Source organism: Mercenaria mercenaria, chromosome 4 (assembly GCF_021730395.1).
Source record: "Mercenaria mercenaria strain notata chromosome 4, MADL_Memer_1, whole genome shotgun sequence".
NCBI classification, from domain to species: Eukaryota; Metazoa; Mollusca; class Bivalvia; order Venerida; family Veneridae; genus Mercenaria; species Mercenaria mercenaria.
In genome coordinates this window covers 71891547-71963635 of record NC_069364.1, presented here as the reverse complement: position 1 = coordinate 71963635, position 72089 = coordinate 71891547, and the positions used below count along the sequence as shown (strand labels likewise).

The 72089-nt window shown below is 35.6% G+C and overlaps 3 protein-coding genes across 14 annotated transcripts; 2 read left to right on the top strand and 1 right to left on the bottom strand.

The window, feature by feature from the left end:
• Window positions 1-27379: 27379 nt before the first annotated feature.
• On the bottom strand, window positions 27380-36335 carry LOC123552115 (protein unc-93 homolog A-like). 4 transcript variants are annotated; one of them, XM_045341504.2, is made up of 5 exons: window positions 36209-36335; window positions 33212-33242; window positions 32281-33159; window positions 31542-31809; window positions 27380-31000 (listed from the first exon to the last, which is right to left on the bottom strand). In XM_045341504.2, exons 3-5 carry the CDS (start codon window positions 33145-33147, stop codon window positions 30681-30683), a joined length of 1455 nt encoding a protein of 484 aa, XP_045197439.2. In that variant the 5' UTR covers window positions 33148-33159; window positions 33212-33242; window positions 36209-36335; the 3' UTR covers window positions 27380-30680. The 4 variants fall into 4 exon arrangements, with proteins under 4 accessions (XP_045197439.2, XP_053397634.1, XP_053397635.1 ...); XM_053541659.1 differs by lacking the exon at window positions 36209-36335 and adding an exon at window positions 34053-34247; XM_053541660.1 differs by lacking the exon at window positions 36209-36335 and adding an exon at window positions 33973-34059 and having other exon boundaries at window positions 32281-33242.
• Window positions 34740-61171, top strand: LOC123552116 (protein unc-93 homolog A-like). Of its 9 annotated transcripts, none has more exons than XM_053541667.1 (4): window positions 34740-34986; window positions 59152-60083; window positions 60260-60527; window positions 60692-61171. In XM_053541667.1, the coding sequence occupies exons 2-4, from the start codon at window positions 59244-59246 to the stop codon at window positions 60958-60960; spliced, it is 1377 nt and encodes a 458-aa protein (XP_053397642.1). In that variant the 5' UTR covers window positions 34740-34986; window positions 59152-59243; the 3' UTR covers window positions 60961-61171. The 9 variants fall into 9 exon arrangements, with proteins under 9 accessions (XP_053397642.1, XP_053397643.1, XP_053397641.1 ...); XM_053541668.1 differs by lacking the exon at window positions 34740-34986 and adding an exon at window positions 44296-45251; XM_053541666.1 differs by lacking the exon at window positions 34740-34986 and adding an exon at window positions 45273-45413.
• LOC128556455 (protein unc-93 homolog A-like) lies at window positions 45725-49038 on the top strand. Its single transcript, XM_053541672.1, has 3 exons — window positions 45725-47012; window positions 47174-47441; window positions 47606-49038. Exons 1-3 carry the CDS (start codon window positions 46614-46616, stop codon window positions 47875-47877), a joined length of 939 nt encoding a protein of 312 aa, XP_053397647.1. The 5' UTR covers window positions 45725-46613; the 3' UTR covers window positions 47878-49038.
• Window positions 61172-72089: the final 10918 nt, after the last annotated feature.

The window sequence follows — 72089 nt, the reverse complement described above, 5'->3', positions numbered from 1 at the left end:
AGGTTTACTATTTTTCAACTGGAGCTGGGGTGTCAAAACTGGAGGTTTTTTATCGACATATACATGTATTAAGTGCATGAACAGAGACGGAATCCAACAGTTTACATTATTTTTTATTCTTCTTTTACTGGTACTGAAGATAAACCCAGACAAAAATGAGGTTTTTTACCTTAACTTTTTTATTTCTGCAACTTTTTATCAATGGTTGGTATCAAAATAAAGCTTAACATTTGCTGAAAAATTGACATAATTTAAATTTATATTTAGTAAGCAAGCCTTGAAAGGGGTATGAAAAATGGGGACTGTACGAAAGTTGACTGATAATAAATTTGACCACTTTGTCATGTGTTGACAGTGAGCATGCGCAAAAAACATCCTCTTCCCCAGTAATTAGAACCCAGTACTCGTCATAAATGGAAAGTATCATATTTGACCATGATTCACAACCTGGTAGACTGGCTCCCGTCCCTATGTTTGTTCTTATTTACATATATCAGTTTTCTTCATTAAGAGGGAAGTAACTCCAGAAGGGTGTTTCTACATTGAGATTTTTTATTGCCCCTGGCTCCGAACATAGGTTCAGCCATCAGATAAAATTATGCTATTTTAGAGGCCTAAAATTTTCTTATAAAATGTTTCCAGTATTTATATAAAAATAACCATGCAGCCAGGGAGCCAGGCTAACAACCTGGTAAAAACAAAAAGTTTTACAGCTTTATCAAGCACAACAAAAAAGGAAATGTTGGCATTGCCCCCCTCAAATCAGATGGTCTAACCCATACACTGACTCGGTCAAAAAGGCAAATATCTTAAACAAACAATTTGAATCTGTGTTTTCCCCACCCCAGCCCCTTAGTCTAAAGCATACATGGTCCAGAAACTTCTCATCCCCAGTCTCCAAGATGAGTAAGATACAGGTTACCACTGAAGGTGTGGAAAACTGCTCCAAGCCCTATCCCCACATAAAGCCTCATGACCTGACGAATTATCCCAACGCATCCTGAAAGAACTCCACCGTGAAATTGCTCCTGTACTTGCCCATATATATATGTATATATGTATATATGTATATATATATATATATATATTATCTCTTGAATCTGGCCTTGTACCCAGTGACTGGAAAAAAGCCACCGTAGCCCGCATATTTAAAAAAAGGACTCATTAGTCAAAACCCTGTAACTACTGTCCAATTTCCTTAACTTGCATTGCTTCTAAACTCCTTGAACATATTGTTGTTTCCTGTACTGTCTGGAGTTCCCCAGGGGTCTGTTCTTGGACCATGTCTTTTTTTGGAATATATCAATGACTTACCAGACTCAGTCAAATGTAATGCAAGTGTTGTGGGGAATAAAATTTTAGTTTACTTAACGCCGTCTTGTTGAACAGCCTATCTATATGTTCGTTTAATAGTTTGCTTGGAAGCAGTGGTTAGCAGATTACTAGTAGTAAACTATTACGTCAGAATTACTGACACGTCAGGATGACACCACCCTTTACTTAGAAAGGGAAAATAAAAACACAAATGCTGAATAAATTTGAAAACCAACCAAATTTTTACTTAACTTTCTAAACTAATATTTTACAAAATGATCCAAATATACAAGTTAGAAAAATGCCAAAAATACTGATAAAGATGACAAATCAGCTTATTGAATGAAAAGAATAAAGTTTTAAGTTCTGCCAAAAAGTAAATAATAATATAAATAAATGTTATTATTAAAGTATCTAAATGTATTTTTGTGACTCTGTACTTGTATGACTCTGTGCCTAAAAATAACAGCAATGTAAATTAATTACCGATAATTACTTAAGTATTAAAAGATGAAAATCTAAAACAATTGCTGTTAAAACAAAAGAATTTAAGTTACTCAGTTAAAGGAAATTACTTACTAATTTAGAGAAAAGTTACAATGAATTTAGTAAAACTCTTAGGTTAAATAAATAGCCAGAAATAAATACAAAATTAATTAATTATTGATTACTAAACCCTAAGAGAGTTTTTTAGATGTTGTCAGTCCAAAAATTCCTTGCAGAGTGAAGAAATGGCTCTGAAATTCTACTGAGGTAAACTCTTCCAGAATGCATTCAACCATGAAGGATGTAAAGTACATTCTGATTGGTCAGCATTTTTCTGATAAGCCATTCAACATTTATCTTACATATCAGCTATGACCTTGACACTGTTTATGTAAGCTCTTTGTTTTTAATCTAAAAATAGCTCAAAGTTCTTTCATAACTGGTCTTACTAAAAATAGCTGATGAAAATACAAAATGAAAGTATGTAATGATATTAAATGCAGTTTGTAACAATAAAGATAAACTGAAAGTACTGATGACTATGAAATATATAAACAACAGTAAAGTATCATAAATGAATATACTGAAGAATGATCTATATAGATAAGTGAGCAGTCTTTAATAGACTAGCTGAATGCCCTTAATAGACTAACTAAATGTCTATGCTTTTAAATCTTAAAATACCATACTATTTGTAAATACAAACATTTATGATAAAATATTAGACTGTTCGATGATATTATGCAATACTGAAACTATGTATTATGTAACATTTTGTTGTAAAAATCCAACTTTACAACAACACACTGGTTTTGGGAAAAGAAAAAATTTATTACTTTAAGAAAAGTAATAAATTTTTTCAAGATGAAGCTTGAAAATTCGAAAAACGAAAGCTTGCGAAACGTCAAATATGCTAAAAACTCAATGTCACCTCATATAAAATAATGACATTTTAGCTCAAGAAACAATCTTTTTGAGAGTCATGTATTCATGAGTTATCGATGTAATAGCCATGTCTTGGAATATGAAAAGAAGTACATGTTTAATATAATGTGAGAATACAAATTACAATTATTGTCTTCTTGTTGTCTCTTCACATCATCTTCTTTTACGTCATGTTCGGGGTTTATGGTACTAGTGTGCTGACACAATCACCTTAAATGTTCATTGCGTCCAATGTCTTTGCACTAGATTTTGTCACATTAGTTTTGGGTAATTTTATGTCATGTTCGGGATATATAATACTAGCGTGCTGACACAATCACCTTAAATGTTCATTGCGCCCAATGTCTTTGCACTAGATTTTGTCACATTTGTTTTGGGTAATTTTATGTCACGTTCGGGATTTATCATACTAGTGTGCTGACACAATCACCTTAAATGTTCATTGCGTCCAATGTCTTTGCACTAGATTTTGTCACATTAGTTTCGGGATTACTGATGTCTTCAGATGCGCGTTTATTTGAGAATATATATGTGTGTGTGGACACAACCACCTTAAATGTTTATATCGTGCCCACTGTTGTTAACTTATATTCAGTACACGTGTTTGTGTGTGCAGGTACAACCACCTTAAATGTTCATTGTACCTAATGTCTCTGCACAAATTGATTTCTCTCAACTGCATAATTATGTAAACTTAACTTAGTCTTGTAGATGTTGCGCGGTGCTATTCTGATCGAAACACTTTTTCACTTATATATACACTTTTTCTCTTTAACATTTATTCGTCAGAATAGCACTTGAAGAAAGGAAAGGAAACATCACTATATACTATGCAAATGCATTACTTTTAAATAATTTTTTGTTCTATCGAATAACGAAAACATTTTACTCTGTTACATCTCCATTAAAAATACAATACAATAATAACAATAAAACTATGAAAACTCGAGCATTAAGTAGTGCACATACTTAAAACTTACAAGTTCAGACTAAGATATTTATATCTTTCACCTATGCATCATGTTTAAATGAAATTATTAAAGCAAAACTCATTGTCAGTCTGTAAAATTATATGCAAGAGAATGTTCTTATGTTTTCGTCATCTGATTAACAGTTCTATAAAGAAATATACTCTGTATGTAAATATATATATCAACTAATCAACAAAATTAAAGTTCACACCATTGTGAAAACTCACAAAAATGCTGTGCGTTAGACTTAGCCGCGAATGGGGCTATACGCACCAATATGACACGATCGCTTATATCCCAGGGTTACAATAGCAACAAAAATATGTCTGTGATAAACATCCAACAGACGCCTATAGAAATTAGATCCTATAGAAAACACAAAAATTTGATACCTATTATACCTATATAATGATATCAAGCCCATAGAAACTTAGATTCTATGTAAACGAACAAAAAATCACTAAGAACCCTAAGGAAGCCTTACAGAGACTCATTCTGAAGAACTTCTCTTAATATGACAGCTAATAAACATTTTCACATAAACAAAGACATTCCCAAGTAAAACTTTTTACTTATCGTATGTAAAAATTGTTAAAATTACTGAGACATATCAGTCTGAATTCTTTACATGAAAAATGTATGGTGAACATGAACTAATAGGTAAGCAAAAATCTTAACATGAACAAACAGGAATAATAAACAAACAGAAAATCAAATGATATACAATGATTTACACAAAATTATTTTACACTTTAAAATGGCATGGCATGGAGTTGTAACATTTTAAATGTATTATATTAGAAATACTTAAAATTTAAGATTACCGAAATGATAAATTAAGCCGAAAGAAAGTGATGTTTCTTACACGAATACTTAGTAACACTAATACCTAACACTGGTCTTTACCACGATCAGGTGGAATATCTTTCATCATCTGGATTGAGCGATATGTTGTTGGTCGTAAAATTGCATACATCGTCTCCTCTGGGTGATCTGGACATCTGGGAATGACATCATTGTTAGCGTACCAGTATAACATCTGGTGGTTCTTCATGAACTTCTTGTTGACAATTTGATGGTTGATTGTAACCTCTTCATGGTTTTCTTTGGTAGCGTGTTTCGGTAGAAAACCTGGAGTAGACCATGTGAGAAGATGGTTATGGTCTGAACGGGGGTGGTCTTCTGGATAATTGCCTCTTGGTGATTTGGTGTTTCTTGTTTCCTCTTTGAAGTATGGCTTTGGTATTACAGTCCTCTGGTGTTTCTGGTTTGCCAAAGAAGGTACAACGTTGTAGTTTTGCAGTGGAGGACAGACGAGGCACTGCAGTCTGGTCTTGTTGTGCAGCCTGGTTGGTAGGTTGTGTCCCCCTACAGGAACAGGATACAATTGTGGTAGTGGTGGTAGACCATTTTGAAGATAGTTGAATTTGATGTTGGCAAGAGCAGTGGTTTGAGGCGTTCTATGCTGGCCTGCTTGAAACTTTCCTCTGTGACTGTCGAAGATGGATGAGCAAGTGACGGACCATGCAGAGGTTGGGGTTGTATTGTTACTTTGATGGTGGTGTTCCTTCTACCTGCTTCCAGTACAGGTCTATTCTGGTTTGTAGTTGTTGAAGTATCTTGCAGTAGTAGTGTTTTGTTTGTTCTCATAGATGCCTGGTCGTCATCAGAAATTAAGGTTTGACTTCTGATTTGGTTGCCTGATGATAAAAAGTCATCACATGTAGACGTGACGTGATGGTTCAGTTTGTAGTTGGTGTAGAGCGGTAGGACTGGTAGAGTACTGGTTTCTGGTGCCATCTTCTGTAGTTTTGCTCGGTAGAATGTACGGCTGTTTTGTGCTTCTTGACAGCTGACAATATCTTGGTGTGACAATTACTGAGAGAAATATTCTTTCTCTATTTGGTGGAAGCCAATATACGGACAGAATTTTGAGGTTAATTTTGTAAAATGCCTGTGGAGTGCTCTGAAGTTGAAAATTTTGAGAGGGTAGCCTTTTCGGACAAAATAGTGAAATCATCCACACAATAAAGCCAAAAGTAAATTATGGATACTTAAGAGCACTTATGGACGCTGAAATGAATGAGTTATTAGTTGGCTAAGACTTCACTTCATAGATCTGAAACTGGGTCTGCTGCAGATCTCAGTGTAATATTGGAGTACTTGCAATTGGCTTGTACTGCTTGAGGGTCAAGGTCTCTAAAGGAATTGGCCTTTATAATTTAAAAGAGAACAATAGGCCAGGGCAGAAGAAAGAAAAGAGGTGTACAACCATAAAAGTCATATATAACACTTGCGTGCTCCAGCTTCCTCAACGTATAGCCAGAGATATGCTTTTACCGCTGTACTGATATGATAACAAAACGATAAAGTCATGTAACGCCCAGTTTTACCCGACTTCCACACCGTATAGTCGGAAGGTTGTCAATGCATTTACCGTTCTATCTTATATGCTAATAAACTGAAACTAAGCTTTCTGATCAAACTCGCTCTGAGCTTCAACCTTACGGCAATCCTTGTCAGTTGAAATAGAACAAATTGCTTAGCACAGTTGAAGAAAGAATAGATAGGACAAGATAATACTGTTGTGTGGCAGTTCACTTAGATACTTTATTGCTGAATTTGCCTTCAAAAATAATTTTGAAAAATCTACTACTTCAAAAATACAAAAATTTACTATTTCGAAAATAAGCTGCTTCCAAGTTGAGAAAATTAACAATTTTCAAAACTATCCCGATTCTGACGCCATTGTTGTGGGGAATAAAATTTTAGTTTACTTAACGCCGTCTTGTTGAACAGCCTATCTATATGTTCGTTTAATAGTTTGCTTGGAAGCAGTGGTTAGCAGATTACTAGTAGTAAACTATTACGTCAGAATTACTGACACGTCAGGATGACACCACCCTTTACTTAGAAAGGGAAAATAAAAACACAAATGCTGAATAAATTTGAAAACCAACCAAATTTTTACTTAACTTTCTAAACTAATATTTTACAAAATGATCCAAATATACAAGTTAGAAAAATGCCAAAAATACTGATAAAGATGACAAATCAGCTTATTGAATGAAAAGAATAAAGTTTTAAGTTCTGCCAAAAAGTAAATAATAATATAAATAAATGTTATTATTAAAGTATCTAAATGTATTTTTGTGACTCTGTACTTGTATGACTCTGTGCCTAAAAATAACAGCAATGTAAATTAATTACCGATAATTACTTAAGTATTAAAAGATGAAAATCTAAAACAATTGCTGTTAAAACAAAAGAATTTAAGTTACTCAGTTAAAGGAAATTACTTACTAATTTAGAGAAAAGTTACAATGAATTTAGTAAAACTCTTAGGTTAAATAAATAGCCAGAAATAAATACAAAATTAATTAATTATTGATTACTAAACCCTAAGAGAGTTTTTTAGATGTTGTCAGTCCAAAAATTCCTTGCAGAGTGAAGAAATGGCTCTGAAATTCTACTGAGGTAAACTCTTCCAGAATGCATTCAACCATGAAGGATGTAAAGTACATTCTGATTGGTCAGCATTTTTCTGATAAGCCATTCAACATTTATCTTACATATCAGCTATGACCTTGACACTGTTTATGTAAGCTCTTTGTTTTTAATCTAAAATAGCTCAAAGTTCTTTCATAACTGGTCTTACTAAAAATAGCTGATGAAAATACAAAATGAAAGTATGTAATGATATTAAATGCAGTTTGTAACAATAAAGATAAACTGAAAGTACTGATGACTATGAAATATATAAACAACAGTAAAGTATCATAAATGAATATACTGAAGAATGATCTATATAGATAAGTGAGCAGTCTTTAATAGACTAGCTGAATGCCCTTAATAGACTAACTAAATGTCTATGCTTTTAAATCTTAAAATACCATACTATTTGTAAATACAAACATTTATGATAAAATATTAGACTGTTCGATGATATTATGCAATACTGAAACTATGTATTATGTAACATTTTGTTGTAAAAATCCAACTTTACAACACAAGAATGTTTGCAGATGATACCCTAATATACCTTAACCCTTACCCTGCTAAATTTATAAAATGAACTTGTCCATCTTTCAATTAAAAAAAAGATACTGACTGAATAGCGAACAGTGCAGATCATGATCAGACTTCACGGATGTGCAGGTTGATCATGATCTACACTGATCGCAAAGGCAGAATCAATCGTGTCCAGCATGATAAGGGTTAATAGCAACTCCATTTCAGATAGTATATCTCTGCAACAAGATCTCACTAACTTAGAAACCTGGTAGAAGACAATGTCATGGTCCACGGAGTTCAACCCTGACAAATGTGAAATCCTTAGAATCTTTAGAAAAAAAATCCTGTGCTTTACCCATCTACAAACTTCATAACATAGAGGTAAAAACATGTGAGGCAGCTAAATACTTAGGCATAACCATCTCCAAAGATTTAAACTGGTCTAAACACATCGACAATATTACTTCCAAAGCAACTTCCACCCTTTGCTTCATACAACGCAAATGTCAAAACTCACAATAAAAAGGTCAAAATTGCTGCCTACAACATCTATGTTTGTCCACAATTAGAGTACTGCTCAAGCGTCTGGCATCAATGGCAAATAACTCTCACAAGTAAAGTCAAAAATGTTCAAAGGTCAGCTACCAGGTACGTCATGTACGACTACAGTTACACAAGTAGCGTAAACCAAATGTTGAACACCTTAGAATGGAATACACTCCAATACAGAAGGTCATACAACTCATTAGTAATGTTTTACAAAATAAGTCAGTGAGTTGGGTTTTACAGTGAATCGACACAAAATGGTCATATATTGCTAAATGGCCCAGACAGTTGCAGTCGACCAATCTCATCTTATCCCAACTAGAAACCTAAATTACTTAATCCCCATGTCTCACACTCAGTACTTTTCTCCTACTGTTTTTTTAGCTTTTTTTTCTCTTAACATTAATTTTGTAACATATCATTTCTTTAACAACTGTTTCTCCGACAGCGCCGCCCAGTGAAAGTAGGAAATCGACGGTTGGGTGAAAGATGTAGATGTAGATGAGAATTCTGGATAAATATTTTTTAATCAGATAAATCATAAATGTAACTCATTCATTTATACAGAATATTTACCAATTTTGTTTTTGTTTACATAAGTTGGCGTTGTAAGCGGTTGCTATTAGACGGCATGTTCAATTATATAAATAACCGATTGCAATCAATTAATTAGAAGGTGGTTGACTTTATCAGCTGTTCGAGTTTATCATTACCAGGTCAAGGAAAGTGGTATATTTACAGATTATCTGTAAATTTACAGATAATCTATAAATTTACAGATTGTGTGTATGAAAACTGATGAAATTACATTTATTCTGAAAACCCCAGCTTGAAATTAATTGGTTTATTTACAGTATGCATAAATTAAGGTCATTTGTGAGTTTCAGCCATTTTTGTTGACTTTGAGTTTTTGGCATTTTTAGAAAGACCAAAGTCAACAGAAATGACTAAAAGTTACAATTTACCTTCATTTATGCATACACCATAAGTAAATCAATTAATTTCAAGCTGCGATTTTGAGTCTAAATATGATTTTAGCAGTTTTCAAACACTTGATCTGTAAATTCATAGATTGAAAAATCTGTAAATTTATAGATTATCTGTAAATTTACTACTCATTTTATTATGTTTTTCATGTTTTTCCTAGTTATAATTGTGTTGTACTGGCATGTGCTTGTGTTTGTTCAGATGTTTTTCACTTGCAGTCAATGGTCTTTCTATCTGTGTTTTTGCTTTCATCACACTTGCTTATGTATTTTGTTTGCTCTTGTCACCCAAATTCAATAAAATGGATCAACCCCATGTCGCTCATGTATTTTAGCCACAAAAGACCTTCGTACTGCTTGCCAGTAGCCTTTCCAGTTACAAATAATTACGCTGACGTCTGGTCAGTAAAAAAAAATAGGTCAAATTGCCTAAGTGTTCGCACAGGGTGGTCGAAAAGTTTGATTTTCGGCAAAAAAAACGATATTTACGTGATGTCGCTCGCTCCAATTGTAAATTTCAAGCCTGTCTAATGCGAAACTCAGGCTTCTGTCTATATAGACAGCGAGCTACATCTTGTTAGACATGATTCGAGATACACTGTTCGGAATTTCGTCAATGTTGCTTTAATATGGCTGCTAAAAATATGCTGTGAATGCGTGTCGCCAGAATTTGATTTTTATCAAAATTTGTTGACACATCAATACGTACCTTGCTTCCAGAACATGTAGAAGTTCAGTCGTGCTTGAAAACATGCCCAATACAAAGGTAAGGGTCATGCCTAGCAGGAAGATATAGGTTTGTTACCAGCAACTCCCGCTATTCTTCTTTACATGCTTCATTATTAGTGTCATCGCAAAAGTGATTTTTCTAGCGATATTTACGTGACTACACTTTCTTCAGCAAGTAAGCACTGCATTCGAACACTACTACAATACTCCGACACAGTGATGTTGGTACATTAAAATGTAAGTGCCCATTGTAAATAATTCGACAACAAGCTTTTCTCCTTCCCAAGTATGTAATGAAATGATATTTACGTTACCATTATTTACGTTACTGTTATTTGGTCAACGCCAGTACATTACGTACAAGCCTGCAGGAGTCTTTCCCCTTTGTTAATACTCCGCCATTTACTATATTGCCTACTTCCGTCTGCCATTTTTAAGTCTAAAGGCGCGTGCATATTCAAAAAATACAACACAATCGCATAGGAGTATCTTGAAAAAGTCATCAGGTATTTGGCATTAGCCGTTTGATGATTTGTTGTTTGAATTTAGATAAAACGTTGCCAACTGGATGCCTGATTACATCCGTACTAGAATATCTTTGCATTAGCTAATATGTAAGGTGCACGCTATTCGGATATTTACGTAACCGCTGGTAACGTAAATATCGCAATAAAATTTCACCTGTCTGTTCGAATGTGCCCGATTTAAATAATACTAAATGATGTCTATTTCTTGATAAATCACCACAGAAAATATTTTCAATGTTTTTAAGTTTCATTTGGGCAACACATTAAACAGTGGAAGCAAGTTTTGTGTATATTGATATGCTGACTAGAACTTGTTGGTTTTATTGCAGACGTAACGTTAAAAGTATTAGTTCTTGTGTTTAAAAGTAACCTATAATACATTATACTGAGAAAAATGACAAAATACATTAAAATAACAGTAAATTGTACTATCCGGAGAGCTGCAGAGGTCGGTAACGTAAATATCCGTATGGTAACGTAAATATCTTTGTTCTTTTCAGCATGGGAAAGAGCAGGGCGGAAATTCAAAAAGCATACAGAGAGAGAAAGAAACAAGCAGAGGGTGATACCTACAAAAGAAATGAGAGCAAAAGAGTATTGAAGTACTACGTGCCTAGCAGTTCTCTGAATAAAGACAAGCTTAGGAAACGAAATGCTGTAGCTGCAGAAAGAAACAGAAAACATCGACAGAAGCTGAAAATTGCTCGCGATGCAGAAGAAAATACATTGGAGTCTACGAGCGGATATGATAGTATGGTTGGAGAACAGAGTACACCAATGATTGTGAAACTCCCATTCCGCGACAGAAAGGAAGCTCAACACGCAATACGGAAAAAACGTGCACAGCAGAAAGTACAGCAACGACTTGCTGAACTTGAAAAAGAGAGAAAAGAGCTTAAGAAGAAGTGTAAAGCAAAGCAGAAAGTTATTGAAAGACTCTCAAAAAAGATGAAAAGCTCACCTCAGGCTGAAGAAGGTCCAATGACACCGAGAAGTCAAACAAAGCTTAGACTGTCCGAATTACAGCTTACTCCAAAAAGGGCTGAGAAAGTACGAAAACCGTTACTGCTTGGCCACGCGATTGCAGCAGAATTGTCAAATCAATCCAAAGATAATAAAGATCCAAAGAAGAAACACGGTTTACTGACAGAAATTGCTACGAAAATAGCACTTAAGTACAAGTGCATGAATTATCTTAGTAAAGCTACAGGAATAAACCGGAAGGTAATTGAACGTGTGGCAAAGCAAAAGAGAAAAGGCAGGCGTGACACAGCTGTTCAGAAAATGCGAGCAAATGTTCAGTCCTTCTATGAACGTGAAGATAATTGTAGAACTCAGTCGGGTAAGAAAGATGCTAAATTGTCTTCTGACGGTGAAAAGAAACAGATTAAAGTTCTAACAGACTATATAGAAAACCTGCATAGAAAGTTTGCATCAGAAAACCCCAGATGTAAGATATCTGTAACTTCATTTGGAAGAATGCGACCCAGTCATGTCCTGACTGCACAGTTTCTTGGAAGGCAGGCATGTTTGTGCATCCGTCATCAAAATATGGCACTGAAGATACAAGCAATTCGCAATGTTGGTGTTAAGATCAGCGCGAACCCAGAGGAGTCACTTGCGATTGATATCGCCTCACTAGTAAGGTCGGAGTCAATGCCTGATGAGATAAAGTTCAAAGTGTGGAAACGTGTTGCGGATGATAAAGGCGTCAAAAGAATGAGGGTCATCGAAACAACACTGCCAAAATCAGAATTTGAAAAGCTTATTGTGTCTAAAATGACGGAGTTCCGGTCCCATGTTGCGCGTCTGCGAGAGCAATATAAGCAAATCTTGTGTTTGAAAGGGAGCCTACCTGAACATGACGTCATAATGCAAATGGATTTTGCCGAGAACTACATGTGCCGATCCGTAGATGAAATACAGAGTGCATATTGGCATCAAACAGCTGTGACATTGCATCCAATAGTGGCATATTATCGGGACGATTCTGGCATTCTGAGCACAGAAGTTACGTATATTCGTTTCTGATGAACTGGCACATTCTACTGGAACTGTTTGGTCCATACTTGATATCATCTTACCTGAGCTTAAGTCCCTAGATCCCGAGCTTGTACGTGTGCACATTTGGACGGACAGTCCCACCAGCCAATATCGCAATAAGCACATGTTTCACGTTGTTGCCACGTCGGAGGTGCAGAATGGTGTAAGCATGATTTGGAATTACTTCGAGGCCGGGCATGGCAAGGGGCCTTGCGACAGCCTCGGAGGTACTACCAAGCGCATGGCGGACGCTGCGGTTCGAAGTGGATCTACATCAATTCAAGATGCACAAGAGTTTTATGCATGGGCCATATCATCAAGCATGAAAAGCGTAAAGTTTCTGTGGCTCGACAAAGAAACTACAAAGATAAAACATGCACATGTAGCCGCCCTGGAAGTTCAGGCCATCAAAGGCACTATGAAAATCCATGCCGTGCGTGCCAAGACCAGCGAAGTCCTCCTTACTAGAGAGACATCTTGCTATTGTGACAAATGTTTAACGGGTCAGGAATGTGACTCCTGGACAAAGCATTTTCTGAAAGCAAACACCGAATTGCAACAACCTTCTGATGTACGGAATGCTGACAACAGCAGTACCGATCAGACAAGAAGTAATAACGCCACAGAAAGTAACTCCGTTGATAAATGTTCACCTGCTGCTGATGTTCAAACGAATGATTTTATAGCATGTATGTACGAGGGCCAATGGTACATCGGTCAAGTTAGTGAAGTCCATGCAGACGATATCCATGTGAACTTTATGTCTTCATCCAGGAATCTGTTTAAATGGCCGTCTCCAGCTGACAAAATATGGGTACTCAAATTGAATGTTATTTGCAAAATAAATGAGCCAGTTCCTTCTGCAAAATCAAAGAGATTTTTTAAACTTGCTGAAGAGGATCGCAACAAGATTGAAGCACTTTCCTCAAGGTTTACTTAAACATGTTTATGACGTTAAGCAAAGTGCATCAAAACGTCAGCAGTTGCGGTCGGTTAACATTTGTTTGGTAATATTTACGTGATGTTAAAATATGACATACAGTTTAAACTGCAGAAATGTTATGGAATAACGACTGCAGAAAGTTTGGAACTTCCTTTATTTGGAGAATTTACTGTCCAGTTAAAATTCACAAGGAGTGGAAATCGTATATAGAAAAAAATCGTTTTCGATATTTACGTTACTAGATGTTTTCGTGTGATGACAGTTAGTCATTTTTCTTTTGCACTGACCTTTATAGCTTGGTAATAAAAGAGTTAAGCGTGCCGGTTGTAGTTTTAAAGATTTGGGTTTATTAGGCAAAGAATAATTTGGTTAATTTTCCGTCAAACCTAGCTTTGTCTGGTTTATCACCCTTTCTAGGCATTCATTGTATATCTTGGTTCGTCATATAGGCATTGTGCACGTTAACACATGCTTAACTTATTATATGTACTAAGGTGGACTTATAAACTTAAGCAGGTTAAAAATCGATGATGATTTACAGGCGAAATGCATGTCTACTTATCTGCGATATTTACGTTACTGATTGTTTGCTCTTATCTAACGATTGTGCACTTCTTTTCTCCAATATTGCTTAACGTCATCTGTACTAGATTGGAAAGAGAGTACCACGGCTACATTTTTTCACAGAAACTAGTTAATTGACTGTACGAGTTTTCTTTGAACTTAAAAGTTTGCATTCGGTGTTTAGAGTTTTGTTTTAAGTTTTATGCATTTTAAAAATTACACTAGTTCTAAAAGCTCTTTTACGCTAAAGATGTTATATTAGCATAATAAAAATGTTAATGATTTGTTTTCTTCATCTATATATTTGATAAAAAATATCCATACATATATAGATTGTTCTAAATTAACCAGATATAACCGTTTTATATAACCCTGTCAATTTATATTTCTAACAAATATACCATTTATCCCGCGCGAGAGTAACTACTTTTAATCACCGGAATGAATGATTTATCCTAAGAGTAGAAAGGTCCGGGTTTCAGGAACATGTGCAGAAATGTTACCACAAATGGACCATGCAAGGCCTATTACGAAAATCGTAACTTCATTTTTCAACATTTTTATGTCTTGGAATTTCGGGTTTGGTCTATTTTATTGAATTTGGGTGTTGTACTTTTTTGTTGCAAGCTTTGTACTTTTTATTTTGTAAGCTATGATATCTGCCAATCTTTTACCGACTTTAATCATGGATCTTCATGCTAAACCACAAAACCAGTTTCACTTACTGTAATATTTTTATACCAGAATCTTCTATTAAATCTGTCTGTGATTTATCTTCTTCCTTTTTAAGTGATATCCTAGATAGGCATATGTCATAGTTTTAGATTGTTTAGATATTTTATTGGTAAATTATTGTGCTAAATGCTATTTAACTCTTTAACACTAAAATCCATATTATCATTGCAGCTTTTATACAATTGTTTTAATATATACCATATGTAAATCTGTAGTTGGTTCAAAAGCTCACATGAGCTTATGTTGTACTTGTTCGATGTCTTGCCGACTTTAAATAAATCTTATCTTATCTTATCTTACTGGTTCGAGTCGTAAATTCGGCCAGGTCGTAAATATTCGGCCACCCACTTTAAAGCTTTTTTTCGCGCCAGATGCTTGAGAACGCATTTGTGTCATCACAAGCACTTGCGCTAGCAACAAAATCGGCAAAAAACAACAAGTTGAGGTGAGTAGAAAAAAAGTTGTCCTTCCCTAAAGTTGTCTACTCTAAATAGCAAATATTTTGTCTCACGGGTCACGTGACGTCATCGCACGCACTCATTTACGCTAAACTTTATAACATGAAAAGAACATGCACTGACTAGCATAACACACGTAAAAACCAAGAAAATGAGTATATTGTCCCTCAATGTCATTGAATTTCCATGTCTACGTTGGTTTTTCACGTATCAAAGCACATATGGTAGAAATTTTGTACAAATCATTTGTATAACGAAAGAAATATTTATGAAAAACCGCAAAAAGTGGCCACTGGAACAACTGATACGTATTAGACCTTCCTGCTATCCAAAAACAAATGTCCGAAACCGACATGTTCACCTCAGATGCGACCGACATGAATTAAAACATCCGATGGTCACAAGAGTTTGCCACATGCAAAGCATAAACATAATCACTTACATTTTGGTCTTTCCTCTGTAAATAAATCGATTGTCAAGTCACCAATTGATGTTTCTAATAACACAGCCATAATGTTAATTTGGTTATGTATAAGATATTACCCAACCCGCTAAAGTCAGCAACGATAAATCACACTGGCCATAGCTTTCGCAGAAGCAGTGGTTCCAACGCCGCGGCGGTGGAGGATTCGTCGCAGACTTGTTCAGTGCAATTCTTTGTCATTAATGTAAACACTTAGTTTATACTAATTTGTTTTAGCTCGATTGTGATGAAACCACTCTCGAATCTGCTTCCTGGAAAAAACAGTACTGGTGTCATATGAGAAGTCGATCATGGTCCTGACCCCAGTGGGGCTCGAACACACGACCCCTGGATTAAGCGGCCAACACCTTATCCACTAGACCACCGCTCCTCTTAAATGTAAACACTTCTGTACAGTTTGACGAGGGACTGCCATTTTTGTAGAATTTCCATCAAAGTTGGTAAAATTTTGTACAAAGCGACCCCAGAGCACGTTTGCATCAAATCGTATGACACTGTCAAGCAACAACTATTTCTTCGTAATCGGTGAATTTCTATTGCAGGCACATACAATGATCGACCAAAAATTATTCCAACGCAGTGTTCGGCGGGTACAATTGCAATTCATCAGAGGTAACCATTTTAAAAATTAAAGTTTTAATATTTTTATCTCTGGTGTTCCCTAGTTGTAATGAAGTACAATCATTTAAACACGCTTGACACCGGTGCACCAAATAATATGCTATAGACTAAGTTTGATAAAGGTCAATCAAATGATTCATGAGTGGACGCATTGGTCGAGAGGGCTAAGACGCTTTCCTACGGAGGAGAAGGCCCCTGGTTCGAATCCTGGCTACTCCCATTGCGGAGTGTCCTTGGGCAAGCCACTTTATCACGATTGCCTCAGTCGACCCAGCTGTAAATTCTTAAGGTATATTCTTAAAATGGGGCCGCTCAAAAAGCTCTACAGGGCTTATGTTAATTGTTTCACAAAGCTGAAATCTGAGCCAGGTTGCAAAAGAACTATAAAATCTGTGACAATATCCTTTGGAAGAATAGAATGCAGGCAAGCAACATAATGGCAGCATAAATGTGCAGCACCCCACACCTACACCCCACCTACACCCTGTGTTCTCCACAATCTCAAAGGAACAGATGAGTCCAAGTACGGACAGGTTTTTACATTTTATGGCGCTTAAAGACTATTATTGTGATAGATAATAAACTCTGTGAAAAGATCCTTTAGAAGAACAAAACGCAACCAAGAGTCACAATGGCAGGTTCGCTTAGATGAGTCTCGTTCAGTAATGAAATGTGCAACACTTCCCACGCCCACCTAGAACTGGCAAAAGCACAATTCTATTATAGTTATACTGAATGTTTCCCATGATCCCAAAGGAACTGAAAATATAATAACACTCAAATTTAGTGTTATTCTTTCCAATAGTTTCTGAGGAGAATATGTTTAAAAAAAATGTCAAGAGAAGCTGGAACGACAGACCAGCCACCAATACTAAGAAATCGGCAGCTAAATCAAGTATAAGGAGTATAAGGAATTATATAGTCTTGACATACAAAAAGAAAACAAATTAAGTCAGTACAAAAATGCAATGATGAAACAGCTGAACAAAAAAGCACGCTTGTATGTATATATCTTATCATCGCATTAAGAAAAATAAAATACTAATGTTGAACTTAGCTGATAAAACAGGAGTTACTAAGCATTGTTGCAGCTACGTTCCGGGTTCTTTCTGATTTATGTTTGGTTCATCTATGAAATGCACAATGAACTTGAAGAGTCCCGAACTTGGCAACACAGCGAGTATAGGTACCACCGAATCTTGTTGTCCTTACCTCGGGCAATTCTACCAGGTGTTTTTGTACCTTAAATGTAGGTCGGAATTTTTTTTTTTGAATTAATCTTATTAAGTGAGACTTTTCAGGAATTATTTTATTGTCAAAAAATGAATACAGATAAGGGGGTTATGCCTTTAGAGCATTGGTAAGTTGATTTCTAACATCACTGACAATGTTTAAAGCATAAAAAGTGCAGTTTTGCTATTTTTTTGTAAAAAGTTGAAAAAATATCTCCAAGGTTAGGGTCGGGCCAAAAATTTAGGGTAGGTCGGGATACCGGAAACAAAGATTTTTACGCCTAAATGTAAGCTAGGCCAACCATAAAACTATCTTTGTTTCCCCTTCCCGCGACACATGATATTAATACAAAGGTGGATGTTTTTGGATACAATCTGGTATTTCTTCTTTAGTAATACATTTTTTATTTAATATGTGATATACAGCCTAATAATGCCTTCTGCATATTTCCTTTTCAGTCATATACATCTCTGTAATTCTGTTATCTGTACCATGAGATTGATATAAAGAAACACACATTAATGATATTGCTTTAATTACCCCAAATTGTTTTCATGATTTTAGAATGGAATCAAACAGCCCAAAGGATTTTTATTTTGAATTGTCCTTGATTAAAGTATGTAGACAATTGCCATAACTTCAAAAATAGTTGACGAAGACGAGTTAAATTAGCACCCTATTGAACAATTATGTATCTGCTAAAAATTTACCAAATCTGAAATTGTAACCCTGCAAAACATTTTGTTTCGGATGTAGGCAACCCGGTCAACGTCAGTGACATTTTGTTTACTATATATAACTTTCTGCCAAACTAAGTCGGTCATAACAATGTACCGATTAAAAATAAGATGTTTTCAGTCACAAAGGAAATTAACGTTTACATTAATAAAATCTTTTTTGTCAACCTATATTAAAATTACATTTGACATATTCATATTTATGTCAAATACCATATAGATAAACAAAGGAAACTGCAAGCAGAACATGTATGATGGATTAATTATTTTGTTACCATTGAAATTACATTATGTATAGGGAGAGAGTTTCTAAAAAAAGCTTATAGCTTCCTACGCAATCCTCTATATTTTTCTATTTGTTAATCTGTAACAATTGTAACTATATCTATAAATACTGTTAAAATCAACGTTTACTTTAAAAAAGGAAGATACAAAATTTCATTCACAGATAAACACTTTTTTAAAGCGTATATGACTAGGCAATTTTCATAATGACTTGTCATAATTTTGTATAGCCACGTCAACAGTACATGTACAATTACAGTTGAGAATTTGGGATCCCTTATGTAGACTTGTTATATTGGGTCAATACATAAAACGTATATGAGTAGGCAATTTTCATAATGACTTGTCATAATTTTGTATTTGCCACGTCAACAGTACATGTACAATTACAGTTGAGAATTTGGGATCCCTTATGTAGACTGTTATATTGGGTCAATACAATTATGTTAGATTTTCAGGTGTTTACATTAACAAGATTTGATAAACATACTTTGTTTCAGTAGTTCGTTAGTACAAGCTATACGCAGTTTAAAAAAAGTCTGGTTGAGATTTTTTTTAAATATCCTGAATGTGTTACTCAGGTTATCGTAGTAAGTAAGTAGGGGGAGGGGAAGAGACGGGAGGGTAATGGCAAAAGTTAAAATACAACGTGCCCTTTTCTATTTTTTCTAATAGGGATTTAATGTAATGGACCTTGTGGTCTAAATCTTTCACGGAATATACGAAAAGTGAAAAATGTCATAAAATGCTTGTTAAATGAGGATCATCACCTTTAAATCACCTTTAAATAGTTTCTAATTGATAATTAGACCTTTCTAACGTAAACGTAAATCGGAAACGGATTACTGAATCCGTAAATGTTATTTGCAAATAATGGTCTAAGGGAGATACTATTGCATTACTATTGGATGAAATTGTCTCCCCTAGACCACAAATTAGCATAAAATTTTACAGATTCAGTATTCCGTTTCGTAATTACGTTTACGTTAGAAAGGTACTAATATTGAAATGATCATAGTGTAGTAAAATAAAATCGGTAGAAAGCAACCAAGCAAAAACTCCGAACTCTGGTTGACTGAATCTGCCCGTGAGAGGTAACAAAAAGACAACAATGATACAAAGAATTTAATACCTCGGGGACCAGAATATTTCATGCTTTGGAATAAATGATATCTATTTGCTCAGCAGACAATGAGTTGTTTAACTTGCTCGTCGCTATTAACAATAATAATATGGTTTGAAGATGCCAGTCTCTTTCATAATTTATGTACATGCTCTAGAGTTTGAATGGGTTTGGGGTCTTGAGGTCATAGAAGAGGTCCGGGTAGTGATCGAATTATTTTGATCAGATCTTGAATGTTTTCGATTTGGTTAGAGCCTTAACAATCGGGACATATATCTATACTATAAATGGACATATCATTATATGTCTTGGCCACCGCTTATAATCAGACATAGCGTCAGTGTGGTAGTACATATGCTGGGTACTATATATTGATATGAGGGTAGATATGTTTCCATTTTACATAATAAAATAGGCCTACGTATCTAGAAATTTTAAGATAATGATCGAAATAGAAAATTTGACTGACTTAGGTAGACATTTCGGGATACTAAGTCGAAATTCTAATTGATGAGTGAGACACCTGTTGGACCTACTGTGACCCAGACCTACAAGTTTCCGAGGTCGTACTTTTTAAGGAACAACCATGCAATCTAAATTTTGATCCTGTAGCAAGTTGTAATTTTGAAGACAATATGTACGTAGACTCTAGTTGCATTAACATTGCTATAACCAAGGAATGACAATTCGTTTGCCGAAATTTACACTTATTTAAAACAGTTTAAACATTGTTTCCTTTATTGGCCCCCATGACGAATGATTTATTTTAGTTTGGTATTTCCAATTTATTTTGGGAAATACATATCGACCAAAATAAAATCAAGCGTGTACGCATGCCCAATAACATAAAAACTGCACTAGACTGTTACACTGCGCATGCCCATTTTTATTAAGCTTATTTTTAGACTATCATTATAGTTTCTCAGTGGAAAAATAGTTTGAAATTGAAAGGTATGGTTACTCTGTTTTTATTTGTAATGTATACTGTTGTTTGTTTTTGTACATTGATGCGTATGATGTGCACATAGTCCAACTGGTGTACATTTTTGTTTGTTTTCAAAAATACCTTTTTTTGACACAAACGTAGTCTAGATCTACTTTTTAAATGGAAAAAATCGATGACCAAAAATCCGGTCACAGTATCCTTGAATATGCTACTGTGACGGATTTTTGGTCATCGATTTTTTTTTCATTTGACTAACATATAAAAGGCAAATTTAACGAGATGACAATAACCTGTCGATCTAACCATAACATTTCATTTTTTCGCAGCATGGCAATTCAGGTCCGTAGCTACAGTGAGGCACAGGGAGGCCGGTGTAACATTAAGTTTTTCTGCCAAGATTATGAGAAAAAAGGATATGTTTTGAGGCATCATCTTTTAAAGCATAACCGAGCTGAGGCACTATTATTTTATTTTAATCGGAAGAAGACCATTAGAGAAGACCGCCTTAATGGCATTGCGCTAATATTTGTAGCCTACATTGGTCAAATGTTGAAGTTAACAGCTTTATCTATGGCGTACCGTTAGGGTCGAAAATGCCGATTTAGCTTTAAGACAATTCGATTTAGTATGACCCAGGGTCGGACATATTCCAATTAGTATGACCCTGGTTGAGAATTAGCTTAAGCTATTTCATTTAGTACGACCCAGGGTCGGACATATCATATTTAGTATGACCCAGGTTCGGAATTAGCTTAAAGCTATTTCATATTTAGTACGACCCAGGGTCAGACATATCGGAATATGTCCAACCCAGGGTCATACTAATTGTAAATATGTCCGACCCAGGGTCATACTAATTGTAACTATGTCCGACCCAGGGTCGTACTAAAGATGGCTGCCGTAATTGAGGGTCATACTATTTCGGAATTAGCTTAAAGCTAATTGGAATATGTCTGACCCAGGGTCATACTAATTGGAATATGTCCGACCCAGGGTCGTACTAATTCGAATTGTCTTAAAGCTAAATGGATTTATCTTAATTCAGGGTCATACTAATTCCGAATTGTCTTAAAGCTAATTGGAATATGTCTGACCCAGGGTCATACTAATTGGAATATGTCCGACCCAGGGTCGTACTAATTCGAATTGTCTTAAAGCTAAATAGATTTATCTTAATTCAGGGTCATACTAATTCCGAATTGTCTTAAAGCTAATTGGAATATGTCTGAACCAGGGTCATACTAATTGGAATATGTCTGACCCAGGGTCGTACTAATTCGAATTGTCTTAAAGCTAAATAGATTTATCTTAATTCAGGGTCATACTAATTCCGAATTGTCTTAAAGCTAATTGGAATATGTCTGACCCAGGGTCATACTAATTGGAATATGTCTGACCCAGGGTCGTACTAATTCGAATTGTCTTAAAGCTAAATGGATTTATCTTAATTCAGGGTCGTACTAATTCGATTTAGTATCATACAAATTGAAATTGTCTGACCCAGGGTCGTACTAAATGAAATAGCTTTAAGCTAATTCTCAACCAGGGTCATACTAATTGGAATATGTCCGACCCTGGGTCGTACTAAATCGAATTGTCTTAAAGCTAAATCGGCATTTTCGACCCTAACGGTACGCCATATTTATCTTTGACATTCTAAAGTTATGGGTTTCAGCTGGGCATAGGAGAATTTCATTAATTAGCGTTTGATTATAAGATATGATCTCGGGAGTATAAGCATACCTAAATACAACGTGGCGCTTGCCTGACTGAATGTTGATATTTTTCTAAGTTGATTCATTTTGACATTACAACAGAATGGAGTCTTGCAATCATGCAGTTTTGTTCTTTATACACCTTTGAACATATCATTTCTAAAAAGTCACAATTCTACATACAGCATTTCAAAACTTCGTTATAAGGATTCTCTCAAAAAGATATGGTCACTTAATAGTTAAGAACGTGTATCAGACATACTTGTTAATTTTTCGTAAGTATGGAATCTTCCCGTTTACTCTTTTTTATATAAATTTGTGACTTTTTGATAAACTTATTAGTACAGCCTTATGACAACATTTAATCTTTTAGATCTCACATGTCATACGCACTATTTATCCAAGTACATATAAACATTTTTTTGCTGAACTTCAAAAATGTAACATTATTTGAAGAAGATTGACAAAATATATCATGTATCAAGTATATTTGTATTACATGATACATATCTGTTTTATATTTGTAAATGTAAAATTCAAATTTTCGTTTCACGTCAGCCATGCTAAAAAGTTTATAAATGAACATATATACATTTACTCAATTGAAGATTTAAGAACAAAGCAAGCATGACCATATGCCTTTAAATTAGCGTTTTAGGGTGACAAAAATCAAAAATACGTTGGCTATATCGAAATTCTTATTTTTCTGCAGATCTATATGTTCTTATTTTTCTGCAGATCTATATGTAACTAAAATGACACCCTCGAAGAAAAAAACAATTCAGGGGGAGCATGCCCCCCCCCCCCCCCCCCCCCCCCCCCCCCCCTCCCCCCACCTACCCCCACCCCACGGACAATTGCCGCATCCAGGATGATTGTTAGCATTGGCTATGCAACGTCTAGGTTTATCTTCTACATGATATTTGAATTCTTTACCATCTTAGTAAGTCATAGAAAACAAATGCACTCAATGAGTATATAAACAAGCTTATATGTTTTAAAGGTTTTCATTTTTATACGCCCGTCTCTGAAAGAGCGGGCGTATTCTGTGAACACCCGTGGCGGGCGGGCAGCGTCCAAAGCATGTCCGCTTTTTAAGTCAAACAGTTTTCATCGGATCTTCACCAAACGTGCTGACAGTGTTTGTGGGCATGATATCTCGGCCAGGTTCGATAACCAGCCAAATCGCCCCAGGCACTCTTGGATTATAACCCTTAATTACTCGAAAAACAGCGAATTTAGCCTTGTCCGGTCTCTAAGTCAAACAGTTTTCATCGGATATTCACCAAACTTGCTGACAATGTTTGATGGCATAATATCTCGACCAAGTTTGATAATTAACCAGCCAAATCGCCCCAAGCACTCTTGGATTATTGCCCTTGAATTAATCGAAAAACAGCGAATTTAGCCTTGTCCGCTCTGTAACTTCTAAGTCAAATAGTTTTCATCCGATCTTCACCAAACTTGCTGACAATGTTTGTGGGCATAATATCTCGGCCAAGTTCGATAACCAGCCAAATCGTCTCAGGCACTATTGGATTATGGCCCTTGAACTAATCGAAAAACAGCGAATTTAGCCTTGTCCGGTCTCTTAAGTCAAACAGTTTTCATCCGATCTTCACCAAACTTGGTGACAATGTTTATGGGTATAATATCTCGGCCTAGTTCGATACCTATCCATATTGCCCCAGGCATTCTTGGATTATGGCCCTTGAATTACTAAAAGCCTGCGAATATATCTTTGTCCGCTCTCTAAGTCGAACAGTTTTCATCCGATCTTCACCAAACTTGCTGACAATGTTTGCGGGCATAATATCTCGACCAAGTTCGATAACCAGCCAAATCGCCCCAGGCACTCTTGGATTATGCCCCTTGAATTAGGCCAAGTTTGATGACGAGCGTATTTTGTGACAGTCTGGCACTCTTGTTCAATATATTTACAATATATGTATAACTTCTGCAAATTATTGTTGAAATTAATGTTTTACTTAATTTACAGATTGAATCGAGAGCAAACAAGCCACCATTATCTTTATAACCAAACATGGCAAGTGTTCATCACATTAAATTTGAAAATATTGGGAAGAGAAGTAATATTGACGTAAAATTTAGTTTTGATAAAGATGATACTAGTTCAAGTTGTAACGTGTCGGAAGTAAGAAGATATAACAGAACGCGAGAAAACTCTAATCAACAAAGGCAGTTACCATCTGGTGGATATGAACAAGGAAGATTTAGGAATTCTCCAACACATGAAGATAGTGAATCGGACTGTGAGACAGATATAGACAGTTCATATGTAGAAAATAAAACGGATTTCAACGGTTTGCATGCATTCAAAGCAGAAACAACCAAATTTATGAACAGAGTTATTGATCATGTATGTAGACTTTAATAAATAAACAAATAAATTGTAACATTTCTCAGGTTACAAAGCTTGAATGATGGAACTTTAGAAGACTTAATTATGTATGTGACGCGAAGTATTCAAAGATCGACCGAATACCGTTAATACATAGAATAACATACCTAGTTTGAAAAAAAAAAGATCACTAGTTACCCTCATTGAGATACACCAAATACTTTTTAACATTCCAACCTAAACTTCGTCTTAAATTTTCGAATTAACAGTAGGTCATTGTTTTCATAATTATGATGCACGCTTAAACAACTGTATGGAAAATTACGACAAAGCAAACTTTACAGAGAAAGCAGGTCGGTAATTCGTACCACACTTTCTGACATGAACCTAACTGCCGCTGTCCTCAGCAATAACCTTTAAAAGTACAAATAAATATCCTACTTGTTGTTTGCACTTTTAATAAAACAGGTCAACCATTTCGATGACTTGGAGAGAGCACAGACTAGTACGAAAACAATAAAAACAGTACTCATAAAATCAGCCCTGTTGCAAACAATTAATACTTGTCACATAAAACATTCATGCAATTTGTCATTTTAGGTTTTAAATCAGTTCTTCCTGTTAAAAAGCAAATTCAGCGAAAACAATTTTTGCTGTCGTGTTTATAGGAAAATAAAATTTTGTGAATCCTCATTTCATCTATGTTTAATTCATGTTCAAGTCACTGAGTCACATTATCTAAAACAATCCTAGCAAAACGATCGTACCGCATTGTTAAAGGCTGCACATACTCGTGAGAACTGGCGTTGACGAATGCTCCCATTTCACTTCTTGTTGTGTTTACTTACTGTTTTAAAAAACAATAAATTGTTGGAGTATGTTATCAGCAAAAACGATAATAAGAAAATAAAACATTATAGAGACGGATTTAGAAACCATCTGAATTGCTCTTGTTTCTCTAATTTCAGCCAGATTGTTGCACTGATATCTAAAATTGACCATATTTGTGCTTTATTTCATACAATCGTTTCTTTTTTTTTTTTTTTGTCACTGAGGTTAGAGTTTAGGTCAATGGGGAATCGTTTTTCCCTTTTAGCGTGTATTATTTCGGGTAAGCGTAAAAACGCACTTATAGGATTTATAACATAATAAAATCTGTGAAAATATCCTTCGGACGAATAGAATGCAACAAAGCAACGTCATAGCAGACTCGGATTGACTGAGTCAGTTCATGAGAGGTTATGAAATGTGCAACACTCCTCACGCCCCCTAGCACCGGCTAAAGCAGAATTTTTATTTCAGTAAAAATGAGTGCACTCTCTGATCCCAAAGGACCAGAAAATATAACAACACTGAGTTCAAGTACGGGGAGACTTTTTACAGCCATCACACGGGACTTATAGACTGCTGTTGCTGTAACATAATAAAATCTGTGAAAAGATGCTTTGTTGCAGTGTATGCTCTCTGAGAATGATTTCATTGACGATCACAACAGCAGTCCTTTAGTGCCGTACACAACAGCAGTCCTTTAGTGCCGTACACAACAGCAGCCCTTCAGTGCCGTACACAACAGCAGTCCTTCAGTGCCGTACACAACAGCAGCCCTTCAGTGCCGTACACAACAGCAGCCCTTCAGTGCCGTACACAACAGCAGTCCTTCAGTGCCGTACACAACAGCAGCCCTTCAGTGCCGTACACACCAGCAGTCCTTTAGTGCCGTACTCGACAGCAGTCCTTCAGGGCCGTACGGCGGTCGTAAAATTTCTCCGTATTTTGACCTAACGTTATTATATTTCAAACCTTTAGGGATTACGAGGTCAATTAAATATATATAGAGATCCGCCTAAACCAGCGATTCTTGCGCGATGGGTTTTGGATGTTTCATTACCCTTTCACGGATGGACTTATTTTGTTTGGTTGCATTCTATCCTTCATATAGATTTAAAGAAGAAACATATGCACTTTTTAACCAGTACTTTCTTAGAACAGAAACTCAGCACTGTATGATAAAGTGGCTTTCGTGATATCATTATATGAGCCGTGCCATGAGAAAATGAGTGGCTTTGCGACTAGCATGGATCCAGACCAGCCTGTGCATCCGCGCAGTCTGGTCGGGATCCATGCTGTTCGATAACAGTTTCTCTAATTGCAATAGGCTTTGAAAGCGAACAGCATGGATCCTGACCAGACTACGCGGATGCGCAGGCTGGTCTGGATCCATGCAGGTCGCAAAACCACTATGTTGGTTTTTCTCATGGTGCAGCTCATATCGTAACTCGTTCTTCTGTTCTTGTTACTTACCACAACCTTTACTCTTAATGGTCTTCTCAGAAAATATATTGAACGTTTCCGTGATGTTAAAATCTACCTACCAATAAACACGTGAACGTGCAATCAATTATACGAGAACGACAATACATTTCCGTGATTTTAATGAGAGAGTATAATGACGAAATGCACTATATATTCTATCTAATAAGTAATTTAGCTGGTTTTTATACGAATATCTTTATTAGCATTAAACATAACAACAACGTTTATATACATTTCAATATGAAATACAGTGAAAAAACTTTTGCAGAAGAGCAAAACATAAAATGGGCACATTAAAGGTCCAATACTAAGGAAAGTGAACATTTTAATTTCTTTTAAAAAGCACAGAAACTATTTCATTTTATTCGAAAATGAAAGTTGGTATGTAGAAATTCGAAATAAATCGCAGTATATGTACAATTATTTTTCTATGAAGTATGAAGAAAGTTAAAAAGACCTGGGGGGTCATTCTGTCGATTCATTGAAATTTGAACATAATACACATACATTTCTTTGAGTTCCAAAGACCTTCTGTAAATTTTGACCTGCCAATCTTCATTATTTAGTGTCTTGCAGAAGTCTATGCACTGGCTATGAAACAAATTGCCAACTCACTTTCCCTTAGTAATGGACCTTTAAATAGAAAATTATTTTCCATATAAAATGTGTTCAGTTCAAGTATTGACAATAAAATTATTAAAATGTAATGTTGAGCGGATTTACGAAATGTGTTTCTTTTTGGTAGTAAAATAAATATATTTTGACAAGTCAAAATTAGTCTTTCTAGATTTCGAGGGCAGGAGAGTTTAAATTTTCTTCATTGTTGGCCAATGAGAAAAATGTGTTATTGATTTCTTAGCTCACGGAATTTTGGGAAAACCAGCAAACAAATGAAATTCGCTTTCAACGTATTCATATTACAGAACCTATATATTCTTTGCTCTCGAGGTGTATCATCATATCTTCTTGCTATGCGAAGAGGTTCTAAATTTAGACAAGACGAATCTATATTTGGGTTCAGTTAAAACACCTATGCAATTTTCCATTTAAAAAATCTTGTTTAAATATACAATATGATTGAACCCGGTTCAAATTATTTACGTCTGAATACCATTTCTATAAATATGTATCTAAAATTCGTTGTTTTGTAAGTTGAAAAGGAAAACATATATTTAATTGTTCATTCCACACTTTGATTTAAATTACATTTCACTTGAAAAGCCCAGTTCTTTCCATTATATGAACAGTTTTGATCAGCATCATATTTTAACATCAAATGTGCTATTTGACATGGAGTGAATCAAACTGACATAATATTTCAATCCAATATTTTATCAGATTTATCTTGCTTTGGATTACAAATAGTACCCTTCCCAGATCTGCGTACAGTGCTGACAAATTGGTAAATCTTTTCACGCCAAGAATTCATCTTAGAATCTTAGAATTCATCTTATACAGTACAACCTCTCCAGAGTGGCTCTACATAACAGTCAACAGGCCGGCTTGAGAAAAGTAGAAAAAAACAACTGGAATCTGCTACCTGAACAATGGTAATGATGAGTGCTATGTTTTTTTATTTTTTATTTTGCATGTAATTGTCCTTTAATTCGGTTTTGTTATGCATATCATCCTAGTATAGGAGGTATTTTTTAAATCTAGGAAGTTAATATCCTAACGTTTTTCATCTCAAATTCTAAGTTATATATAAGCCTCAAGTACTGTATCGCTTTAATTTTTTGTGATAGTATAATGGCATTCCTTGAAAATATTGGATGTCTGCTTTTGCAGTGACAGATAGATATCGTATTTGTGAAAATTAACAAATGTCCTCTTATATATTGTGTTACGGAAATACGGTATTTGAACTGTATTGAAGATTTGGATTAAGTGATATTTATTTTCTGGTCCTTTGAGATCATGTAATCCTTTCAATATTTCTGAATAACAGAGTTCTACTGACGAATGCTGATACGAGCCATCAGCGGTGGAACAACTACTATGTTGTTGGCTTCCTTCAGTCGACGTCGACTATGGTGTTGTGCCGTGGGTGGAAGTGGATGGCCGTCTTCAGGCATGACTTCACAGGCCTATCCGTGTTGCGCACACCCTGCAGTATCCCTGGCATACATGTGTTGATGCTCCGTGTTGTTTGAAGACGTCCCTTGACTGGCTGGCTTTGCGTCTGGCCCTCTTTTCACAATTCGCGTCTCGGAAGGCTTCCTGTCCTGCCTTCGATCCCTTAGTCACCTCCTGATACAAGACATGCCTATCTCCTGCTAATGACTTCCAGGAACCTGTCTATGCCGCATGCTTTTAGGTCTCTCTTGCAGACCGAAGGTGTGGCCGCCTGCAAGTTCCCCGTACAGCAGGTCCTTTGGTATCAGTCCTGTATTATTTTTGATTTGTTGTATTCTGTACTTCTAAACGATCTTCTCATTGATTTAATTGGCTCAAACATATTTATTCCCTACAATATACATATTTACTTTTATAGTATATACATGTAATATCCCAATATTCTTACAATATACGTATTTGTAGTTCGCTACGCTTTGTCATTTCATTAGTCGATGACGTATAACCTAAATTTAAATCACAAAAAGAATGTAACATTGTGTTGCAATTTGTATGAAGAAGTTCTCGGTCGGTTTGCAAAGCGTCGGAAAAAATGGATATGTACCAGGCTTTATATTTGTTTGTATGCTTCTTTTGTTGGGTTTAACGTCGCACTGACACAATTATAGGTCATATGGCGACTTTCCAGCTTTGATGGTGGAGGAACTTCGGACCACAGGTGTCACACTCTGCGTTATTTCATTATGAGCGCGCACCTGGGTAGAACCAACGACCTTCCTTAAGCCAGCTTGATGGCTTCTTTACATGAAGAATTAAACGCCCCGAGCGAAGTTCGAACCCACACCGGTGAGAGGCAAGTGATTTGAAGTTTGACCTTGATCACTCGTCCACGGAGGCCCCCCAACTGGATTTATAAATAGTCAATGTAACGGCATCTCTGATCTTGATGGAGAGACACAGTTCAATAGTATGGTAAAAGTATATACAAAAAGTTCTTATTGCAGTGCGTGTGAAATATTTACATTGAATGTTAAAACAACTCATTTAAATATAGTACCAGTTGCGATCTGTCCAGTATAAACGTATAACTTCAATAGAATGGTATTTCTCTCTGATGCACTTGAAGTTCGAAGTTGTGTTGTTACCGGTGGAACTACAGTAACAGACATATACTTTGGAACTTGAGAAATACAAAAACTTTGTAGACCTACCCTTGCAATTCTAGCATATTAAATTTAAAATTGAATACAAAATTATATCACATGTCAATTCAAGATAAAAGCATTTATAAGTGAAATTTTGGAAGCAATCATTTTGTAGCCACAGACAAAGGTAAATGTTTCGTGGATAGTCGACAAAAATCCCCAGCGAGAATGGATGGAATAACTAAACACCAGTTTAGGTATATCACCAGTGGATATATGCCGCAGCAGCGAATCGAGAACGTAGTACAATCTGATTACAACCGTCTTCATAAAAGCGCGGGAACGAAAATAAAAAAGAATGACTTCATGAAATGCTTCATCAGTGCTGTTGTTCAGAAGCGATGAGTGCTGTACTAAATTGCGAGTTTTTCAACCATATAGAAGTATTGCTGTCTGGATCTAAATTATTTCCTTCTTCTGTCTCTTTTTCATTGTTAGATTTACTTTGTTTAACTCTTATTTCTACAATTAAATATAAAATCATTGACACCATTAACAAAATTATGGCGATTATCAATTTTGTTGACACGCAGAGGAAGTTACTATAAACAAATGTCAATGTAAAACCAATCGCTTTCCAGGTATGATAGTTGGCGAATGCGGAGTTTTTCTTCTCCGGGAATAACAGTGCAACTAAGGCTGAAATATAAATGATATGTTTGACAATCCAATGAAATTTCTAACAATTCCTATACGAGGGATTAGGTCGCAGATTATCATTATGCTGCATGTATTTGTATAATTCCAGAAATTTATTTTTTGAAATATAGTTATATTCCTTGCGTGTATCAGTGATATACACTGGGCACGTTAAAGAACCAGGCTGTCTATTCGCAACGAGCTAGGCTAAGCTAGCCGGACACGCCTGTATCTGATTTCTGATCTCTCTGTCGTGGGGGCTTTGTCTCACTCTGTCCCTCTGGTCAGATCGCTCTGTCTGTACTAGTAGAGGATGAATTTTGCGCCCTGTGTGGCTGCATTTGAACTATGTAAAGCGCCTTTGAACGTGAAATTGATCATGAAAAGGGCGCTATATAAATCTGGTATAATAATAATAATAATAATAATATGATTCGTGACGAACATAAAAAAGAACTGATTTTCATTCTGGATTTAAAACTAGAATTTAAGTGAAACATACATTGATTATTTTATTTCGGTTAAAAAGAACTTCTCTCACCATTAGACTGTGTTTGCCATATACCTTCAGAAACACCCCATATAACTGGAATAAAAAATATGAGCAAAACGTCCTCAGAACTTGGTATCCATATATATAACGTTATCAAAATACCAAGATTGACCAGACCAGCGAGAGCAAATAAAACGTATCGTCCCGTATACTTCGAGACTCGAGCAAATATGAGTGCGAATACTGTCGTGGAGCCGCCATATGTTGCCATGACGAATCCAAGCTTCTGAATTCCTAATGGGCAGCTGATGAATGCCTATAATGAAAATGCAATAGGAAATTATAATAATGTTTAATTCAATTCAATTCAAATTTATTCAGGCAAATATTATATATAACTGATACAGTAAAATACTTGTATACAATAATCAATATATTTAAAATGCTTTGATTAAAATATTATAAACAATCTAGGTATAGATATGCTAATTAATACATGAAAGATTTAGTTAAGTATATTTTATAGTTTATGACATAGAAAAATGATATGATCTTAACGCATGGGATGACCCATTAAAGTAAAACTAATCACTTATTTTCAATGGGGTCACAAACAAACATTGCAAATTTGATTAACGCACCTATATGTAGGACGAAAAGATATATGTATATTTAATAATACCGGCACAGTTAAAACAAATTAAGTCTGACATGAGAATTGAAATGAGAAATTTCGTAAATCGAGTCTACCATAATAAACCAAGAAAGTAACACTTCTGAAGTTTACCTTAGTATAGTCAGTCCATAAAATCGCTTGTTCCATCGCCATAAACATTATCAAGGGTATCAGAAAAACTAGGTTTATTTCTGTGAGACCCTTTCCACATGAAGCTAAAGATTTCAAAATATTTGCTTTTTCTTTTGATGCCATTTTCTTTAATGGCGGCAAGAATATTGAAGTTAGGAAGACACCAAACACATCACATGCTAAAAATATTCCCAGTAGTATGTTCACAAGATCACGGTCGGGTTCGTTAATATTAGATACATGAACTGCCGTAGGACAATCTTCACTGCCACAAAACTTTACTTCCGTTGCATTAACTGGGGAGCTAATTCTGTAGCCGCCCTGTTGAAGAACTAGAGATGAAATGAGGTTTCCCGTTATTTGCGTGGTTTCATACATTGGGTAGAAAATTCCATTAAATTTACTAAGAACAGGATGACAACTTTTCGAAGTTCTTTCTGCGTAGGAATATGCCATATTAGCCAGGTACACACTTTGAGAAGTCCACATTGGTCCAGCAGTAAGACCTAACAACACTGATGATGGTACTAATGTCGAAAAACTTGGATAAAAATTACTTCCCATATAAATCACATGACACATGAAAGAAAATACCAAGATTTTTTTCTCCCCAAAAACATGAATAATGACAGGTGCGAGAATGCCTGAGATTATTATACAAGCGTACATACATGACAAGGAGATGATTCCAAGGCCTTGCTCTTGGTTCAAACTACTTTGAAGATTTTGTATTGCCAGGTAAGCAGTAAATATTGCTGTAAAGGCGCCCGATAACACAAATGTATTTCTTAATTCGTTCCCTGTCGATTTCTTATCCATTTTGTTTACATCCATTATGTGCTTCATACACGTACTCTTTTAGTAACGTAACATTTTTCCCGATTTAAAACGTTGTTAAATGTTATATGCTGTTTTCTTTCACATCGTGGATTATTGTCAATCTAAAGATAAGACAGGAGATGTTATTAATTATAATGTAAAAAAGAATTAATCGCTGCAAACGTTGACAAGAATCTACAAAATAATCCCCAACAGTGGTCCTGCTAAATTAATTTATGTATACTGTGATAAAAATAACGCCAAGAGCCACGTGCTAACAGTGAAAGATAACCCTATATGCTGTTGAAAAGACATTCAGAACGGACATACATTTATCGTATTTCGTTAAAGTGATATTTTGTATAACACTTTCACAAATATCAATTACTGACAATACAATGCTTATTGTCTTCGTTAATATACTGCTCGCTATTAAACCATAATCTGAAGGTTTTGTGTCAATATTCCGTACTATTCATGCAACGTTTGTTTTAATACATCATAGATTTAAAAACACTGACAACAAATATGCTTTTACATAAATAGCTAATATGAGCCGTGCCATGAGAAAACCAACATAGTGTGTTTGCGACCAGCAAGGATCCAGACCAGCCTGCGCATCCGCGCAGTCTGGTCAGGATCCATGCTGTTCGCTAACAGTTTCTCCAATTCCAATAGGCATTAAAAGCGAACAGCATGGATCCTGACCAGACTGCGCGGATGCGCAGGCTGGTCTGGATCCATGCTGGTCGCAAACCCACTATGTTGGTTTTCTCATGGCACAGCTCATATCATTTATGTAAATTACGTACTCAAATGTTTTAGATTATTAAAAATAACAAATCGGTTTACCTTCTTTATATATTTACATCTTAGTCTGCGTTAAATTTACTCTAATACATGTATTTTAAAAGATAATAGGTAAAACTCACTTCCTGGATGAATAGAATATAGATAGTAGTATAAACACAGATAGGAAAAGTCACGTAGGCCCTGTAAAGTTTGTTCAGAGCCCCACAACAGATGTCACCCTCGTCATCTTGTAGGAAACTGACACTGTTTAATACAATGCACAATATTCATTCAAGCATTTGTTCAGATGTCAGTAATCAATTGGCAGCAAAGACTTTATCGATTTATTTAAGAAAATCAATGTACTAGTATATATGTATAAATGATAGAATTCATAGATTTATAGATAAGTGTATTCATTTCAACATAAAATATACAAATACATTGAAGTTTTTAATTAATAAAACGAACAATATATAATTAAGAATTAACACAGCCATGTCATTTAATACCATGTGTTAAGGATAACAAAAAAGTTAAGATAAACTGTTGTATCCTTTGTGGTTATAATGGTCAGGCCAGGGTTAAAGAGCGAATTTGCATTAAAGAATGGTTACATTAGTGATATAATGAGTAAACAATCATTATCAATCCATATGAGCAATTTATTTCGCCACTTCCGTTGTTGGTGTACTTTGTACGGACTGTTGGTTGGTGTACTTTGTACGGACTGTTGGTTGTTGTACTTTGTACGGAATGTAACAGTATACTTGATTATCAAGTATTTTATTATAAATAACCATATACGAAAACAGTTCACCCGAAAGTCATTCCCAATATTCAACCAGTTTCACCAGCAAGTAAATACAATACACACAGTTGTCAAATATATCATAATGGAATCTGCCTCCATATCAAACAGTCGTTTTAAGCTGACGGCAGACATACTCAAAGGTTCAATGCATGCAGCAAAAAATGTGACGCTTACTGTTTTCACTGTGGAACGGACATCGGATATAGCTCAGAAAGTGATAAGTAAACAGACAAATGTGCAGTTGTTTTTCTTTACCAGAGGTAAGATTTTGCTGTATTAACGCTTATCTACTGTATACATAAATGAAACCAGTGTTTGAAGTAATAGCGGAATGCTATATTTGGACTATGGTATATTGTATAATGCTTACGATTTAGCAGAGCATGAAAAATGTTACTTCGAATCTGAGATGATCACCTCAAAATTCACAGAATTTCGACAAATATTGTTATTTTTAAGAAATATTTCGAATAAACAAAAATGCTGAATCGTACGATTTTACAAGCATAAGCTAAACTACTTTTAATGTAAGAACTTACAATGTAACTTTTAAACTGTTACAAATATTCTCTTAGAAATGTTTACAATACTGTACTGGGGATAGCCGTCTTATGTATTGATGATAGCTTCCAAGTTGACAAATGTGTACTTTGCTACGGAAAAGGTGGATAAGACAGTAGTTTTTTTTATTACTGCTTAGGTCATATTGCTGGTACTTTCAGAGAAGTATCACTGAAAGGTAATATCTTTAAAAAGAAATAAATACAGGGAATCTCCCACAGAACGGGGTTACGGTGCATTTTTATTGTACAAAATGATTTCCCTATTGTTTTATTTTTCCATCTACGCGTGCAATATCTACTCAATGTCTATTGTCAGACAAGCGGACGGTAAGACAGACGAGCATACCGAGAGGTCAGAGTGGAACTGTTTTAAGTACATACAGAAAAAAAAAAACAACAACACTTGCTCTCATCCCTCGATACGGACAACGATGAAACCATACCCCCACAACTTTGCGTAGAGGTAAAAAGTCATAATCATTATATACAGTCTAATTATTCAATACTAGTATACATCGTTACTATCCTCAGTCCACTTAATAGCTATCCCCTGTGCAGTTATTTATTTGCTTCGTCTATCCCCAGTACACTTTCAGGTCATCAAAAAGTAATAATATCTCCGTAACAACAAAACATATCGTATTGATATCTTTCACAATACTGAACGATGCAATTATAATAAAATCGCTCGATTCAGTTTTCATTCTTATTTTCTATTTGTTGTTTTATATTTGAAATCCTAACACCTTACTGAACATTTATTAGCGATCATGCAACTTTCAGCGAGAAATGTGTCGTTATACAAGAGAGGAGACACATTTCCATCATAGTTGTATATTGCATATGATCAGGCTATTCGAAACTCTTCGATTTTGACAAATATATCACCATAAAATACAAAAACTGGTAAAAAACTTACCTTGTGTCAAAATCAAGCGTTTATTGATCCGTTTCCCCACAGTGGCTTTATTCAGTTAATAAGTGACTGCAACACATGATGACGATTCGCAAAATCGGCCCTATTTAAAATAGAATTGTTATTTTGTTGGGCGTATATATATATATATATATATATATAATACAACGCTCTGTTCAAAGTTTGGCCAGGATAATTAAACGCGAATGCCCTTTGATACCCAGCCTTCTTTACTTTCGATACATGTAAATTTTCTCTGACTGTATTTCCCTGAGAGATTAGCGGATGTTTATGAAAGAGTGTCGTGACATTAAGATCAGTGTTTATAAGATTATGGTTCAATTTAGACATTACTTAATGGTGTTCATGTAAAGAAATGTGAGCCTGACCATCTTTATCTGATAATTGTGTTGTTAAGGTTCTCTTAGATGTTAAAAAAGAGACTATTACTAATAGGAGCGTGTCATTTAGAAACTTAAAAACATTAACTTATCAGAATTTTCCGGTGACCTAAGTGCAATAAACGTTGATTCACAGAATATCAACAAGTTTGTGAATGAGTTTGAATCGGAAATAGAGGATACGCTGAATAAGTACGCTCATCTAAAAGAGGTAACTATAGGCTAACTCAGAGAGCACTCAAACCATGGTTCAATGAAATTTTGCTACATGTAAAACAAGTAGTTAGAAAGTCTGAGCGTACATGAAGGCGTTATGGTAAAATTAACTTGAGTCGTATAAAGCAGTAAGAAACACATATACAATTTCCAGATCAAACGTCAAAAGAGAACCACACTCAGTAAAAAAGGTAGAGCACGCTAAAGGTGATTTCAAGACTCTGTATGGATTAGTATCTGAACTAACTGGTACTAAATCTGAAAACCCACCGCCTCAAGGAGAGTCTAATTATTTATAAATCGGAAAATTTGCTGACGTTTTCATGAAAAATACGTCAATCCCTAAGTGAATACCAAAACTTTGAACCTCAAGTAAGGGATGTACAAAATTTGGACAAATTTAGTGAATTGGTTCGAACCCACATCGATGAGTTGCAAGTGATTCGAAATCAGCGACGTTAATCACTCGAGTAAAACATGACATTGGTATTCAAGCACGCACGGGGAAAAATTCTTGATTCACCCGAGGTCTCGAATAAAAATAAATACTTGCACTTAATATTACATTTCGCGTTAATATTGATGTGCAATTCAATCTATCGATCTATATCCGCATCCGTATAAAGAGATAGAAAAAGAAAATTAGTTAGTTTGAATTTTCGTTTGCAAAAATTAGATGCTATTTAAGTTGACATGTCTAGAAAGTGTTTATTTTCCTGTGAGAACAATAATATATAAATGATTATTTTATAAAATCTGGCACATTCGCAATGTGTGGGTAGACGCATGTATCAAAAACCTGTCAAAATGCGGATGCAGAAGTCATGCATGAAAATTAAACATTTACGATGATCTCAAAAAAGATAACAACAAAACCAAGAATACCCATACACAATCCAAACCTGCCAGAAGATGGAGAGTCTCACCTACCCCATACTCGCAGTATTGCTGCTTTGTCCGTAGTTATGCTGCTCGTGTGTCTGGCGTACAGTTCAAAATCATCCAGGTAAGCCCTTGCTGCGCACCTGCTAAAGGCTGAACACCACTAAATCCAGCTGTTCTTTATTTCATATATAATCCACTCACTTCATAACGGTGTTTCGACATTTTCTAGCATATCAGATTTTCAGAGACTTATATTCCCATAAAGAACTAGATCGCTACTTTAGAAAATCAAAAAGAAAAGGGGGTGTTAACTTTTATATAAGAAAACTACAGTTCGTTAAATACAACCCGCTGATTTTACTACTTTTCGCTTCTTTCAATTTCTCTTTTCGTGACATTAAATTCTTACGCCGCCAGTTTTATCTAGCAGGCAATAGGAACATGCCGATTTCATTAGAATGCAAAGTGATACATACTGAAACGCGGTAGGGTAAAAGTAAGCACGTTGCTGCCGAGAAAATGCACTAGGAAAGGAAAAAAGATTAGTACTATTTATATTTGGACTACTTGTGACTAGACCTGCGGAGGCTTATATTCTATTTGGTAGTGATCAGCCTAAAACTGTAACGGTATTTTGAGTACAGTAGGAGAATCCGACGCCATTGAATGGCATACCGCAAAATATGAATACTTTAAATACTTTCATTGTGTTCTTAAAGGTTGTGACATATATGTCAATTTGCCTGTAGATTATGGCAAGCATTTGATTTACCAGGCGTTGCCAACCGTGCCGCCATTTTAGGATCACATGGTTGTACCATCGTTACGTGATTTGCTTGAAGGCAGGGATGATTGTTTGACAATATTCCTGCGCGGAGGTTGACTAAAAATGAACACTTCAAAAACTGAATTTATTATGTTTGGCAGCAAACCTCAACTGAACAAATGTTTTACAAATTCGATTAACATTGCTGGTGATTAAACGTGAAAGCACAAATTAGATATCTTGGTGCATTTCTTGACGAAACTTTGAACTTAAAAGTTATAATCCTATTCAAAATCACCGTTAAAAAAGCAAATAACTTTGTAGATCTGTAGAAAACAGTCTAATGAACAAATTTGCCCGTTAGGTAGACTTGGATGGCCAAATATTGGTGAGATACGAAAGGATATAAAATCACAAAATATTTAATAAACCGCGGGTCTCTAATTTACTCGCCAGGCTCCGCCGATTTCCGTAAATCAACGAAGACAATGTCACGTGATAAGAATTCAAATACGTCGAAAACAACAATGACTGATTGGCCGTGATAGGATTTTGTGTAAAGACGGCGGGTAAAATTTCGCATTATCAGAATTAAACTCCATTGACCATGTCTTTTTCCAAAGTTCTAATTTATGGAAGTCCTGCTTGAGAGTCTCATGCACGATTTTTATAGTGAGATAAACTACTATATCATCAGCAAAAGGTCTTACGCTGCTTTTAAAGTGAGTCTGGCAGGTCACTGATAGGAAAAGGCAAAGCTTAAGGACATACCCTTACGTAGTAGGCCATGTGGATGGCTTCTTCAAATGAAGAATTCAACGACCCAAGCGAAGCGGGGCAAGTGATTCGAAGACGGTGACCATAACCATTCGTCCACAGAGGCTACCTGACATCGGGTTGAAGTCTGTACATATCTGAAAAAGTAGAACTTTCTAAATCACATATAAGAATATTCAATAAAATTTTAACACGTGTAACTCAGTAATGACACTATGTCCTTGATACAGTGGCGTGGGCTAATAAAACACCATAACTACCATTCAATAATTGACAATTTAGTACTGGTAAATGCTGCTCTCTTTCAAATCTAATATGAATATAGTGCTAGGGTGAGAGTGAGTGGGGTATTGCAAGTATCAAAGCCTCTCACGAGCAGACCCAGTCAAACCGTGCTACCGCTTCATTTGCTAAGGTTCGTAGAAATGTTTATAGACCTCACAGTGAAAACAATACCTCTACATTATGAAAATGAAATGTAAGGGTCGATTTTCCAGAAGCACAGAGCACAGCAAAACTGCCAGAGCCATACATCGCAAAATATACAGGCGTGCCACAAATAGAAACTGTAATGGGAAGATATAGCTGACGGGTAGCTTCTAAAATCCAACATGTACATGCTAATTATATACAAGATATAGAACTGGGTCGCGGTAGAAAAGGGAACGGGTGGGGGATGTTTGGGGATTGGGAAAAGCAATAAACAAATTGTGCTCAGTACCATGATATCCTGGCCAGTCGATAAACACAAAGTAAAGGAACAGACTCTTCAGCTTTTCCTTAAAAACATTTATTGTTTATAAGTCATACAAAGTAAACATACACGTAAATGTAGGTGATAGTTAACATTTCATGGAACTTACAGTGTCTGAGAACTCATGAAAAGGAAACAACGAAAAATGTAATGGTTGTTGAGAAATGGAATGCGCCAATCAAGAAGTAAGGAAACGAACAACCATATCAGCACCCTTCCCACTAAGATTACTTATCCCTATTACCGGATACGAGCGAAAAGCCATCCTCTGAGGCTACTTACCCCTATTACCGGATACCAGCGAACAGCCATCCTCTGAGACTACTTACTCCTATTACCGGATACCAGCGAACAGCCATCCTCTGAGGCTACTTACCTATATTACCGGATACCAGCAAACAGCCATCCTCTGAGGCTACTTACCCCTATTACCGGATACCAGCGAACAGCCATCCTCTGAGGCTACTTACCTCCATTACCGGATACGAGCGAACAGCCATCCTCTGAGGCTACTTACCCCTATTACCGGTTACCAGCGAACAGCCATCCTCTGAGGCTACTTACTCCTATTACCGGATACGAGCGAACAGCCATCCTCAGAGGCTACTTACTCCTATTACCGGATACCAGCGAACAGCCATCCTTTGAGGCTACTTACCAATATTACCGGATACCAGCGAACAGCCATCCTCTGAGGCTACTTACCCCTATTACCGGATACCAGCGAACAGCCATCCTTTGAGGCTACTTACTCTTATTACCGGATACCAGCGAACAGCCATCCTTTGAGGCTACTTACCCCTATTACCGGATACCAGCGAACTGCCATCCTTTGAGGCTACTTACCAATATTACCGGATACCAGCGAACAGCCATCCTCTGAGGCTACTTACCCCTATTACCGGATACCAGCGAACAGCCATCCTTTGAGGCTACTTACTCCTATTACCGGATACCAGCGAACAGCCATCCTTTGAGGCTACTTACCTATATTACCGGATACCAGCGAACAGCGCCATCCTTTGAGTCTACTTACTCCTATTACCGGATACCAGCGAACAGCCATCCTCTGAGGCTACTTTACCCTATTACCGGATACCAGCGAACAGCAATCCTCTGAGGCTACTTACCCCTATTACCGGATACGAGCGAACAGCCATCCTCTGAGGCTACTTACCCCTATTACCGGATACGAGCGAACAGCGCCATCCTCTGAGGTTACTTACCCCTATTACCGGATACCAGCGGACTGCCATCCTCTGAGGCTACGTACCCCTATTACCGGATACCAGCGGACTGCCATCCTCTGAGGCTACTTACTCCCATCCTCTGAGGCTACTTACCCCTATTACCAGATACCAGCGGACTGCCATCCTCTGAGGCTACTTACTCCTATTACCGGATACCAGCGGACTGCCATCCTCTGAGGCTATTTACCAATATTCCCGGATACCAGCGGACTGCCATCCTTTGAGGCTAATTACCCCTTCCGGGTATCAGCGAACAACTATATTAGCACCCTTCCCGCTAAGGTTACGTACCCTATTACCGGATACAGCGAACAGCCATATCAGCACCCTTCTCAATGAGGCTACTTAAGAACCCGTGGAGACTGTACCACCAAGTACAGAGAACATGTAAATAAGGTTTTGATTAGGAAACTAGAGTGGATTTATAAATAGGTTAAAAAGAGAAGTTAAATATGTTTTAAATTAGTTTCACGACGGGAGTTCATTCCATATTTTGGGACCACCAACAGACTCATTATTTAATGCTGTTTTTGATCTAGAAATTTTAAAATGTTCGTTCGTGACCGATCAGGGGCTTCTGTTCTTAGAATAGGAAACATTTATTTATTTATTTATTGCTGTGTTATATGATTAAGTGATTTAAACGTTAGTAGACTATTTAGCTTTGCAACGTTTCTATTATTCTCTTATATTCTGTTCGCATTATTTTTCAGATGTTCACTGCAATATTTATATATCCATACACAGCTCTGACTGAGAAGACAAATGACAGTCCAATTCGCATCTGTATTCTGTTTTAGTATTGAAGTGTAGACAAACCAGTACCGTAAACAAGTTAAAGCAGCATGTGCTAATCTTTGGCCTGGCCCGGTCAGATGAGCCCAAATTTCGACCGGGCCAGGCCAGATTTTATTGTCCGTACAGAAATGAATGGCTTCTAAATACAATTACAGTACCAGACAGTATTAACCTGTATTGTTTACTTGCTGCAGGTCGAACAGAATTAGATACCAGTCCTCTGGAGAATCATTAATTAGTCATCATGCATCTTATTTGAAAATTCGGATTTCCACTGAAGAAAATGGTGTAACTTAATGATAACTGCCCGTTTTTTTCTGTAATAGAATTATCAGCAGTCAACTTTAACACGTTGGTTTTAAAACTTACTATGGTGGCTGATTTCTGCCATCCCGTTCTGGCGTGTTGGCGCGTTTGCAGGGCGCCAGAACGCAAGGACGACAATTATACGCGCCAAGACGACAAACAAGGCATTTGTCGTTCTGGCGGGTGCGCCAACACGCTAAATTGGGAAGTTGTCGTCATGGCGTTCTGGCGTCTTGGCGCGTTTGCAGGGCGCCAACACGCCAACACGCCAACACGCCAGGACGAGAAATTATACGCGCCAAGACGACAAAATTCATACTTGTCGTTTTGGCGCGTTCATTTGTCGTCTTGGCGTGTTGGCGCGTTGGCGGGGGCGTCAAGACGCCAACACGCCAACACGCCAGGACGAGAAATTATACGCGCCAAGACGACAAAATTCATACTTGTCGTTTTGGCGCGTTCATTTGTCGTCCTTGCGTGTTGGCGCCCTGCAAACGCGCCAAGACGCAAGAACGCCATGACGACAACTTCCCAATTTAGCGTGTTGGCGCTACACCTATTTTTCCAATTTAGCGTGTTGGCGCTACATCTATTTTTCATGAAAGTTCTCTCACAAATTAACGAAAAAATGAAAAGAAAATAGGGGGTTGAATAGTTCCTAGTGAAATGCCAGTCAGTTGTGGTCTGCTACCCTAAAAATGGCGCATATTTGCTCTTGTTCGCGCAATAAATACCTACTTCCGATTTCGATCTGCATAACTTGCCATGTGGGGTGTATGAACATGAAAACCGTCTCATTTCATGCAGAACGTATTCTGGTAGTGAAAAATTGTGATTAAAGCACTCATTATACACGAATCTGCGTAAAAATGGGAAAATTAGGATCTATTTATTATGGACTTCTTTCGACTACCCCACGGAAGCACATTTTCGACCGAATTACTGACCTTATTCCTGCAGTCACGAGTTATTTACCCAGATAATTTTTTTTTATAAGTTGCATTATTTGCATCTAGATGGTAATATTCGCATACATAATTGTTCAAATAACAAATTGAAGTGATTTTTGTCAAAAATAACTATTTGTTTGACAAATGAAACAGGCTGCCGGATGTGTTACGTTGGCATCTCCGCTATTTTGCACTGTCATGTGACTTTCTCATCGTCACGTGGTATCTTGTGAATGCAGCGGTTATATTGAACGCAAGGGAAGGTAACTGCTGTGAGGAGCTTGGAATTTTAGCACTAACTAACTAGTTTAACTCACGAGTACATTTTGAGAAGTTTATAGTGATGATAGCAGACTATGACAGTAGCGGACAATAACGTAAATAGTGGATATTTTACAGAAGTTGGTGCTTTTTTCTAACATGTTAAATGGATATTTTACGGAAGTGTTTTCTTTTTGCCTGACTTCTTGGAAGTAAAATGTTCACCCATTCAAAGCTGGTAAGTCATTTTTGTGTTAGATATATGGTGGGGGCGTTTGAACGGGGCATACGGTATATTTGCTTTATTTTTTTTCTGTTTAACATCCTAATGTAGTGATTTGATGCGGTAACAGTCTACGTCCTCGCAAACAACAAACTAAGTGGTCATTGATCAAGTAATTCATGGCTGTAATTTAGTAGCATCTGTCCTAAATCCCGTGAATATGACATCCCGATCTCTTGCGCTTCCGGTGATATGTTATAGTGAAGATCACGAACGACAACTCTGCTCGGAGATTGGTGACATCCGGGCATTCGATGCGTGAATTTGTTGCGCACAATGAGAGGGTCGCAATGTTTTTTTTCCACATATTGACCATACATTCGAAGGTAACGACGTATGTTAAACGATGTTTTGCATGTTTCAACAACGCCACTTTTCCATCCTCGAGTTTAGTAATATGTAATCCGCGGAACGCGAGAGTCGCCTCAATTAGGAAATAATAATTTTAACGTCAGAGGTTATTTCTAAGGTCACGGAGTTTGATTGGCCAGCTTGTAATGACAACAGCTTTCGAGGTCAGTTGCTCAGTCAAGTGTGACTTACCAATTCTAAGTGTTCCTTCTCAAGAGAAGGAACGATAAACAACTACATTCAGACCTGTATTAAATACTCAGCCAGGGGAGCGACACAATTTGGCCACTTAATACAGGTGGTTTCTTAAGAAAAGTAGAAATTAGAGCAAAACTGTCAATTTGAGAAGTTAACTGAATGACTGCTTAAGGCCGGTGGTTGCTCAATATAGGTGACCGCTAGTACAGGTTCAACTGTATTCTATTTCCGTAGACTTGCGCAAAAATTTCAGATGATAATGACAATTATTATCTGTAGAATATCTGTAGACATTGTCACTAGACTTTTACATAGGATAGAAGGGCTGTTTTATCCTTAATACAGTCGCAACAAATGTTCCATGCCATGTGAAATTTCAACGTATTCTAGTTGCATGACGCGTATACCACAAGGCACTTTTGAAAGGTATTCTGTTTTCTATATCAAAAGTCTACATATTTTGTTGTTGTACCCCAAAGTCTGTTTATTATCGACTTGATATGATAAACGTACTTAAAAAGCTACATCTAAATGAAATGCCAAAAATAGTTTCGAGTTAATCCACTAGCGTATCAGTTAAAAGGTTTACTACAATATCCCAATAAAATCGTTGTATTTGTCAGAAAAAAAAATCCTTTTCGTATATGAATTTAAAGATAAATCAATAATAATGTATTTCAAAATCATTTTTAAACAGCGTGGCATTCATTATTGTATCCTGTTTTTATCACCTTATCAATGAATTATTAAATGGTTCTTAACCAGTTTTAATATTCCCGTTGGATGGCAACATTTTGGAGGGGTGTGACATGTGTCACGGAGCTAATGCCCATATGCTACTGTTAAGCGAGTAAGTAACTGTATTGGATATTGCATCTGTGTCATTTCCTTGAAGGTCGTACATTAATAATTTATCAGTAAAGGCCACGTGTATGTGCATTAATATTTGTTGACATTTTGAGCAGCAATGTTGACAACTAGTTAGTAATATATGGACTAGGATGTAAACAAGGTAAGCTTATTTAATATTATAATGTAAAACGTATTCCGGTGTTGTGAACGTAACTTACATACATGAATTTTATTAAGCACAAATACTCGTTGTTGGTAGTCTGCAATTGTTTTAAAGCAATTACATAAGGTATCGAGTTTTAAACCGTTTAAATATAATAATACTGAATTATGACACGAGTCACTATCATTATGGATTAAAAGTGTATGCGGTCTACCGGTAAAGGCATTTGTATTATTGTATTCCACGTTTGAAAAGTAAATAATCAACATAATGAGAGTGTTAGAGGGAAGGATCAGATGTATGGGATATTTTTTTCTACAGTAACATGCATTTTACATTTCGAATATATGAAGCTGTTTGTTTCAGTAATGAAAAATAGAAAATTATGACCAACACGTGGTTCCGGCTGTTATTCTTTGTATTTTATCATAATAATATTGTACTTATTTAACATCATAATACAAACTTATCAACGGTTCATTTAGATTACAAAAAATGAGGAATATGTTATGAATTAATACTCATCTGGTTTTTTATATTTAAAGGAGACGTAAGTATATGTTCAAATAATAAATATGAATAGGGCTATTGTATTAGGATTGTTTCAAGGTTGAACGCTATTCAGTTTAGACAGTACCTTTAATTGCTATTCTTTGCTTTTTCGGATTAACAATAATTCATCTTAATAATACTGGAAATCAGGAAAACAACCTCTGGATACGAGCTTGTAGGAACAGAACAAATAGATTCATTCAAAATGGATATAAAAACGACAGGGAAAGAATACAGAAATACATTTGTGTTGTCAGGAGCCTTTACAGCAATATTTACTGCATACCTTGCAATACAAAATCTTCAAAGTAGTTTGAATCAAGAGCAAGGCCTTGGAATAATCTCCTTGTCATGTATGTACGCTTGTATAATCATCTCTGGCATCCTCGCACCTGCCATTATTCATGTTTTTGGGGAGAAAAAAATTCTCGTAATCTCGTTCTTATGTCACGTAATCTATGTAGGAACTAATTTTTATCCAACCTTTGCGACGTTAGTGCCGTCATCAGTATTGTTAGGCCTCACGGCTGGACCAATGTGGACGTCTCAAAGTGTATATTTGGCTGATATGGCATGTTCCTACGCAGACAGAACTTCGAAAGATGGTCATGCTGTTCTTAGTAAATTTAATGAATTTTCTTTGCAATGTTTGAAACCACGCAAATAACGGGAAACCTGATTTCATCTCTAGTTCTTCAACAGGGCAGCTACGAAAGTAGTTCCTCAGCCAATGAAACAACTGTAAAGTTTTGTGGTAGTGAAGATTGTCCAATGGCGGTCAATGGCACAAAAATTGATGAACCCGACCGTCATATTGTGTATATCCTTTTAGGTATATTTTTGATATGTGATGTTTTTGGTGTTTTTCTTACTGCCTGTTTCTTGCCGCCGATGAATAAACTTGCATCGAAACAGAAAGTAAATCTGTTGAAATCTTTAGCGTCATGTGGAAAGGGTCTCACAGATTTAAACCTTGTTTTTCTGTTACCCTTAATAATGTTTATGGCGATGGAGCAAGCAATTCTGTGGACTGATTATACAAAGGTAAATATAGATAATTACAATTGTGATTTTTGCTGATAATTTTTTTTTACAATTTTTACGTTCGCGTATATCCGTCAGGAATATATCGGTTTTCATTTTTCTCTTAAGACTTGATAAAATGGAATTTTCTAATGAGTATATTTGTTTTCATTATTATCTAGGCATTCATCAGCTGTCCATTAGGAATTCAGAAGCTTGGATTCGTCATGGCAACCTATGGTGGCTCCACGACAGTCTTCGCACTCGTATTTGCTCGAGTCTCAAAATATACCGGACGATACATTTTATTTGCTCTAGCTGGCCTGGTCAACCTTGGTATTTTGATAACGTTATATATTTGGATACCAAGTTCTGAGGATGTTTTTCTCATATTCTTGATACCAGTTATTTGGGGCGTGGCTGAAGGAATATGGCAAATACAGTCAAATGGTAAGATGAATTCTCTGAAACTAAAAAATAAAATTGGAGATTCATATATCACCGCTTTGGAATCAGTAGAAATTATTTTAAATGTCATTCTATTTTAACATATTACTTTTTCTGCTAGTTGATCAATTAGTTAAATTTTGCTTGGTATATGATTTCTATTTCAGCCTTGGTTGCACTGCTATTCCCGGAAAAGAAAGACTCCGCCTTCGCCAACTACCATACCTGGAAAGCGATTGGTTTTACATTGACATTTATTTATGGAAACCTGCTCTGTGTGTCAACAAAATTGATAATCGCCATAAGTTTACTGATGGTGTCGATGATTTTATATTTAATTGTAGAAATTAGAATTAAACAAAGTAAATCTAGTAATGAAAAAGAGGAGACAGAAGAAGGAAATAATTTAGATCCAGACAGCAATACTTCATATGATTGAAATGTTTGCACAATTGTACAGCACATTTTTATAGATAGTAACATTATTGAATTAATTATATCTACTTTTATTGCAGTGATTGATTTTAACTTTTGCACAACACGAATTGCTCAAAAATAAATTATGAATTTGTCTCAAGACATTAACGCCATCTACATTACTACAGCACTTTCACTTTATTTAAACATATATAAAACGTTGGCGTGTTTGACATTTATGTTTATTATACTCTTGGCTCGACAATTTTGTTCCCGTTATATGCAATTTAGTATTACTTGTGCCATTATAACCAGTAACATATCCACCATCAACTGCAATCATTAAATTAGAATGGCATCATATACTACATACCCAAAAGGTATTTAATAGTCATAGCAGCGTGCTGGCGGCCCAGTCGATGTTTCAATAATTTCAATAACTGCAAGTCAACTACGTATACGCCGCAATAGAAAGTCACCTGAACACCGTGAATGTATTTTAAAACACCTCAGTTTTGCAGTCGATTCATAGCCGAAATATGGAAAACCCTATCATTCAAAATATTCTTTTCAGGGTTCATGCACTATCTTTCAAAATGTCGTTATTAATGGAAACGAGGATGCTAATACTACAGCAAAGAAATCCCTTTCATTGCCGTGATCTAATTTCAAATTACCATATACTGATTTTAAATCAAATGTAAATATATAACTTTAATCTAAATGGCAAATTGTCGTGCAACAATGCTTCATTCAATTAACCTCATGATATTAAACCTTTAGGGAAATGGCACCAAGTGAACAGATCTGTTCGCTGTTGTTCTTTCTCGCTGTCGAATAGGCCATACCCGTTTGACTCATTCTTACCTCTGAACAAAGAAGATCAACATGAATGTATCCCATGTCAAACACCCCTGACTATTAAAATATTTTAATTGATTGTGTGGACTTCGCTCCATTTTGACGTTAAAACTTTCAAAAGAGTTGTTTGAAACAGTTTCCATCAACGGTATTTTATCCTTTTAAAACAGACAGGCATCTATCATAAAATCTGAACATGAAATTTTTATTCACATCTGTTGCGATATCGGTATGTTTACAGCAGATATTTTTAACACTGTATATATGTTTTTATATAATTGTTTACAAATGGTTTTTAATATATGTTTCCAATATAACTTTTTCTCGGCTATTCATGTTCTTTTTGTCTCAATCCGCCGTAAAATTCAACTCACTCACTTCCTAAATTATTTAAATGATGTCTTCGTACAGTTTAACGTCAGTCGGTAATTCAACCTGAAAATAAACAAAGTTTAATCTAGGGCAGTCATGCGTGGTCTGGCATAAAATGACGTCAAAAGAACGTCTAAAATCTGTGTAAAACCTAAGTAGGTCAAATAAAACCTGTGAAAAATAGAACGCAACCAAGCAATAAAATAGAAGATTCGGTTTGATTGAGTGTGTTCATGAGAGGTAATGAAAAGTGCAACATCCCTCACGCCCCCTAGCACCGGCTTAAGCGGAATTCTGTTAAAATGAATGTGCTCTATGATCCCAAAGGACCGGAAAATATAACAACACAAGACATTTGGAAAAAAAGACAGAAACTTTTGAATTACTGTAGAAAACAAAAGTTTAGGCTGACTTATCTAGAAAGATAGCTCAGTTAGCCACTAAACTTGTTAAGGCATGATATACCTATATATACATTGTTCTTTTTTTGATTTTCTAGAGAAATAAATGACAGAAGAAATCGAATATGTACATGCTTCAGTTAAACTTTAACCGAGACTGCTATCTTGCGAAAGGAATATTATTATTCATCAAATGATAGACTGATTTTTAATTATACAGGTTGTTCTGTGTATTTTCTATAGATTTAAAAACATAATTAAATTGATTAGAGAAAATATTGTAAACAAAATTAACATTATGAAGACGTCGCTGGCGTAGACCGCAATGTATACCCCTTCTTTAAACAAATTATCACAGCACAAACTATATATGGTAACAATTTGAGATTGGGTACGTATGTCGCAAAGACATTATATTTTTAAATGATACAAACGTAAGTCGTCTTTGTTGGCTAGTTTTGAAGGCATGGGTTCAGTCTTAAGTATTTTGTGAACGACCCTAGTAGTAGTTAATGTATAGGCATTTCTGATCTGAGAAGACGGAGTTTAGGAGAAGCGTTCACAAAGCTCCGGTTGTCATACATCATGATTCGAGGATGTACTTTTAGTCTTAAGTTCCAAGGCGGTTTCAAGGCGGTGCCCCGCTGTGTTCCTTTATTTGTTCGTTTTGTCCAAGTGTGTTTGCTTTATGTGAGTGTGTGTGTGTTGGTCGTGTGCACGTCCGCGTGCTGGGTTAACGTTTGAGGAGGCTGTGTTTTCCCTGTTGAATATTTATCATTGTTTTTCAGGTTCCTACCAAACTGTATGCTTATATTATTCCCTAATATAGTTGTAGGAATGATTATGCCGAGTCTTCAGATTTTGTACTGTACCCTGTGTTTTCTTGGGTAGTAGCCTAGTAGTATAGTAGTTACACATTTGACAGTCAATCCAGAGGTCAGTCCAGGGTTTGAATCCGGGTTCAGGGACTGGAAATTCTGACATGATCTTGAGTGACTCCAGTCCATCTAAGAGACCAGTACTGGTTCTTTCCAGAACATGGGGATGTACGTTCACTGGGTACATAAAGGAACCAGACTGTCTATTCATAAAGTGCTTGGCCAAGTTAGTCGGGCATCTAAAATCTCTCTTTCTCTCTCCCTCTGTTCCGGAGCATTTGCCATGTTTCGTCTCTCCTGTCCGATCACTCCTTACCGGCATTGCTAGAGGATGAATTTCGCGCCCTATTGTTGATGTGTGTAAAGCATCTTTGACATGTTTATCATGAAAATTGTGTTAAGGGGACGCATACTTTGAAATTAGAAAAAAGTGGGTGGGGTATTATAAAATTTACCTGCAAAAAAGTACAAGGTTTTGGTAAATGAAATGAATACTGTTTCAACTGTTATAAGTACACAAAGGATTGCTCACTAAAATAAAAATGAGAAAAACTGAAACAAGAAAGTTATTGTTGAATTACATAAGACTTCTTGTGTACATTCAAAGTAAACAATTAAGACTTTTTGGTGCGAAAATAATAGTGCTTCACTTTGTCCAAACATTTATCAATGTCCTACAGATTTAATTTAAAGAAAGAATGTGAAATAAGTTCACTGTCTTGCTTTTCATTTGGCATATGTGAGCTAAAACACATTATTTAGTTTGTTTACAAAGTAGTGCATAAGAAAAGATACGGTGGTCAAGGAATGCCACATTACAAAACTAAAAGAGTGTATTCCCCTTAATACATTAAACATTTATCATTACAGAAGTCTAGTGGCTTACAATAAAGGCCTGGAAATGTTGCCATTATTAATTTTTAACTTGGTATTCATGAATTGCAATGCACTTAAATATCAAAACACATTCAACAAACTTTTGAAAATGTACTGTCTTAAAAATCCCTAAAATAAGGTATGAAATTTGGTTGAGAGGTCCAATCAATGTGTATATGTGCAAAAGCAACATTCTAATCTTGTTCACAAAAGTTACTAATACACAGCTGGAATGTCAATGATCAAAACTGGACGAATATACAGTTATTCTCATTTTAATGTCATTTATAATTTGTCCTTGAATTCTCCACCATACTTTTCATAACTCTGTTTGCACGAGTTGCACGAGAATGCTGTCATTCACGTAAAAAAATGGGGTCAAATAAGTTGTAAATGCAATATCATGTAAACGTAGTTAATGGATTATGCAGTTCAAGATAAACTTTATCTCATAACGTAACGAACATGTATAATGTTGTAACAACAACTTTACTTACACTGATTTAAGTAGCAGTCGGTTTATAAGTGACTTTATTGATTCATTTTGTGTTTTGTTATTGTTGTCAAAAGTATAACGGAAGTGCCTCACAACTGAAGCGGAAACCAGTTTGATGCGCAAAGTAGTCCACTGTAGGTAATATTTTTTGACAAATGTCCACAGAAATTAATAATTTTCTAATATTAAAGACGAATATCTGAATAGGATTCATTATTTGATAAGAAATTATAATCATCGACATGTTTTTTTTTAAAAATCGTACACGTGCTGACACCTAAGTTGTCTCCCGTTGTTTATTAGAGTTACCTTTCGTCCGGCGCAGTAATACATTTGCAGTGAATCGCCGAGAAGTCGTGGCAAAATTAAAAACCATGTAAACAAACTTAAATTAACCACCTTTTCAAGATGAATTTCAAGTGATCGACATTATGCATTTAACCCGCCTGACCTGTGTAGCATCTTAGATATCTGTTCTAAGGTATTCATTGTGTAGAATGTCATGTTATGCCCTTGCAATGCTAATCCCACTCTGACTTTTTTGTTTACATTTTTTATCAATGAGAAATATGGCGTCCATCCCGAGATGAACTGACGTGGCGTTAAATTTTTACATGTTTAAGCAAACCTGGTGTGTTAGAAAGAAAATCTCATCCCTTCAACATTATTTGGAACACTGTTATTGTAAAAAACCTGTTTTTTCCTTATACAAAAGCTTAATATTTTGTGTTGAATGTACTTTCACAAACACCTCTGTTTTCCTATTACATTCATAGTACCACATCCTTATCCACAAAATACTGAATATTACAGGTGTCCATCAGTATTATATCAGTTTAGGAATATGTTTTTTATTTTCCCACCATCGATTTTCTTGAATATGCGTCCCCTTAAATAATAGGGTATGAAATAATATTTAGGCAATGGATCCGCGTCAGTACCGGAGCAGGAAGTCCTTGTTATAATGCACGCTGCTGTGTTCTGAACACGATTAAGTATGTCCAGTTTATAATATGTGAATAGGAACACCACTCAACTGGTTCATTGTAAAATCATGATTATACAGCAACTTTAATGACAATAAACAAGCGACATTGAGCAAAGGTTAGTTTATACTATCCATTACTGGCACAGGTACAATTTAGTTGTTTATATGAACACTAGTAACTGTTGTCATCTGTCCAAAATAAAACATACATGTACATACAAAAGAAATAAAAGTCGCATATACCTCTGATGCACGCGGCAGAGTTAAAGCTACCACCATCAGAACGAAAATGTGTTGACTAGTGTAAAAGGTACAGACCTGTAAATAGATTTTCCCAGATTCATTGTTAAATGTTTTGAGTTACTGTGACTATCCCTTCTCTAATACTGTTGTGTAATTACTTTATTTTGCAGAAAAATAAACTCAGTTACACACAAAGTCATCAAAATTTTATATCGAGTTCATGGGTTTCTGCCAATGACATCACTGTTTCTATATTAAAATAGAAAATAAAATAAAAATATCTGGTAGGAGATTAGACACAAGCCTCGGAATTTCCCTAGACATAATTGACTTTTGCCGAAACTTTGAATTTATAGATCTGTAACCAAAAGGTGATATCAGTGTCATTTGGTTACAATTTAGTGAGCTTTGTGGTTTTCAATGTCCATTTAACTGGCGAATCATTTGCAACATTTCTGTAAAATATCATAGCGTGAAAAGCAAACGACATTAGTATTGAACTTACTAAGTTACGTTAAGAATACAAATATCTAAAAAGCATGAAAAAAAGATCAAGTACTACAATAACAGAGTAGTTATATAATTAGATAAAATCTTGAATGTGTAAAAGTAGATAACATCAGACGATTAGAAATTCAATACAACTTTCCTTAGTTTGTATTGTACATGTTGATTTGTTATAGCTTATTGCAATGTTTTCCTTTTATAAAATGACAAAGGTTGGGGATTGTATGTTCTTGTAAGCTGTTAGGAGATTTTGAAAACATAAACATGTTCAACCCTTATCGTGCTGGACAAGATTGATTCTGCCTTTGCGACCAGTGTAGATCTTGATCAGCCTGCACATCCGTGTACAATGTCATGTCTGTCTGTTTCGATAATGACCATCTGATCATTCGTTGATAACGCCGATATTATATGAGTGCTTAAATACGACGAAATAAACAGGTAAATCACAAACAGTTAATTAATCACAACAAATGTAATTTATTCAACTAACATAAAGATCCTTTATAATACAGTTTATTAAAGCCGGCTTCATTTACTTATATGTTCATATACGATATGTATATATAGAGCGGCTACGTAGATCTTTAGTCTAGGTAGCCGGAACCGGCTACGTAGACCTTTGGTCTAGGTAGATGGAACTAGCTTGAACTAGCTACCTAGCCACTGTCTAGGTACAAAAAGAGGGGTTTTAGGTCCGTCAGTATGGTCAGTTTCTTAAGGACTCCTGATAGTCCCGCAGACGTTTGGGTGCAAATCATTTAAATATGCCACAATATACCTCAATACATAAAAGATACTTTTTAATCAGCCACACTGATATCTGCATATAAGGGCTAAAACCTCACACACAAATTACATCACTCCCGCTAAATTGCTAATACAGTTAGTCAAGTGAGCTTGTGGTTAGTAAGTTTCAGTAGGTTCAGTTTTAAAGTCCAATTATTTTCCAATTAATCGCTCGTATACGGCCTTCCTATTATATCCGATTAATCAATTATCCTTATGCTATCCGATTATCCCCACTAATTAATACAAAGCTTTGACAAATGAAATACAATACATCTTTTATCTATAAGTACCGTACAGTATTATGGCGTTTTTATTTTTAGCAACATGTAAATAAACAATCTGTACCTAGCAATCTCTTTTAAAACAAAAGATACTGGAAGTAAGATAAATAGTTGGCTTGATGGCGCAGTAGGTTGAGTAGATAGACGTGTAATCATTTTGCAGTTATAGTTTTGATGGTTCGAACCTTGCATCCGTCATATTTTTTATTTTGAATTTAATCTATATACTTTGTGTAAGTTTGTTTTTCTCTGGTTTCGAATTTATACACGAAAGCCTCAAAAACAAAGATCATATTAAAGATGAAGCGTATTTAAACATGATTACGTGTTGACAGTGGCATATTTAAGTTAGTGAAAAGGTTAGTACTAGATTAACAAACTTTTGTTGTTTTCGTTGAATCGTATTGAAAAAAAAAAAAGGAAATTAAATACAGTTTTCAAAATACTTGTTTACGGGTCCGGGAATCGAACTCCCGACGAAAAAGTGTAAGACGGATACCAATACCGCTCGGCCAACGCGGAATTACTATTTGCAGCGTAAACGTTGTGTATTGATTTAAATTTATGGTATTGTTTTGTTTGTTTACATTTCAAAGCGCCTTATTACAGTCCATAAAATAGACAAACATGGACAGATCCAAACGGAAGGGAAAGAACAATTTTATAGAAATTTTTCAATGGCAAAATACAATACATATCGAAGCCCTGACCAATCTATAAACCGGGCCAGTCTATTTTTCACGGCTGACCCATTTAAACGAGTTGTACTGTTCGATATTAAAAAAAATACCTATACATGAATATCGTTCCTTAGACAAAGTATGTTTATCGAAATTATACTTACGCTAAAATAACACTATCTTGTTTGGATAACCAAATTATAAAAATACCCCAAGTGAAAATCAACTCAGTGAACATAAAATAGTATAAAAGATTTGTTGTTAAAATTTCGAACAGATACATTTGCTGAAAATATGATTTACTTCCTTTATGAGCGCCGAGTATTCCACCTATAATAAAAACATAAATGATGGTATCTTAACTAAAGATGTTTAACTAAAATTCAAAATTATTTATTGAAATTTTCGTGTACGAGGGGTGTTCGAAAAGTACCCGGAAAAGTTTCATAACTTATCTATTTATACGGTTATTAGAATGAGAATTCTAAAAGTGATACTTTGATATATTTTGTACATAATTCAAATGACAAAATGATACAAATTGCAATCTTGCAAAATCCACAGTCACTATGGTAACGTTGGGTAACGTTGGGCGGGGCTAACTATTCATGACGGGAAAATGGCATCTGAAAACCCTGCCTGGCACCTCTAAAATTTACATCTTTTCGAAATATTCGCCTTTGCATGATACACATTTCTCCCACCTACACATCCACTTGTCAAAGGATGACCTGAAATGCTCCTGTCATCAACATCTTAAACCTACTGACGCGCAGCTCTGATTTCAAGGTCGGAAAGAGCCAGAAATCGCACGGTGCTAGATCCAGGGAATATGCAGGATGCTTCACTGTGTCAATTCCCAACACTCTCAGTGTTGCTTTGGTGACCACAGAGGAATGGGACGGTGCATTGTCGTGATGTAATAGGAATTTGCCATCAAGTTCCTGTCTTTTCTTCTTCACTGCTCGTACTAGATCACGCTTGATAACCTCATGCCTTTATCATGGCATCAAATATGTATATATATAGAATTCTAGGAATCCATCGAGCGCATACCTCAGACATGCCGAGCTCCCTAGTAACTATTGAATTGACTGTCGACGTGCTAAGTCCAACTTATAATTATTATAGTTGTTGATATTGAATTGTCACGTTATTGCTTGAAACGACGCTCGACAATGTTATGCGTACGGAATAATTTCACGATGTCAGTAGCACGATATATCGCAATGTCACCTCGCGCTCTCGTGTGTCCTATCGCATTGTCGCGATGTCGTATCGTATTGTCATGCGTCGTGTTCAGCTCTTTTCTTGGCCTCTACATACGAAAACACGATAATACAAAGAGACATTGTAGTAATTGTGGTGTTGCATTACCTTGCATCTAGTCTGCGTCAGCAACACGGAAAGCGACACTCCACAACACGATTAGTGTTGAAGTTCGGTTACACAGAATTTATCTTACTATTAGATTGTGTCTGCAATATTCCTTCAGCCACGCCCTAAATAATTTATATCAAAAAGATAAGAAAAACATCTGAATTTGGTACTCACATATATAACTTACCAAAGTTAAGCAGACCAGCGAGTGCGTCCCGTATATTTGGAGAATCGAGCGAAGACTAGAACGAATACTCTCATGGAGCCACCATAGGAAAACTGAAAACATAATCTAAATTAAAAAAAATACTAAGATGTAATGGATTTTTATCAAACTTGGTGTGTAACAATATCGTAAGGTCACCTGCTATTTTGTTACAAATGGGGATAGGGACCAATTTAGCTAAAAATATAAACACTTTTAATGACCTCTTCTCAAGAACCGCTTGATGAATCTTCATCAAACTACTGCTGTAATTATTCGTCTAAGGATAAACGAAACAAAATTGCAACCCTACGAAATCTTTGTGAAAAATTAAAAGAGAACCATTTAAATTGTTAAAGTGTGGTGTTTAGTTTTGCAAGTTGAAAAATGTTAGATGAAAGATGAATGTTAGATGAAAATTTCATTAACTTCTTTCCTTATTACAATTCGCCGACCTTCTTTTTTAAAGATATTTCTTGTTCTGATCTTCACTGCAATATTTATATATCCATATACAGGTCTGGCTGAGAAGACAAATGACCGTACAATTCGCACCTGTTTTCTATTTTAGTATTGAAGTGTAGATATTCCAATACCTTTAATAAACAAATCACCCAGCCATGGGAGCGACACAATTTGGTCACTTAATACAGGTGGTTTCTTAACAAAAGTAGAAATTAGAGCAAAACTGTCAATTTGAGAAGTTAGCTGAATGACTGCTTAAGGCAGGTGGTTGCTCAATATAGGTGACCGCTAGTGCAGGTTCAACTGTATTCTGATTCCGTAGACTTACGCAAAAATTTCAGATGATAATGACATTTATTATATGTAGAATATCTGTAGACATTGTCACTAGACTTTTACATAGGATAGAAGGGCTGTTTTATCCTTAATACAGTCGCAACAAATGTTCTATGCCATTTGTGAAATTTCAACGTATTCTAGTTGCATGACGCGTATACCACAAGGAACTTTTGAAAGGTATTCCATTTTCTATATCAAATGTCTACATATTTTATTGTTGTACTCGAAAGTCTGTTTATTATCGGCTTGGAATGACTGTTGGATATCTAAAGCTTCCATAAGGACCGGTTCAATTACGGAAGAACCGCCGAGGACAAACGTACTTTAAAAGCTACATCTAAAATGAAAAGCCAAAATTAGTTTCGAGTTAATCCACTAGCGTATCAGTTAAGCCGTTTACTACAATCACCCAATAAAATCGTTGTATTTGTCAGAAAAAATCCTTTTCGTAAATAAATTTAAAGATAAATCAATAATAATGTATTTCAAAAGCAGTGTAAAACAGCGTGGCATTCCTTATTGTATACTAAATTTATCACCTGTATAAAATCTTTACATATGGATATCTGTTTCCCTAACAAATGAATTATTAAATGGTTCTTAACCAGTTTTGATATTCCCGTTGGATGGCAACATTTTGGAGGAGTGTGACATGTGTCACGGAGCTAGTGCCCGTATGTTCCCTTTAATAATCAACTGTTAAGCGAGTAAGTAAATGTATTGGATATTGTATCTGTGTCATTTCCTTGAAGGTCGTGCATTAAAATTTTATCGGTAAAGGCCACGTGTATGTGCATTAATATTTGTTGACATCTTTGAGCAGCAATGTTGACAACGATTTAATAATATATGGAATAGGATATAAACAAGGTTAGCTTATTTAGTATTTTATAATGTAAAACATATTCCGGTGTCGTGAAAGTAACATTATTTAAGTACGTGTAGTCGTATTTTGGTAATCTACAATTGTTTTTAAAAGCAATTCCATTGGGTATCGAGTTATAAACTTTTTAAATATAACAGTACTGAATCATGACACGAGTGATTACAATTATGGATTAAAAGTATATGCGGTCTACCGGTAAAGGCATTTGTATTATTGTATTCCACGTTTGAAAAGTAAATAATCAACATAACGGGAGTGTTAGAGAGAAGTTTCGGATTTATTGAATATTTCTTTCAACGATAACTTGCATTTTACATTTCGAATATATGAAGCTGTTTATTTTAGTAATGAAAAATAGAAAATTATGACCAACACGTGGTTCCGGCTGTTATTCTTTGTATTTCATCATAATAATATTGTACTTATTTAACATCATAATACAAACTTGTCAACGGTTCATTTAGATTACAAAAAATGAGGAGTATGTTATGAATTAATACTCACCTGGTTTTTTTATATTTAAAGAAGACTTAAGTAAATGTTCAAATAATAAATATGAATAGGGCTATTGTATTAGGATTGTTTTCAAGGTTGAACGCTATTCAGTTTAGATATTACCTTTAATTGCTATTCTTTGCTTTTTCAGATTAACAATAATTCATCTTAATAATACTGGAAATCAGGAAAACAACCTCTAGATACGAGCTTGTAGGAACAGAACAAATAGGTTCATTCAAAATGGATATAAAAACGACAGGGAAAGAATACAGAAATACATTTGTGTTGTCAGGAGCCTTTACAGCAATATTTACTGCATACCTTGCAATACAAAATCTTCAAAGTAGTTTGAATCAAGAGCAAGGCCTTGGAATAATCTCCTTGTCATGTATGTACGCTTGTATAATCATCTCTGGCATCCTCGCACCTGCCATTATTCATGTTTTTGGGGAGAAAAAAATTCTCGTAATCTCGTTCATATGTCACGTAATCTATGTAGGAACTAATTTTTATCCAACCTTTGCGACGTTAGTGCCGTCATCAGTATTGTTAGGCCTCACGGCTGGACCAATGTGGACGTCTCAAAGTGTATATTTGGCTGATATGGCATGTTCCTACGCAGACAGAACTTCGAAAGATGGTCATGCTGTTCTTAGTAAATTTAATGGAATTTTCTTTGCAATGTTTGAAACCACGCAAATAACGGGAAACCTGATTTCATCTCTAGTTCTTCAACAGGGCAGCTACGAAAGTAGTTCCTCAGCCAATGAAACAACTGTAAAGTTTTGTGGTAGTGAAGATTGTCCAATGGCGGTCAATGGCACAAAAATTGATGAACCCGACCGTCATATTGTGTATATCCTTTTAGGTATATTTTTGATATGTGATGTTTTTGGTGTTTTTCTTACTGCCTGTTTCTTGCCGCCGATGAATAAACTTGCATCGAAACAGAAAGTGAATCTGTTGAAATCTTTAGCGTCATGTGGAAAGGGTCTCACAGATTTAAACCTTGTTTTTCTGTTACCCTTAATAATGTTTATGGCGATGGAGCAAGCAATTCTGTGGACTGATTATACAAAGGTAAATATAGATAATTACATATTTGTACAATTGTGATTTTTGCTGATAAAAAAAAAAAGATTTACAATTTCCACTTTCGCGTATATCCGTCAGGAATATATCGGTTTTCATTTTTCTCTTAAGACTTGATAAAATGAAATTTTCTAATGAGTATATTTGTTTTCGTTATTATCTAGGCATTCATTAGCTGTCCATTAGGAATTCAGAAGCTTGGATTCGTCATGGCAACCTATGGTGGCTCCACGACAGTCTTCGCACTCGTATTTGCTCGAGTCTCAAAATATACCGGACGATACATTTTATTTGCTCTAGCTGGCCTGGTCAACCTTGGTATTTTGATAACGTTATATATTTGGATACCAAGTTCTGAGGATGTTTTTCTCATATTCTTGATACCAGTTATTTGGGGCATGGCTGAAGGAATATGGCAAATACAGTCAAATGGTAAGATGAATTCTCTGAAACTAAAAAATAAAATTGGATATTCATATATTACCGCTTTGGTATCAGTAGAAAATTTTTTAAATGTCATTCTATTTAAACATATTACGTAGTCTGGTAGTTGATCAATTAGTTAAATTTTGCTTGGTCTATGATTTCTATTTCAGCCTTGGTTGCACTGCTATTCCCGGAAAAGAAAGACTCCGCCTTCGCCAACTACCATACCTGGAAAGCGATTGGTTTTACAATGACATTTATTTATGGAAACCTGCTCTGTGTGTCAACAAAATTGATAATCGCCATAAGTTTACTGATGGTGTCGATGATTTTATATTTAATTGTAGAAATTAGAGTTAAACAAAGTAAATCTAGTAATGAAAAAGAGACAGAAGAAGGAAACAATTTAGACCCAGACAGCAATACTTCATATGATTGAAATGCTTGCACAATTGTACAGCACATTTTTATAGATAGTAACATTAATGAAGTAATTATATCTAGTTTTATTGCAGTGATTGATTTTAACTTTTGCACAACACGAATTGATAAAAAATAAAGTATGAATTTGTCTCAAGACATTAACGCTATCCACATTACTACAACACTTTCACTTTATTTAAACATATATAAAACGCTGGCGTGTTTGACATTTGTGTTTATTATACTTTTGGCTGGATAATTTGTTCCCGTTATATGCAATTTAGTATTACCGGTGCCATTATAACCAGTAGCATGTCCACCAGCAACTGCAATTATTAAATTAGAATGGCTTCATACAGTACATACCTAGTCATACCCATTTGACTCATTCTTACCTCTGAACAAAGAAGATCAACCTGAATGTATCCCATGTCAAACACCGCTGACTATTGAAACTATTTTACTTGATTGTGTGGACTTCGCTCCACTTTGACGTTAAAACTTTCAAAAGAGTTGTTTGAAACAGTTTCCGTTAACGGTATTTTGTCCTTGTTAAAACAGACAGGCATCTATCATAAAATCTGAACATGAAATTTTTATTCACGTCTGTTGCGATATCGGTATGTTTACAGCAGATATTTTAACACTGTATATATTACTGTAGAAAACAAACGTTTAGGCTGACTTATCTGGAAAGGTAGCTCAGATAGCCACTAAACTTGTTATTGCATAATATACCTACATATAGATTGTTCTTTTTTAATTTTCTAGAGAAAAAAATGACAGAAGAAATCGAATTTATGTACATGCTTCAGTTAAACTTTAACCGAGACTGCTATCTTGCGAAAGGAATGTTATTATTCTTCAAATGATACACTGATTTTTAATTATACAGGTTGTTCCGTGTATTTTCTATAGATTTAAAAACATAATTAAGATTACAGAAAATCTTGTAAACAAAATTGACATTATGAAGATGTCGCTGGCGAAGACTGCAATGTATACCCCTTCTTTAAACACATTATCACAGCACACACACTATATGGTAACAATTTAAGATTTGGTACGTATGTCGCAAAGACGTTATATTTTAAATGATACAAACGTAAGTCGTCTTTGTTGGCTAGTTTTGAAGGCATGGGATCAGTCTTAAGTATTTTGTGAACAACCCTAGTAGAGTGAGCAAAGGTTAGTTTATACTATCCATTACTGGCACAGGTACAATTTAGTTGTTTATATGAACACTAGTAGCTGTTGTCGTCTGTCCAAAATAAAACATACATGTACATACAAAAGAAATAAAAGTCGCATATACCTCTGATGCAAGCGGTAGAGTTAAAGCTACTACCATCAGAACGAAAATGTGTTGACTAGTTTAAAAGGTACAGACCTGTAAATAGATTTTCCCAGATTCATTGTTTAATGTTTTGAGTTACTGTGACTATCCCTTCTCTAATACTGTTGTGTAATTACTTTATTTTGCAGAAAAATAAACTTAGTTATACACAAAGTCATCAAGATTTTATATCGAGTTCATGGGTTTCTGCCAATGACATCACTGTCTGCACTGTGTTATTTTCTGTGGATTTATTCAAAACTGGAACGTTATAAATATTAATTATATCAACAAATTATTAAAGCCTGAAGTGTTTCTCCATGACTGTGTTTCTATATTAAAATAGAAAATAAAAATATCAGGTAGGAGATTAGACACAAGCCTCGGAATTTCCCTAGACATAATTGACTTTTGCCGAAACTTTGAATTTATAGATCTGTAACCAAAAGGTGATATCAGTGTCATTTGGTTACAATTTAGTGAGCTTTGTGGTTTTCAATGTCCATTTAACTGGCGAATCATTTGCAACATTTCTGTAAAATATCATAGCGTGAAAAGCAAACGGCATAAGTATTGAACTTACTAAGTTACGTTAAGAATACAAATATCTAAAATGCATGACAAAAAAGATCAAGTACTACAATAACAGAGTAGTTATATAATTAGATAAAATCTTGAATGTATAAAAGTAGATAACATCAGACGATAAGAAATTCAATACAACTTTCCTTAGTTTGTATTGTACATGTTTAATTGTTATAGCTTATTGCAATATTTTCTTTTTATAAAAAGACAAAGGTTGGGGACTGTATGTTCTTGTAAGCTGTCAGGAGATCATGTTTAAGCCTTATCGTGCTGGACAAGATTGATTGCCTTTGCGACCAGTGTCTTGATCAGCCTGCACATCCGTGAACAATGTCATGTCTGGCTGTTTCGGTATTGACAATCTGATCATTCGTTGATAACATAACATAATGTCGGCCGATATGATATGAGTGCTTAAATACGACGAAATAAACAGGTAAATCACAAACAGTTAATTAATCACAAGAAATGTAATTTATTTAACTAACATAAAGATCCTTTATAATACAGTTTATTAAAGCCGGCTACTTTGACTTACATGTTCATATACGATATGTATATATAGAGCGGCTACGTAGACCTTTAGTCTAGGTAGCCGGAACCGGCTACGTAGACCTTTGGTCTAGGTAGATGGAACTAGCTTGAACTAGCTACCTAGCCACTGTCTAGGTACAAAAAGAGGGGTTTTAGGTCCGTCAGTATGGTCAATTTCTTAGGGACTCCTGATAGTCCCGCAGACGTTTGGGTGCAAATCATATAAATATGCCACCTTATACCTCAATACATAAAAAAAACTTTTTAATCAGCAACACTGATATATGCATATAAGGGTTAAAACTTCACACACAAATTACATCACTCCTGCTAAATTGCTAATACAGTTAGTCAAGTGAGCTAATGGTTAGTAAGTTTCAGTAGGTTCAGTGTTAAAGTCCGATTATTTTCCAATTAATCGCTCGTAAGGCCTTCCGATTATATCCGATTAATCGATTATCCTTATGCTATCCGATTATCCCCACTAATCAATACAAAGCTTTGACAAATGGAATACAATATATCTTTTATCTATAAGTACCGCACAGTATTATGGCGTTTTTATTTTAGCAACATGTAATTAAACAATCTGTACTTAGCAATCTCTTTTAAAGCAAAAGATACTGGAAGTAAGATAAATAGTTGGCTTGATGGCGCAGTAGGTTGAGTAGATAGACGTGTAATCATTTTGCAGTTTGATGGTTCGAACCTTGCATCCGTCATATTTTTATTGTGCATTTAATCTGTATACTTTGTGTAAGTTTGTTTTTCTCTGGTTTCTAATTTATACACGAAAGCCTCAAAAACAAAGATCATATTAAAGATGAAGCGTATTTAAACATGATTACGTGTTGACAGTGGCATATTTAAGTTAGTGAAAAGGTTAGTACTAGATTAACAAACTTTTGTTGTTTTCGTTGAATCGTATTGAAAAAAAAAAAAGGAAATTAAATACAGTTTTCAAAATACTTGTTTACGGGTCCGGGAATCGAACTCCCGACGAAAAAGTGTAAGACGGATACCAATACCGCTCGGTCAACGAGGAATTACTAATTGTAGCGTAAACATTGTGTATTGACTTAAATTTATGGTATTGGTTTGTTTGTTTACATTTCAAAGCGCCTTATTACAGTCCATAAAATAGACAAACATGGACAGATCCAAACGAAAGGGGAAGAACAATTTTATAGAAATATTTCAATGGCAGAATACAATACATATCGAAGCCCTGACCAACCTATAAACCGGGCCAGTCTATTTTATAGATACAACAACACGGTTGACCCATTCAAACGAGTTGTACTGTTCGATACCTATACATGAATATCGTTCCTTAGGCAAAGTATGTTTATCGAAATTATAGTTAATATTATAAAATAACACTACATGTATCTTGTTTGGATAACCAAATTATAAAAATACCTCAAGTGAAAATCAACTCAGTGAACATAAAATAGTATAAAAGATTTGTTGTTAAAACATTTGCTGAAAATATGATTTACTTCCTTTATGAGCGCCGAGTATTCCACCTATGATAAAAATATAAATGATGGTATCTTAACTAAAGATATTTAACTAAAATTCAAAATCATTTATTGAAATTTTCGTGTACGAGGGGTGTTCGAAAAGTACCCGGAAAAATTTCATAACTTATCTATTTATACGGTTATTAGAATGAGAATTCTAAAAGTGATACTTTGATATATTTTGTACATAAGTCAAATGACAAAATGATACAAATTGCAATCTTGTAAAATCCACAGTCACTATGGTAACGTTGGGTAACGTTGGGCGGGGCAAACTATTCATGACGGGAAAATGGCATCTGAAAACCCTGCCTGGCACCCCTAAAATTTACATCTTTTCGAAATATTCGCCTTTGAGTGATACACATTTCTCCCACCTACACATCCACTTGTCAAAGGATGACCTGAAATGCTCCTGTCATCAACATCATCAAACCTACTGCCGCGCAGCTCTGATTTCAAGGTCGGAAAGAGCCAGAAATCGCACGGTGCTAGATCCGGGGAATATGCAGGAAGCTTCACTATGTCAATTCAGAACTCTCTCAATGTTGCTTTGGTGACCACAGAGGAATAGGACGGTGCGTTGTCGTGATGTAATAGGAATTTGCCAACAAGTTTTCACTGCTCGTACCAGATCACGCTTGATAACCTGAAATTGTGATAAAATTATCGTATCAAATGCTTTTATCATGGCATCAAATATGTATATATATAGAATTCGAGCGCATACCTTAGACATGCCGAGCTCCCTAGTAACTATTGAATGGACTGTCGACGTGCTAAGTCCAACTTATAATTATTACAGTTGTTGATATTGAATTGTCACGTTATTGCATGATGTAGTTTCTTAATCCAACACTTGACAGTGTCATAGAACCATAGTTTTGAATCAAGAATACTAATATTTGTTAATTTTATTTCGAGAGCTTGTGCCAATTGTTAAATCGACTGTCGTTCTTAGAAGTCGACAAACGACAATGCAAAGTGAGATCTCAACACTACGATATGACTACGCGCAATGCAAAACTACGCTCGACAATGCGAAACGACGCTCGACAATGTGATGCGTCTGACGAAAATGCGACGGAATAATTTCACGATGTCAGTAGCACGATATATCGCAATGTCACCTCGCGCTCTCGTGTGTCCTATCGTGTGTTCTGCACTTTTCCTGGCCTCTACACACGAAAACACGATAATACAAAGCGACATTGTAGTAATTGTGGTGTCGCATTGCCTTGCATCTAGTCTGCGTCAGCAACACGCGAAGCGACACTCCACAACACGATTAGTGTTGAAGTTCGGTTACACAGAATTTATCTTACTATTAGATTGTGTTTGCAATATTCCTTCAGCCACGCCCCAAATAACTTGTATAAAAAAGATAAGAAAAACATCTGAATTTGGTACTCACATATATAACTTACCAAAGTTAAGCAGACCAGCGAGTGCGTCCCGTATATTTTGAGATTCGAGCGAAGACTACAACGAATGCTGTCGTGGAGCCACCATAGGAAAACTGAAAACATCTAAAATAAAAAGATTGAAAAAATATAAGTCTAACAACAATTGCAGAAACAACAACTTCAAACTACGGTATATCGGCATAACGGTTACACAGCTTATATAAAGTAAAGTTCGGAAGATCTTCACAAGGGATTAATAACACAAATGAAATTCACTCAGTTTATTTCATTCACAGAAAAAAAATGTTTTCTGCGGGATTAACAGTTAGGACTTTGATTGACCATCACACCTAATTATACCATTATCGGTAATTGTCAGATGGCGACGGTAATTTCCAGTAATTAGACCATGCCATTGTGAACTTCGGATTACCTAGGGAAACATAGCGTGAAACAACGTTGGTGAAAATAATGCAGATTTTTTGCGTTTTAAATTTTTTCTGGATGAATATTCTGCTGGAAATATTTTTGCGATTCTACCGAGAGACCGCAGAAACGCAGAAATATTTCCCCCGTAGAAATAACCCGCTATACGGGTATGGGAAATTATATGTCATTAAAGGTCTGTAAATAATCTAGCGTTTTATTATTTGATTTCGTACACTATCGATTTTATCTACAGAGATATAACTGAACTGTGAATACCGGAGGCAGTAGTCCAATACGAAAATTGTTGCAAAGGTTGAATTAAATCACCTGATACCAAGACGAATCCCGGGACAGGTCCGAGATCTCCCGAGATGATCATTCAAGCATGACGAGGAGATTTTCGAAAGCTTTGCTCTTGGTTCAAACTACTTCGAAGATTTTGTAAGCAGCGGAAATTGCTGTAAAGGCGCCTGATAACACAAATGTATTTCTTAATTCGTTCCCTGTCGATTTCTCATCCATTTTGTTTAAATCCATTATGTGCTTCATACACGTACTCTTTTAGTAATGTTACATTTTTCTCGATTTAAAGCGTTGTTACAAATGTATGTCTGTATTTCCCTATCGATTGTTTATCTATTTTGTTTAAAGTTAATTATTATCTTTGTGATATAAACAGTTGCAAAACTCGATCTGCCTCGAGGACGTATTGTTAGATAAGACAAAAACACGTACTAGAACTCGTCTAAATGTTTTAATCTATGCTTGGTTCGTTTTACATATTGGCTTTCAGTAAGCAGAGGCGGAAAAAGAGGCTGATGGTCAGGACCTCAAGTTCCTGTGCTTTAAATGAAGACATTCTATGAAAATATTCATTATCCGCATGGTCATTTTTCCGCCCTTTTTGTCTATGTACATTGTTTGGACAGTAAAAGCGCGAACAATAATGTGTTTGTGAAACTGAATCAAGATTAAGTTACTATATACGAAGACTTACCTCGAAGAAATGGTAATGAAATAAAACTGAAATAAATGCCCACCATGACAATCCATAAAACAACCTCAGAAACTGGTCATGTTAAAATAATATTTAGTGCGATAAGTATAAACAGCGGAATCATGCGCTTTCACAACAGGGAACTCAATATAATGGTAATGGTAATGTATTACAACCCATGTATTCGGTAGGACAATGCGATCTGCTGCAAAACTTACATATGATACTATTTCATTTATGTGATATTTTGTTTAACACTCGAGCAATTGTAATTACTGGCAATCATACAGAATTTATCCATTATCTTAATATTAGATACTATTCATTAGAATTCTTGTATAGTTCATGTTGCACAGGCATGGCAATTAACTAGTAAGTAATTTTACGTATACAACTTCTGTGGAAACTTTCAGATTTCTAATAAGAAATCCGTCTATCATGTTACGATAGATATATTTTAATGCATTTACTTTAAAGACCTGCTCCAGTCTTACCTTTTAACCTTAAATTGTCACTGAAAAAGCATGAAAATCCTGACTATGAACAGTGAGCCTATCAAAATAGTGTCAGGGTATAATAGTTAATATTATAACTATTATATTATTATAATGTTATATATTGTAATCATGTGTTGCATACACACAATAGAATTTGAATAGCCGCGGAGCAGGGCTTTAAAACCCTTTACATGGATGGATTGTACAGCAACGCTAATGTAAACATATGAGGATTTTAATTGTACGCGTTGATCTTATATTAAGAGATAGCTTCACATCAAATGCACGCACGTTATTCAATGATAAACTGAACAGGTCAACTCAGTTCGTTTTAAAATGCTAAAATATATTGGCTGTCAGTAAGCAGGGGCGGCAAAGGAGATTAGCGGTCAAGATTGAAATTATTATCTGCATGAGCAATTTATTCCACCCCTTTTTTGCCGACATACCTAGTTTGGACTGTTGGTTCTGCTTTATAACATTCCACCCCTTTTTGCTGACATACCTAGTTTGGACTGTTGACTCTGCTTTATAACATTCCACCCCTTTTTTGCCAACATACCTAGTTTGGACTGTTGGCTTTGCTTTATAACACTCCACGCCTTTTTGCGGACATACCTAGTTTGGACTGTTGGCTCTGCTTTATAACATTCCACCCCTTTTTGCCGACATACCTAGTTTGGACTGTTGGCTCTGCTATATCACATTCCACCCCTTTTTGCCGACATACCTAGTTTGGACTGTTGGCCTTGCTTTATAACACTCCACGCCTTTTTGCCGACATACCTAGTTTGGACTGTTGGCCCTGCTTTATAACATTCCACGCCTTTTTGCCGACATACCTAGTTCGGACTGTCGGCTCTGCTATATAACATTCCACCCCTTTTTGCCGACATACCTAGTTTAGACTGTTGGCTCTGCTTTAAAACAATATATTTGAAAGAGTGCTAACAAATAATTTATTTATGAAACTGAATCAAGATTACAATTAACGATATACAAAGACTTCACCAGTTCACTGGATGGTCATTCTAAATCCGATTACCAGGGAATAAATACGATATGTACAGTGGTCAAATATAGCATATCCTAAGGAAACTGTCACCATGGAAACTTTAAGCTGACAAAGATTCGACAAATAGAATATTTGATGTTCAACTTTATAGATATTTAATGACTTTATGGTGCATTCTGTCAGCATTACCAGTGTTATACAAACTAGACTCTAATCAGTAAGCCACGGCATAATGACGCATCCAGCTTTAAGACCTGACATTACATAATACCAGGCAGGCTATTTAGGGTTTTGTTATGTCCATATAATACACATCATATTCGAACAACAGAAGAATAGAGAGTGGGATGGACTGACTCTGTCCGTCATCGCGTAGAAAAAGCCGGATAAAGCAATTGTTATCGGTTAAAGAAATGTTCTGAAAAATAAAATCGACATATACAGTTCGTTTTCGTAAACATCGTGTTTGTAAACATTAAAGATTGTGTTTTGTTACCTTAACTCAGGGTTCCATATCTTAGTGTGTCTTGTATAAGAAAAACGTGAGCTCAAGCTAAAAAAAGACATAATAAAAAAGAAGAAAGGTTATTTTGTAAGTAGAGAAATTTTGGTTTTAAAACGTGTAAACACGGATGACCTAGTAATCGTACTACAATGTCTGTTTTGAATATGCATAGACGTTATTTTGACAACAGACGGTGATAAAAGTTGTTCCCTTTAAGCGTCAATTAATGTTTGGTGTATATGGTAATTTTCTATTAATTGTATAAAAGAATGGGTTTTAATAGAGGGTCTATAAATGTCGGCGAGGGCAAACCAACTGCTAACGAAACTTGCGTCATACTTACGTACTTATCCGATATAAAGAAATTTTAAACGTTATTTGTAGTCAAGAGGGAATATATCATTCTTTCGATCAAAAGAACCATTATTCCATTTAAAAGACTAAACTCTTATTCAAGACGATTGAAATACATTCAAATGTAATAGACGACACATTGCTAAATACATGAATAGCATATACATCAATTTGAGTTAGTTCTGTAAACACAGATATAATTGTAATTAATTGTTATAGTACTTTAATGTGTGTTATTCGTAGTATTTCGCGCAATAAAGCATCATTAAAGTAACAAATCTCTAATATCATTCCGCCTTGCATCGTTTCATAATGGATGTATACTACATACCCATCAGCCGAGCGGAAACTCTTTTTTTTCAAGATTAAAGTACATCAGTTTTCCATTAACGAAAATCGTAAATGAACATGCATAAGACTGGCAAAGAAAAAAGAAAAGAATTCACCCATTTGCCGCGGAACAGGTGAAACGTGCCCAGAACAAGGATAATGAACTATATGTATTCTCTAACGTATTGTAAATGAAACTATTCTCTTAGACAAGCCATTGTTAAATTAAAGAAACACGCACTGTCCTTCTCACTTGTTCTTTCTGAATACAGTTAGGTGCTCCCCTACACCATTTCTCGTTTTATTCTCATGATACAGTAAAGGTTTTCTCCTGACATCATTTGCCCAATCTCTTTTATTGCTATGAACACAGTTAAAGTTCTCTCCCGACACCAGCTGTTCTTTCTCTTTTATTCCTTCTAAATACAGTTAAGGTCCTTTCTTTCTCATTTATTCCTTCGAAATACAGTTAAGATCCCCTCCCGAAACGTACTGCCTTTTCTTATTTATTCCTTTGAATACTGTTAAATTCCTCTCCAGACATTATACCCAGCTCTTGACACCATTTACGTTTTTCAGACTTCGGTCACAGACATCTAAGAATAAATACAATTTCAGAAGGAATATTATTTGGAAATAAGGATTGTAAGAAAATCCTTTGGAAGCCTAGAACGTAACAGAGCAATATATTGGCAGACTCGATTTGGCTGTGACTGTTCAAGTGATTTTATATTGGATTTAAGGATATATCAAATTAAAATATTGAATTGTATGATAATTGGAAGGCGAACTAGAGTTAAACGTGAGGGGGTCTTCTTGGTTATTCTAACTGGATGTTTTATAGATCGATATTCTGACCCTTTTCATGATTTTTAATACTCTATTTTTGCAGTAAGCTATTGTAAAGCTATAGATACAGTGCATTACTATTATTTTCTATTTTTTTGTGCGTTTAGACGGGTATATACCATTTTTGGACTTCTCGCAAGTCATCCAAGAACCGCTGGCGAGATTCATGGCTTTATCAAATGCTCTAAGTAAAATATATTTAGATATAAAGCAGCATCAATGTATGCTATGTAGTTAAATCAGTACAGCCTCTACATTCTTTATATATGCTAGTTTACTGATACTATGTATCTCTTGGGAGTACCTGCCATTTCTTGAAATATTGTCAAACTTGTATTATAAATGTGTATACATTTTATGTGTTAAATACAGGAGCACACGACTTACTATATCAAACAAACAGCTTTATTGCTTATATCATTAAAATCTGCGAAAACGCAATCAAGCAACATAATAGTAGTATTGGTCCGACTGAGTCTGTTTATGAGAGGTAATGAAATGTACAACACCTCTCACGCCCACTAGCACCGGCTTAAGCGGAATTCTACTACAGTAACGACTAAAAATATAGCAACACTGAGTCCAAGTACGGGGAGACTATACAGCCGCTACACGGCAGTGCTAAACCACTGTTGACATGGTTATAAAATCTGTGAAAAGACCCTTTGGGAGCATAGAACGCAACCTGATAGCAAAATAATTGGAGAATGGTTAGAAAAAATATTTTATGAATGTATAACAGAATTGTTTTACTATGTAATGGTGACACGCAGCAAACTCAT

What these genes read in the sequence shown, in the direction of transcription:
- LOC123552115 (XM_045341504.2), bottom strand. Translation starts at nt 33,147, where the DNA reads ATGAAGCACATAATGGATGTAAACAAAATGGATAAGAAATCGACAGGG. An exon ending in TATGGACTGACTATACTAAG is followed by an intron (nt 31,810 to 32,280) that starts GTAAACTTCAGA and finishes TTTTCATTATAG; the next exon opens with GCATTCATCAGCTGCCCATT. An exon ending in ATGGCAAACACAGTCTAATG is followed by an intron (nt 31,001 to 31,541) that starts GTGAGAGAAGTT and finishes TTTATATTTCAG; the next exon opens with CCTTAGTTGCACTGTTATTC.
- LOC128556455 (XM_053541672.1), top strand. Translation starts at nt 46,614, where the DNA reads ATGTTTGAAACCACGCAAATAACGGGAAACCTGATTTCATCTCTAGTT. An exon ending in TGTGGACTGATTATACAAAG is followed by an intron (nt 47,013 to 47,173) that starts GTAAATATAGAT and finishes ATTATTATCTAG; the next exon opens with GCATTCATCAGCTGTCCATT. An exon ending in ATGGCAAATACAGTCAAATG is followed by an intron (nt 47,442 to 47,605) that starts GTAAGATGAATT and finishes TTTCTATTTCAG; the next exon opens with CCTTGGTTGCACTGCTATTC.
- LOC123552116 (XM_053541667.1), top strand. Translation starts at nt 59,244, where the DNA reads ATGGATATAAAAACGACAGGGAAAGAATACAGAAATACATTTGTGTTG. An exon ending in TGTGGACTGATTATACAAAG is followed by an intron (nt 60,084 to 60,259) that starts GTAAATATAGAT and finishes GTTATTATCTAG; the next exon opens with GCATTCATTAGCTGTCCATT. An exon ending in ATGGCAAATACAGTCAAATG is followed by an intron (nt 60,528 to 60,691) that starts GTAAGATGAATT and finishes TTTCTATTTCAG; the next exon opens with CCTTGGTTGCACTGCTATTC.